At 42.6% G+C, this 60,948-nt stretch overlaps 1 protein-coding gene across 4 annotated transcripts; it reads right to left on the bottom strand.

Moving 5' to 3' along the window:
- Nucleotides 1–1,833: 1,833 nt before the first annotated feature.
- LOC110529974 (anion exchange protein 2) lies at nt 1,834–55,737 on the bottom strand. Of its 4 annotated transcripts, XM_036985514.1 has the most exons (26): nt 55,605–55,737; nt 55,343–55,465; nt 45,931–46,020; nt 43,517–43,688; nt 32,790–32,946; nt 32,254–32,504; nt 31,923–32,062; nt 31,301–31,587; nt 28,630–28,766; nt 27,954–28,037; nt 26,888–27,068; nt 26,465–26,600; nt 26,138–26,336; nt 25,807–25,912; nt 24,385–24,569; nt 23,972–24,191; nt 23,579–23,782; nt 23,258–23,406; nt 19,847–20,041; nt 19,392–19,598; nt 18,794–18,883; nt 18,532–18,698; nt 17,717–17,970; nt 3,760–3,929; nt 3,230–3,403; nt 1,834–3,038 (listed from the first exon to the last, which is right to left on the bottom strand). In XM_036985514.1, the coding sequence occupies exons 4-26, from the start codon at nt 43,583–43,585 to the stop codon at nt 2,961–2,963; spliced, it is 3,840 nt and encodes a 1,279-aa protein (XP_036841409.1). In that variant the 5' UTR covers nt 43,586–43,688; nt 45,931–46,020; nt 55,343–55,465; nt 55,605–55,737; the 3' UTR covers nt 1,834–2,960. The 4 variants fall into 4 exon arrangements, with proteins under 4 accessions (XP_036841409.1, XP_036841408.1, XP_021468351.2 ...); XM_036985513.1 differs by lacking the exon at nt 45,931–46,020; XM_021612676.2 differs by having other exon boundaries at nt 45,931–45,995; nt 55,343–55,711.
- Between the last annotated feature and the right edge of the window lie 5,211 nt (nt 55,738–60,948).

Here is a 60,948-nt window from a genome sequence, read left to right as displayed (position 1 = left end):
AGCAATGTTTTTTGGTTTAAAAAAACAACAACCTTTTCCTCCCCAATTTCGTTGCAAAGCTAGCATCCAGAAATATGCTAAAATATTTGTGGCATCTTATGCTCTCTCACATTGTATTTTGAGTGGAAAGATGAGATGACCTGGTGAACTTGACAAAGCACACAAACTGAAAACTGTAACAACAGCAAGCAAATCTGCAAAGGAGGCAATTTGGACCACATGATGACAACAAACACATACATGGCAGCCACTGCTCTTCCTTTGCAGTGATTCAACGAGACACAGTCTTCCTACTACACACTTTTGAAATACTTGCAAACAACTGTAATTTTTCAGTGCACCGGTATGATGTTTAACTTTCTGGTAGAAAGTAAACATAATCTCAATAACGTGTATTATGACTGTGTATGTTACAACACATTCAGTGACATTTTAAGATGGAAACAGCTGTAATTAATGGACTATCCTCATTGGCTTTATAGACATGATTAGCTACTGGGGCCCAAAAATATGTGCATACTTAAAAATACCTTAATTTGTATTGAATAGAATGTCTCCTACTTTTGTTTACCTGTACATTAAAGCCGACATACTGTACATACTGTTGTTCAGACAGTTAAACCAAGACTATACAACTAGGAGTGCACAACAGTGAAAATCAAGTAAATCGTGGTATGTAGTGTATTCAGGTATGAAAGACTATGTAGGTAATGGGACCAAACATCTTTAACATGTTTGGAGAAGCACAATGGTGAGATCTAAGCAGCATGTGATCGGTAGAAAGCGACTTACAGTATGTGCTCTTCAAATAATATGTGGTTTGTCATTCCCACAGGATAGGATTTTTTATTTATTATTGACACCTTTTGCCAAATTAATTAATGAAGGCTTCTCCTGTGTATCATCCCAAATACACACAATTGGGTACTGTAGTGCTACTTTATTGCTAGGGTTGTATTCATTCAATTGCAAATAATGAATCAATTTGAATAAGGGCTGCTTTTAAACAACAGTGTCAAATCTGGTTACCACCTACACGTACAAAACGTTATGTTACCCAGAGGTGGATCCATATCCTGTATAAAACATTCCAATTCCAATTGACTTTAGTCCAGTACAATATGTCTAACTTGTATCGTACCTCAAATTGCTTAAATTCAAGTGTGGCAAATAGCTTGTGACTGTGATAGTTGAGATGACTAAACTAAACTAAACTAATTTTGTCGCACCTTGACTACTGTTCAGTCGTGTGGTCAGGTGCCACAAAAAAGGACTGAGGAAAATTGCAACTGGCTCAGAACAGGGCAGCACGACTGACCCCTCGATGTACACAGAGAGCTAATATTAGTAATATGCAGGTCAATCTCTCCTGGCTGAAAGTGGAGAGGAGATTGACTTCATCACTACTTGTATTTGTGAGAGGTATTGACATGTTGAACGCACCGAGCTGTCTGTCTAAACTTCTGGCACACAGCTCGGACACCCATACATACCCCACAAGACATGCCACAAGAGGTCTCTTCACAGTCCCCACGTCCAGAACAGACTATGGGAGGACCACATTACTACATAGAGCCATGACTACCTGGAACTCTATTCCACATCAAGTAATTGACTCAAGCAGTAAAATTAGGTTTAAAAAGACAAAAAAACACCTTATGGAACAGCAGGGACTGTGAAGCAACACAAACATTGGCACAGACACACGCATGTATGCACACACACGATAACATACGCACTATACATACACATGGATTTAGTACTGTAGATATGTGGTAGTGGTGGAGAAGGGGCCTGAGGGCACGCAGTGTGTTGTGAAATCTGTGAATGTATTGTAATGTTTTTTTTTTACAATTGTATAAACTGCCTTTATTTTGCTGGACCCCAGGAAGAGCAGCTGCTGCATTGGCAGCAGCTAATGGGGATCCATAATAAATGCAAATACCATTCAAACCATATTATACATAAAGTTATAATGGTGTCACAGTCACATGCTATTTGCCCAAAGAGAGTTGGACAGGCCCCACAAACACACACTGCAAATAATTGGTTCTATAATGCAAAGCTCTATAATGCAAATATTTTCTACTCATGTATTTAAGCAATTTGAGGTACAGTACAAGTTAAACATATTGTATTGGTCTAAAGGCAATTGGAATTGTGCACAGAAACCCTCCTCATTGAAAACAACAATTAACTGAGCGTGGCCTAGTTGCCCTTTTGATGGGGAACCATTAGATTTATCAGGTTTTTGTTGCTTTTACTTCTGTCAGTGTGCATTATAGTAAGTGCTTCTCAGTGAAGCTACAACATTAATTAAATGAATTTGCCATACTGGAGGGCCATGTAAAATCATGTGAATTGAGAACCATGTAGTGTACATTTTACCCACTCTTGAATGAAACATGTACCATAGTAGTAATAAATATGTAACATTCAAAAGACTACTGCAATGATACGCCTAACCGTGGGAACTAGACTGAATGGTAAATGTTTGTCTATGACTATGTTGTACATGTATATATTCATCAGTACAATGTGATAAGATGTATACTACATCTGTACTGATCCTATCGTATTAAAGTGCTTCTTCTTAGGTCATGACCTCAGAGGATGTGGTTTCTGCTAAAAGCCCAATTCCGATGCACACTTTGCGCAGAAGGTGGAGACTTGGAATAGGGCTCTAGTCTTTGACACATAGCAATTCAAACTCCATCCAGGACAAATCCACCTTCCAAAAAGCAATATAGTGAAAATAGACACAAAAAAATATGATTTGGGAGTTGGGACCCTAAAAAGCTTTCAAGACAATTACATTTAAAAAAATGAGTAAAACATTTCAAACCATCAGTGGTGCGTTATAAAATATCAGGTGAACAAACAAAGGATTTGGTGGGTTTGGAGCAACTTCCTGGAGTATACTGTAGGGCTAGGGTGTATTGTGGTTGGCAGAATGTCCATCACGTTGGCACCATCTCTGTGTACTCATCCTGTCCCTCCCTCTCATCAAACTTAGGTTCTGTGTCATCTGCATCCAACTAAGACACAAAGAGAGAGCAGGGGTAGAAGTCAAGGGTCAAGTTTATTGCCAGGGTTCAGCTGCATAGGGTATCAGACTTTCCCACAGATTATTTCTCAGACAAAGGCCCCCTAAAAACTAAAACCAATAAAAACACAACTCCTTTAGGTGGTGGCAACAGTGCTAGACGGTGTGTGTGGTGAGACTTACACACTGCATCTCGCGCGTGGTGAAAATGCGGGGCAATAGGAACCATTTGATGGGCACAGTGAGGATGAGGACGAAGGGGAAGGCCAGCGAAGCCACGGTGGACATGACTGTCCACAGTGCCGCCAGACACACCAGCTGGATCCCCGTGAACAGATGCATGCGCAGGGTCCTTACCTGGAACACACACACACACATATTAGAATAGCAGTTCTAGTCAGAGTCAGTAGTTGGCTTTCAAAGGCCTTGCCCTTCAGATGCTAAGGACACTTTTACAAGATAGAACCAGTGTGGTTATTAAGTTTTGTTTAGCTACTCTGCAGCACAGGATTTTCAGGCGTGGTTGGGGTTTGGGTAGTACTTACATTGTGGACGTAGGTGTGGTCGAGGTTTGGGCAATACACTGACCCTGCAGACTTAGGTGTGGTAGGGATTCAAGCAGTGCTGCTGACCTTGCAGCTGTAGGTATGATTGGGATTTGGGCAGTACTGACCTTGCAAACATAGATGTTGTTGTGGTTTAGTGGTACTGACCTTGCGGACATAAGTGTGGTCAGGATGATACTTGGGAGGCATCAAAAGCAGCAACATGCGCTCGGTGAGCTGGATACCGTTGAGGGACATGACGCCCATGTAGAGGAAGATCCCAAAGAGCACAGCGATGGGGATCTGACGCAGGAGATCTCCGATCACAATGGACAAACCTAGCCAGAGGAACAGACGTGAGAAGAACATTTGTCCTAGGAAATGAACACACCATTTCTATGAAGCATGTGTTTGGATCTAAAAAAAAAGTTTTAAAAAATCACGTGAAAAAAACATGTGGTTTTCCAAGACGTATAAACATGTGAACAAATCACTTGTGAAAAATAAAAACAATTGTTGTTGACATTTTCATGTTTTCAGACAAGTAAAGTTTCACAAGTACATTTTCTAAGTGTTTTTTTTTAGCCTGTAGAATTTACACAACTTCAAGTTACATCTGGTTTCCCATCCATGAACTGGCTAGAACCCTGCTTATCTTCAGAGACACACCAGCAATGGGGTGCTCTGTTGCTTGAATGAATGTGCCAAATCTTGCAACTAGAAAAAGATAACCAAAAATTGCAGAAAAGGGGGAGACATTTTGTTTAACCATGTTTTCATAAAAAAATATTTCACTGCAAACATTTTTTTTGCATACATTTACATTTGCAATATTTTGTTTTGCTATCAATACTTTTGGGTATATGTTTTGCTTTCAATATCGTTTGCAATACTAAGAATTTGGTTCTCGACATCAGAAGTTTTGCTTAATATCAATGGCACAAAAGCAACTCACTCACTAGAGGATGGCACCATATACAGTGCCTTGCGAAAGTATTCGGCCCCCTTGAACTTTGTGACCTTTTGCCACATTTCAGGGTTCAAACATAAAGATATAAAACTGTCTTTTTTTGTGAAGAATCAACAACAAGTGGGACACAATCATGAAGTGGAACGACATTTATTGGATATTTCAAACTTTTTTAACAAATCAAAAACGGAAAAATTGGGCGTGCAAAATTATTCAGCCCCTTTACTTTCAGTGCAGCAAACTCTCTCCAGAAGTTCAGTGAGGATCTCTGAATGATCCAATGTTGACCTAAATGACTAATGATGATAAATACAATCCACCTGTGTGTAATCAAGTCTCCGTCCGTATAAATGCACCTGCACTGTGATAGTCTCAGAGGTCCGTTAAAAGCGCAGAGAGCATCATGAAGAACAAGGAACACACCAGGCAGGTCCGAGATACTGTTGTGAAGAAGTTTAAAGCCGGATTTGGATACAAAAAGATTTCCCAAGCTTTAAACATCCCAAGGAGCACTGTGCAAGCGATAATATTGAAATGGAAGGAGTATCAGACCACTGCAAATCTACCAAGACCTGGCCGTCCCTCTAAACTTTCCGGTCATACAAGGAGAAGACTGATCAGAGATGCAGCCAAGAGGCCCATGATCACTCTGGATGAACTGCAGAGATCTACAGCTGAGGTGGGAGACTCTGTCCATAGGACAACAATCAGTCGTATATTGCACAAATCTGGCCTTTATGGAAGAGTGGCAAGAAGAAAGCCATTTCTTAAAGATATCCATAAAAAGTGTTGTTTAAAGTTTGCCACAAGCCACCTGGGAGACACACCAAAGAAGAAGAAGAAGGTGCTCTGGTCAGATGAAACCAAAATTGAACTTTTTGGCAACAATGCAAAACGTTATGTTTGGCGTAAAAGCAACACAGCTGAACACACCATCCCCACTGTCAAACATGGTGGTGGCAGCATCATGGTTTGGGCCTGCTTTTCTTCAGCAGGGACAGGGAAGATGGTTAAAATTGATGGGAAGATGGATGGAGCCAAATACAGGATCATTCTGGAAGAAAACCTGATGGAGTCTGCAAAAGACCTGAGACTGGGACGGAGATTTGTCTTCCAACAAGACAATGATCCAAAACATAAAGCAAAATCTCCAATGGAATGGTTCAAAAATAAACATATCCAGGTGTTAGAATGGCCAAGTCAAAGTCCAGACCTGAATCCAATCAAGAATCTGTGGAAAGAACTGAAAACTGCTGTTCACAAATGCTCTCCATCCAACCTCACTGAGCTCGAGCTGTTTTGCAAGGAGGAATGGGAAAAAATGTCAGTCTCTCGATGTGCAAAACTGATAGAGACATACCCCAAGCGACTTACAGCTGTAATCGCAGCAAAAGGTGGCGCTACAAAGTATTAACTTAAGGGGGCTGAATAATTTTGCACGCCCAATTTTTCAGTTTTTGATTTGTTAAAAAAGTTTGAAATATCCAATAAATGTCGTTCCACTTCATGATTGTGTCCCACTTCTTGTTGATTCTTCACAAAAAAATACAGTTTTATATCTTTATGTTTGAAGCCTGAAATGTGGCAAAAGGTCGCAAAGTTCAAGGGGGCCGAATACTTTCGCAAGGCACTGTAATAACAATATGACTATTTAAGGTGTTTAAAGTGGCAATCCTTAATCGAAACTTTAACAAAGTGTTCTCCTTGCCCAGTGGCGACCCGTCATTCATGGCAGGCAACAGAGCCCTGTTTTTTGTTGTTGTCTGTTTTGTTATATTGTCTGTTGTCTGTTTGTTATATTGGCATTAATACGTATCACATATCAGTTGGCAAACAATGTAAAAAATATAATTGAGTTAATAAAGTCGCATACAAACATGGTCTCTTTTTTGCTTTCTTGAGTAAGGCAGCTCCAAAATGCAGGTGTTTCAAGCTAGCTCAGTGCTTTCTGTGGTGGTGGGGCAGCCAGTGGAAAATACAGTGCGTAGGGGTTGGTAATGTTCTCTAGTTGCACCATGATTGGCTCAGTTTTCTGTCACTTATGGGACACTAAGTCACCGCAAAATCTACAGGGAAAGTTTGAAAATTCAAACCCCTTGGGTTCTGCCATAAAGTTACATTAAAAGTGAGCATCTAAGAAGGCTCATGGTCATTGGACACGGATAAAATTATGTCAAATTACGTTATATCTACCGTAGCTTTGATTGGACTGATCATGTCAAAATCATACTTTCAAAATCTTAGCTAGCAAGCTACACAAGCAGTCATCATCATGAATCAAGTCGACAACCTACTGGCAAATCCTTTTCAAGAAATTATGGATAAAACGTCTCGGCGCTCATCGGCCATAAACATTACACAACAAGTTGGAAATCGCAAATTCAACAATGAGTGGTTTGGAAGGAATTAGTGGCTAACTGCAAGTGTTGAAAAGCAATCACTAGCATGCTATTCAGTGGAGAGGGTGTGTAGTCCAAGTCTGGTATCATGACTTGCTCTTTTGGGTGAGGATCATAGGCACCAGACCCCCTCCTCTCTCCCACCATAGTTTTATAACGGTCGTAAATAACTGCAGGAACTCTCTCTCTCCCACACAATGAAAGGGAAGTTTAAAATCCCTTCTTTACAACAGATAGAGATATTGTAGTACTGTGACATCCAAGATAGGATAATGAAACAATATTTCTGTAATCCAAGCAGTTGGAAGGGTCCGTGGGTACTTAAAGAACATGTCAAATTCATTACTAATTTGTGATGTAACTAAAGACAGTAGAACAACATAAATGCATCTCTGAATGCATCTCTGAATGCATTTCAGGAGGCTGAAGAAATTCGGCTTGTCACCAAAAGCACTCACAAACTTCTACAGATGCACAATCGAGAGCATCCTGTCAGGCTGTATCACCGCCTGGTACGGCAACTGCTCCGCCCACAACCGTAAGGCTCTCCAGAGGGTAGTGAGGTCTGCACAACGCATCACCGGGGGCAAACTACCTGCCACCCTGGACACCTACACCACCCGATGTCACAGGAAGGCCATAAAGATCATCAAGGACAACAACCACCCGAGCCACTGCCTGTTCACCCCGCTATCATCCAGAAGGGGAGGTCAGTACAGGTGCATCAAAGCAGGGACCGAGAGACTGAAAAACAGATTCTATCTCAAGGCCATCAGACTGTTAAACAAACACCACTAACATTGAGTGGCTGCTGCCAACACACTGACTCAACTCCAGCCACTTTAATAATGGGAATTGATGGAAATTGATGTAAAATATATCACTAGCCACTTTAAACAATGCTACTTAATATAATGTTTACATACCCTACATTACTCATCTCATATGTATATACTGTACTCGATACCATCTACTGCATCTTGCCTATGCCGTTCTGTACCATCACTCATTCATATCGTTATGTACATATTCTTTATCCCTTTACACTTGTGTGTATAAGGTAGTAGTTTTGGAATTGTTAGGTTAGATTACTCGTTGGTTATTACTGCATTGTCGGAACTAGAAGCACAAGCATTTCCCAACACTCGCATTAACATCTGCTAACCATGTGTATGTGACAAATAAATTTGATTTGATTTTGATTTGAGTTAGTAAATAAATAATTAAGCCAATTTGTATATCGCTGATTCATCATTTATTTTAGGGTTTGTGCAGATATCCAAGGATTTTGCAACATTCAGAATGAGACTGAAGGTAAATTCATTAATGACTGATCGATGACTGAAATATTTATATCTTTAAGAGTTCATTCGGAAAACGGTAATTCGTTAAATCAAATTTTTCTCTATGGTGCCCAAGATTGCTAATGAGTTCATTGTTACAGGATTAATTTAATCATCGTAATAATTAAACATAGTTAATTGATTTGATAAAGTAATTGTCATCACAGTAAATCCAGTGTTGTCTCTTTACTATCCTTAAGGGTCTCTTTTCCAAGCTTAAAAAGGATAAACATTCACATGCAACACCATGGGCCTGAAAGGTTGAATACATTGACCATGTTGTCAATCCAGCATGACTTCTGCCACGTTCAAATCAACTGGAAACTCAGAACTAGGGAATCTCAGACTTCAGTGAGTTCAAGACAAGTGGGCACTCTGAGAAAAACGAGCTTCGACCGGGAAAACACATTTTGAACGGTCATCCAACTCGGAATTCCAAGTCGGGAACTCTGGCCTCTTTCTAGAGCTCTGACCTGAAGATCACTGACGTCATGATTCAACCTTGTTTTTTCAGAATTCCCAGTTGTCTTGAAAGCACCATCAATCCAGAGAATGCCAGACTTTGATGACAAAATTTGCCAACAAGAAGGACCGCCATGTCATTTTCCTGTTCAAGTGAGCACAGAACAGCAAGGTGAGTCCAAAAATGTATGCTGCTGCATACATTATGTAATATGCTAGGGAGATATGTATACTGTAGATAAGAAAGTAATGCTAAGTGTATGTTGTGTAGCAAGCTGTTAGTAGCCCATGTGCCTCACCCCAACAATTTGGTCCCTTTCCCCCTCATAACTTAGCCTACTATTCTGACTTGGTGGTACACATGTAGCCTATAGCCTGTGTGATGGAAAATGTTATGTTGGTGCTTTTCTAATAACCAATTTCTGTGTTCATGCAAGTGACTGATTGAACAAGTCCTCCATATCAGTATCTACAATTTGACACTATGCGCATAACCTTGTTTTGAGAAAGGGATATTTCAGTTTCAAGGTCTCAGCTTATAGAGAAGAAGAGATGAGGTATTGGTCTGTCATATGCATGACCCAGTATTGGTCGGTCACATGAATAAAGCAAACGTTAATGATGAATTAATGATGAATAAGCTAAATCATTCAAATATAACTTGTCTATATATAAGAGAACTAACGGGACTGCCCCGGGTGAAGGTCCTGATCGACATGTATACTTGGTGCATTGAGTTGGTTGGAACCTCTCCAGCTCACTGATAATAAAGGATGATTCATTTAAGATTGACTTTGAGTGTCCCTGTGTAGAATTTCCATGACACCTGTTTTATAAAATGTCATCATCAAATATTGTAAGAGCTTTCATTGTCTGCTTATATGCCCCCTTTATTTATCCTACAGTACTGACTTGGTGTACAGGGAGAATAATGTAAGAACGCCCCATGTTCTGAATTCTGTCGCTGTACATTTCAAAAGTGTTGAACAAATAGTTATATTGACTGCGTCTGTCTTAGCTCGCTAATTAACATCTTAATCTAAATTATGGATAGCCTCTTATCCGCTCATCGTTCCTTTATGCTGTCGTGTCTCTAGTATGATTAAATGAGATGACATGCAATTTTCTAATCGGTTACCTAACGTTTAATTATTTGATTAAATAAATCAGGCAATAACTAACTCATTAGGAATCCGGAGCACCACGGAAGCATTAGTTTATATAGAGTGGTTATCTCCCGAATCCATTCTTTAAAATCTGAAGATATTTTATATCAATAGCAGTCTATCATTAATTATTCTATACCTTCTATCAGTCTCACCTGAACGTCGTAAAATTCTTGGTTATCTGCATGAACCCTAGCATAATTTATGAATCAGGAATATACAAACTGGCATAATTCATTATTTACTAACTAACTAAATAATCACAGAAAAACATCACAAACAAACAGAAGATATTGGTTACCAACAATGGTAGAAAAGTGCCTAGTGGGCTAAGCCGATATGACGGCTTGGTAGACAAAGGGAAGGGCGTGGGACTGAGAAAGACTGGGAAAGACAAATGGATTCATTACACACAGTCTATAATTATATTAATTTAAATGCTAATCGTTTGTACATGAACGGCCGCTCATTCGAGAATAATTGCAATGTATACACAGTTGAAGTCGGAAGTTTACATACACCATAGCCAAATACATTTAAACTCAGTTTTTCCCACTTCCTGACATTTAATCCTAATAGAAATGCCCCATTTTAGGTCAGTTAGGATCACCACTTCATTTTAAGAGTATGAAATGTCAGAATAATAGTAGAGATAATTATTTATTTCAGCTTTTATTTCTTTCATCACATTCCCAGTGGGTCAGAAGTTTACATACACTCAATTAGTATTTGGTAGCATTGCCATTAAATTGTTTAACTTGGCTCAAACTTTTCTGGAGCCTTCCACAAGCTTCCCAAAATATGTTAGGTGAATTTTGGCCCATTCCTCCTGACAGAGCTGGTGTAACTGAGTCAGGTGTGTAGGCCTCCTTGCTCGCACATGCTTTTTCAGTTCTGACCACAAATCTTCTATAGGATTGAGGTCAGGGCTTGGTGATGGCCACTCCAATACCTTGACTTCGTTGTCCTTAAGCCACTTTGCCACAAGTTTGGAAGTATGCTATGCATTGTCCATTTGGGAGACCCATTTGCGACCATGCTTCAACTTCCTGACTGATGTCTTGAGATGTTGCTTCCATATATCCACATCATTTTCATCCCTCATGATGCCATCTATTTTGTGAAGTGCACCAGTCCCTCCTTCAGCATGATGCTACCACCCCCATGCTTCACGGTTGGGATGGTGTTCTTCGGCTTGCAATCCTCCCCCTTTTTCCTCCAAACATTGGTCATTATGGCCAGACAGTTCTATTTCAGTTTCATCAGACCAGAGGAGCATTTCTCCAAAAAGTACGATCTTTGTCCCCATGTGCAGTTGCAAACCGTAGTCTGGTTTTTATACAGTGGTTTTGGAGCAGTGGCTTCTTCCTTGCTGAGCGGCCTTTCAGGTTAAGTCGATATAGGACTCGTTTTCCTGTGGATATAGATACTTTTGTACTTCGTTTCCTCCAGCATCTTCACAGGGTCCTTGTTGTTCTGGGATGGATTTGAACTGGATTCGCACCAAAGTACATTCATCTCTAGGAGACAGAACACGTCTCCTTCCTGAGCGGTATGATGGCTGTGTGGTCCTATGGTGTTTATACTTGCGTACTATTGTTTGTACAGATGAACGTGGTACCTTCAGGCGTTTTAAAATTGCTCCCAAGGATGAACCAGACTTGTGGAGGTCTACAATTTTTTTCTGATTTCTTTAGATTTTCCCATGATGTCAAGCAAAGAGGCACTGAGTTTGAAGGTAGGCCTTGAAATACATCCACAGGTATACCTCCAATTGACTCAAATTATGTCAAATCGCCTATCAGAAGCTTCTAAAGCCATGACATAATTTTCTGGAATTTTCCAAGCTGTTTAAAGGCACAGTCAACTTAATGTATGTAAACTTCTGACCCACTGGAATTGTGATACAGTGAGTTAAGTGAAATAATCTGTCTGTAAACAATTGTTGGAAAAATTACTTGTGTCATGCACATTGTAGATGTCCTAAACGACTTGCCAAAACTATAGTTTGTTAACAAGAAATTTGTGAAGTGGTTGAAAAACGAGTGTTAATGACTCCAACTTAAGTGTATGTAAACTTCCGACTTCAACTGTATATTTACGCCGCCCGTATGTCGTTGTTCTCTGTTGGAATCCTCGACCGTCCTGTAGGTGGTTAGAATGGATACTTCAGAGTAGAATAGAATAGATGCTTCGGTGGTTGTCTGTATTCTCGTCCTAGGTTTACGTAATTTATAGCTGCAGACTAGTAATTGTGTCTAAGATTCGCCCTTGTTCTGTAGGAATCGAGTTGAACCATTTCCAGCCGTGTAGCCAATGCTCCACGTGGTATAGTCTTGTCTTTTGGTAGAGTTGTAGTTTAAACCACACATACCAGCATCACCCCGCATGTTTCGGTCTTAGAAATTCAATCATTTGCAACTTTAGCTTACACCGGGGTTTGCGTGGTCTGGTGTGAATTTCATCAGGGGTGGGTTTTATACGTTTCAGTAGAAAAGGGACGGTTCCATGACGCCTAATGACTGGGCTCACGAGGGTGTGGCCACGGACTAGTTCTTAATTACATCTTTTAATAAATAGTTTCATGTTTAAACACATACGTTTCACAATATTTAGATGCAAACCTGACAGCTGGGAAATGTACACTTTAAGAGAAGGCATTGTGTGTTTCCTGTCCTTCATGAGATCACCAAATGAAACACACTCAACATAACTATCCCGTAAGTGTACAAGGATCATTCCCACATTCTCAAAACTAGAACGAATGTTTCATTCTCCCATTTTGGGGATTTAGGAGTTTGGCGAAGTGAAGTCCTTCGTTCTCGCTCTCTCTCTGAATACTGCATGGTAGGTTCTACCCTGCATTTATGACCTGAGGTGCTAAACCTGGTTTAGGAGAGAGAGTGAGGGGGGGGGGGGGGGGGGAGAAGCCACGATCTACACCCAGAAAGGGCCACGTCATGATAGTGTCGTAGTTTGTACATCTTAATTGTCAGCTATGTTTGCCAATAAATGAGGCTGAATTAAGACTGCTGATAGCCAGGTGTAGCTGTGGTAAGGATTCACTCCATAGTGCTAAAAAGAAAGCTCTGCTGTTGGGACAGCTTTATGTAGGCTCCAACAGTTTGTGGACACTGTTTTTCACCGTTATAGTGCAATTCATGTATTGTTTAGTGTTGTGTAGTGGCTCTGCTGGCGTGCATCTACATGTTTTTGTTTTGTTTTCCCCACCAAGATTTACATGATAAAATCGCCACTGTCCCCGCCAGATTCGATAAAAAGATGAGGGATGGGGCTGGAGAAATGCAAACTGTAACGATTCTCTTCTTGTGAAGTAGAGGCGGACCAAAGCGCAGCGTGGTGGTTGTTCATTGTATTTATTGACGACACTATACATGAACAAACTAACGAAAAAAAACAAGAAACGTGAGAACTCAAAACAGCCCTGTCTGGTGCAAACACAAAAACAGGAACAATCACCCACAAACACACAGTGAAACCCAGGCTACCTAAATATGGTTCCCAATCAGAGACAATGACGAACACCTGCCTCTGATTGAGAACCATATCAGGCCGAACATAGAACTAGACCAAAACATAGAAAAACAAACATAGACTGCCCACCCAACTCACGCCCTGACCATACTAAATAAATACAAAAACAAAGGAAATAGAGGTCAGAACGTGACAGTACCCCCCCCCAAAGGTGCGGACTCCGGCCGCAAAACCTTGACCTATAGGGGAGGGTCTGGGTGGGCGTCTGTCCGCGGTGGCGGCTCTGGCGCGGGACGCGGACCCCACTTCGCCATTGTCTCAGTCCGCCTTATTGTCCGCCTCCGTGGCTTACTCACCATGCCCACCCCTCTCAATGACCCCACTGGACAGAGGGGCTGCTTGGGACAGAGGGGCAGCTTCTCGGGACAGAGGGACAGCTGCTCGGGACAGAGGGACAGCTGCTCGGGACAGAGGGACAGCTGCTCGGGACAGAGGGACAGCTGCTCGGGACAGAGGGACAGCTGCTCCGGGCGGAGGGGCTCTAGCGGCCCCTGGCTGACTGGCGGCCCCTGGCTGACTGGCGGCACTGGCGGCCCCTGGTTGACTGGCGGCGCTGGCGCTGGGCTGACTGGCGGCACTGGTGGCCCCTGGTTGACTGGCGGCACTGGCGGCCCCTGGCTGACTGGCGGCACTGGCGGCCCCTGGCTGACTGGCGGCACTGGCGGCCCCTGGCTGACGGGCGGCATTGGCGGCTCCTGGCAGGCGGGCGGCACTGGCGGCGCTGGGCAGACGGGCGGCACTGGCGGCGCTGGGCAGACGGGCGGCACTGGCGGCGCTGGGCAGACGGGCGGCACTGGCGGCGCTGGGCAGACGGGCGGCGCTGGGCAGACGGGCGGCGCTGGCGGCGCTGGGCAGACGGGAAGCTCCGATGGCGCCGGGCAGACGCGAAGCTCTGGCAGAGGCGCCGGGCAGACGGGAAGCTCCGGCAGAGGCGCCGGACAGGCGGGAGGCTCCGGCAGAGGCGCCGGACAGGCGGGAGGCTCCGGCAGAGGCGCCGGACAGGCGGGAGGCTCCGGCAGAGGCGCCGGACAGGCAGGAGGCTCCGGCAGAGGCGCCGGACAGGCGGGAGGCTCCGGCAGAGGCGCCGGACAGGCAGGAGGCTCCGGCAGAGGCGCCGGACAGGCGGGAGGCTCCGGCAGCGGCGCCGGACAGGCGGGAGGCTCCGGCAGAGGCGCCGGACAGGCGGGAGGCTCCGGCAGAGGCGCCGGACAGGCGGGAGGCTCCGGCAGCGCTGGAGAGGAGGAAGGCTCTGGACGGATGGGCCGGAGAGACAGCCTGGTACGGGGAGCTGCCACCGGAGGGCTGGGGTGTGGAGGTGGTGACGGATAGACCGGGCCGTGCAGGCGCACTGGAGCTCTTGAGCACCGAGCCTGCCCAACCTTACCCGGTTGAATGGTCCCGGTCGCCCTGCCAGTGCGGCGAGGTGGAATAGCCCGCACTGGGCTATGCAGGCGAACCGGGGACACCGTGCGCAAGGCTGGTGCCATGTAAGCCGGCCCAAGGAGACGCACTGGAGACCAGATACGTAGAGCCGGCTTCATGGCACTTGGCTCGATGCCCACTCTAGCCCGGCCGATACGCGGAGCTGGAATGTACCGCACCGGGCTGTGCACCCGCACTGGGGACACCGTGCGCTCCACAGCATAACACGGTGCCTGCCCGGTCTCTCTAGCCCACCGGTAACCACAGGAAGTTGGCTCAGGTCTCCTACCTGGCGTAGCCATACTCCCTGTTAGCCCCCCCCCAATAAATTTTTGGGGCTGACTCCCGGGCTTCCATCCACGACGCCGCGCTGCCTCCTCATACCAGCGCCTCTCCGCTTTCGCCGCCTCCCGTTCTTCCTTGGGGCGGCGATACTCTCCTGGCTGAGCCCAAGGTCCTTTACCGTCTAATTCGTCCTCCCATGTCCATACCTCCTCGCGCTGCTCCTGCTGCTGCTTTCTCCTTTGCCCATTACCACACCGCTTGGTCCTGTTGTGGTGGGTGATTCTGTAACGGTCTCATGTTGTAGCTTCACGGTCGTATTTGGTTTATTGTTTTCGTTACTCTTTTGCATAGTGTTCAGTCTTTCTTTATTAAAGATTCACCATGGACACTTACCACGCCGCATATTGGTCCTCTGATCCTTCTCGCCTCTCCTCTTCAGACGAAGAGGAGGACGATCGTGACACAAACACACTAATCCATTGACGATGCTATGGATACAAGGACTGACCATCCATTATATAAAAATTACATTTTTAACCATGTTTTAAGGCTATATACACGTGTTTGTTTACATTTACTTTGGCTTAAATCAAGCTTATATTTTGGGTTCTAATGGGTTACAGAACAGTTGAACTAAGCTCATGAGGCATTTATACGTTATATTCTTCAAGAATAAATGGGTACATATAATGAATTTATAAATCCAAAAATGGATGTAGCAAATAAATATTACCTGTTTAACAGGCAGTTGCCTTCATACAGGAGAACTATCAAATCAAACTTTATTTGTCACATGCGCCGAATACAACAAGTGTAGACTTTACTGTGAAATGCTTACTTACAAACAGTGCAGAACTTTGTCGCCATTTGAATGTGCTCCATTAACCTGTCCCCCAAAATAAGGTTCTGTCCACTGTTCCTCGAATGTCCCGCAAAATCATTCCCTTGTCCCGCATTAGTTTTTCCCCCAGATGTGGTCACCCTAATTCCAACGGTGGAAACATTGCTACTGCAACACACTAACACCATCTTTTCACATGTGAGAAGAATTTCATTATTTCAACCCCACATGAGATTTTCACATGTGGAGGATTCTTACATGTGAAACCGCAAATTAGATTTTCACACGTGATTTTTTTTCACATGTGAAAATGCAATTCCACATGTGAAAGTCAGATATTCACACAAAGTTTTTTTTTTACATTTGTGAAAGTGCATATCCGATTATCACGTGAATGTTTTTAACATGTGAAATTTCACATGTGAAACTGTCATTCACATGTGAGGTGATAACATGTTATTCTCTTCACATGTAAAAAGGTGGTGTTAACATGTGAACTCTAAATTCAGTAAATGTGAAAACAGATATTTCACATATGAAACTGCAAATTTGACATGTGTTTTTTTGTAGGGGGAGTAAGGTTGTAAAACTCCAGAACCGTTCCCAAACTTCCCAGGTGTTCCAGAAATCCTGGTTGTAAGATTCACAGTTGGAGGATCCTCTCCCTGCTTATTCCCTCCTAATTCCAGGGAGATCCTCCAACCAGGATTTTTGCAAAACCTGTGCATTTTGGGAAAGTTTCCGGAATTTTGCGAACCTACTCTCAAGTTAGGCCTTGGCCCTAAGTTAGATGGGTCAAGCCTACTGACAATCAGAGCAATAAGGAAGCACGTCACCCTCTTTCAATTCCTGGATACGGGGCTTGTCGCTAGGGCCACTTCCTTGTAAAGCTCTACTACGCAACCCGTCTGAAGGACCCAGACATTATTAATTGGGTTGGGGCCAGATAGGATGTGTTTTTTCCATTTGCTCGTGCTCTGCTGCGCCGCAGTCATATCTGACAAAGATCATTGCAAGGTGTCACAACAGTGATTTAACCTTGCCAAATTTAAAACAGGAGAGATTATTTCACAGAAAATAACAATGCTCTTGAATTTTGTCGGAGTTTAGATTGACGAAATGTTGCTAACAGCTAATTGCTGTCTCATGTCTCTTCATTGAGCAGAGCAGCCAAAGCAGAGCCATTACTATGGATACTCACAGACTCAGAGCCGGCATGAGCAGAGCCAATACGGGGCAATTTGAACGTGATCCATTAATCTACCCCCAAGAAATGTATTCTGTCCACTGTTCCTCAAATGTCCTGCAAAATCTTTCCCTTGTCCCGCATTTGACCTTTTTAGATGTGGTCACCCTAATTCCAATGGTGGAAACATTGCTACTGCAACATGTTAACACCATCTTTTCACATGTGGGGGGAACATTATTTCAACCACACATGGGAATTTGCAATTCCACCTGTCCAAGTGCCATTTTCACGTGGAGTGTGATTGAAAACATGTTATTCTACTCACGTGAAAATATGGTTTCATGTGAAATCTTAACTCAACATGTGAAAACAGCTATTTCACATGTGAAAATGTGATTTTTGGAAAACCTGTGCAATTTGGGAAAGTTTCTGGAATTTTGCGACCCTACTCTCGATTTAGTCCTGGGCACTAAGTTAGAGGGGTCATGCCTACCGACAAACAGAGCTACGAGGAAGCCCGTCACCCTCTGCTCTTTCACTTCATGGATACGGGGCTTGTCGCCGGGGGCCACCGCCTTGCTCATGACGGTAAGGGCGTTTGCGTGAGTAACAGAACGCACGGTGGCGGCGGCCAACCAGGGCAGACCGAACAGGGCCGAAACCCCACCTATGGCCACGATGATGAGCAGGTCCAGGTGGAAGCCGGAGCCCTTCAACAGCATCCGTTCCTTCTTACTGACTATCAGCCTGATGGAAGGAGATAGACCAAAGAGAGAAAGAGTGTATAAAAAGAGAGGAATGTGGAGGGAGAGGGATTGAGTGAAGGAGAGAAAGAGTGAGGGGGTAGGGAGAGAGAGAGATTACTTGTATTACTCCATGATATGTAAGATGGAGGTAACGGGTTGTATTACTCTATAATATGTAAGATGGGGGTGCAGAGGTAACGGGTTGTATTACTCTATAATATGTGAGATGGGGATGCAGAGGTAACGGGTTGTATTACTCTATGATATGTAAGATGGAGGTGCAGAGGTAACGGGTTTTATTACTCTATGATATGCACATCTCACACTACGAGAGCATTGCAGATTTTTTGCTGATAAAATCAAACATGTTTGAAAATATTGGGACGTTTGGGACTGCTCAAAGACGAGATCAGTAGCCCTCAGATTTCTTCTCTGACCCGTTCATATTAAACGAGCACTGGTGAGAGCCGCGCGCCCTTAGCAACGACATGGGGATTTTGTCTCCGATTTCAAAAACTTATCTCGGAAAGCTAAATCATAGCCTTGTGTACACCCGGCTTACGTGGTGATCTGTGTCTCCATGAAGATGAGGATGAAGACGAGCAGGGCAGGTAAGATGCTGGTGGCCATCATCCAGACAGGGAACTGTCCGTCCGAGCCCAGCGGGGGGATCAGCCACTGCCGCTTTTCAGGACTGGTCACCGAGAAGCCTGTGGGCACGCTTAGCTTCTGAATAGGGTGGAGTGGTCAAAGGGAAAAGGTTAGCCTGGGCTATTCTCACTTCTGATTGCTCTCTTGACATTTGATCTTGACCTATATCTCACTTGGGTGTAGGTGTCTTTTATGCTGTAGTCCACCAACACCATGATGAGAATCGCGATGGGAACCCCGAAGTCTCCAATCATCCTACGGAGCTGAGACAAAGAACATGCACAAGTCAGATTTAATATAAAACGGATGCTTACTGCCACATGCATTAAAGCTGCAATATGTCACTTTTTGGACGACCCAACAAAAAAAAAACATAGAAATGAGAGTCATAGAACGGCCACTGTTATCAAAAGCAAGTATAAGAAGCGGTACATCTGTTCTGTGTTCACTATTTCTATGCTTCCCAGTCTTAAATTTAGTTTCTGCATCTTTTACTTTCAGTTTTGTACACCAACTTCAAACACTTGAAAATACCATTTATTTTGGTTATGGAATATATATTTCACAACAGTTTAGATGGTACAATGGTTCTCTACACTATACTTGCTTATTTTGTCACAAACTGAAATTAGGTGAACTATTGAATTTTATCAATCAGGAAATGGCATAGCAATGTCTGCATAGTGCACCTTTAATGCATTTTGAATAAGTATTTTTTAAGAGCCAATACTGTATGGCTCTGGTCAGGCAGCCCAGGCTTAATGTACTTACCTTGCCTGGGAAAAAGGAACTGTTCTTGAACTTGCGCAGGTAAAACGCAATGAAGAACGTTCCGGACATTAGCACCAACGTCAGGAGGGCTGTGTTGGGCTCCCCCACCACCTTGCCAGGCACGCCAACCACAGTGTCGTTGCATGATGAGGATGTCCATGTGTCGTTGACCAGGTAACAGCGTTGGAGAGGATGCTCTTGAAAGATCTTGGTGGGTTTTTAGTCAGACAGGCACAGACAGACACACAGTTTTCTCATGAGTCTCATACATTCCTGCACCATTTCATCTGTGTCAGGTGTGCGATAGATGACTTCCGTTTCAAACACTCTTGACAGAGTCATAATGCATGCAGCGGTATGCTAGCAATAAAAGCTATGAACTTGTAGGCCAGTGGACAAGCAAGCCCAATCAGCTCCAGCCCAGTGTTAAAGGGCGCTCCTCCTCTAAACCTCACCTTGCCCAGTTTCGAGAAGGTCTCGTAGATGAAGATGAGGGAGATGAGGAAGGAGAAGATCTCCTGGGTGAAGCGCGTGACGAAGCGGACCAGGAAGCTACCTTCAAAGGCCACTATTATGACCACTATGAGCACCAGCCAGAAGCCAATCCACACCCGGCCCGTCAAGTACTCTATATGGTTGGCATTGCAGAACTGCAATACAGAACCACGAGGCAACTTTGGATTATGTTCAAGAAAGTGACATTATCATGCACACATTGCAACCATATTCCTTGAATACCTTAAGGGAACATTTTGACATTCGCCATATGGTTACTGAGAAAGTCCATATTGCAAATGTACAGTCCCTTACCAGACGTCCGAAAACGTTTGTAAAATTCGCGGACAGCGTCGGGCCGTGCGGCAGGGCCGGATCTACCGGGAAGTCATCAAACAAACTCTCTCGTACATTCGGTTTCCGTTTTTATAAAATAATCAAATTTTGGTCATTTTTCCGCTGTCCCAATAAATCCCACAAGAGGGCGAATGGAATCATATTGCAAATGTACAAAACATCACGAATCACAACGTGGCCTTATTTCCAAAACGGAAAAGACTTCGAAGACAAAACTTGGTGAGCGTAGGTTTGGCATAATGGGCAGTTGGCCCCGAACAAGATGGCGTCTAGGCCTCAACGGTTTATGAGTTATGGCCATTTTTCTGGGATTAAAGGTCCAAAATGAAAATAGAGCAATAATTTTTCCGCTTCACGTCAAAGTCAAGGAGCCTCCGGTGTCAATAAAAAAAAGAACCAGCCATTTATCTATCGTCGTTTAAGAGAAATCGTACAATGTCAAATTGGTGATGTTCAAAAATAGTTTTGTTTTTTTTAAACAGCTACAGATCCAGTTGCAGGGTGTTCATACGAATCCTTTTAAAGTGTGCTGCGGAGCTCTGCGAGATTCTGTGATTTTCTGAAATAACACACACTCACTAAACCCTCCGTAAATAACTCAGGTCTAAACGTAAAGACTTAAAACTCAGGATTCTGTAATTGCCTACCCCAAGGAGGATATGTGTTCACTTTCAGCTTCCTGTGTAAACCGAAAGTGCCTTAAAATGGTGTCATAGGTGCTGTTTCCAAGGGTTAAAAAGGTCAGATCTTTTCAAAACTTCATATGTGTGATTAGGCAACCCCCATGAACTGTAAGTCAGTCATTTCTCCCAACAGATGTCAAAGAAAAGCTCTCTCAAACACACACACACACACAGCAAGGATGGAGTGACAAAGTGCGGTGCTTAAAGACACACAGAGCCTGCAATGGGATTTCCATATTCTCTAGGCCGTGCCGAGTTCAACGAGATGCCCCGCTTGACCGTAGCTCGCTCTGAGTGCAGCGACCGTGAAAAAAAGTAGGCCCTAAATGTCATTTGCTTTTGGGTGACAGTGAGAGAACCGTTAGGGTGAGAAGCACAATTCGACCTCAGGTACGATCCTGAGGTCCTCCCAATCTGTGCAAGCCTAACCTTGACCGTGTGGCATTAACCCTTAACAGTAAAACAGGTTTTTTTGATCTCACAGATTAAAATGACATCTCTCCCCATAGGAATACATTGCCTGCTCCTCTAAAGTCAACCTGAAGCCTATGTGGGTTATGAATGCCTTATGAACCTGTCTTCGATGACAGTCCATCAGGACACTATGAGGTCTACCTGTGTCGATTCTAAGCTTCCTGAAGCAACCGGAAGTGGTTAAAATCACCCTAAACATGTTTTTCCATACCCAACCAGCAGTTTGTGATAAATAGTGCATTCAACCCTGTGTAAATCGGTCAATTCTTAACATAAACACTTAAAGTTCAGGATTCTGTAAAGGCATACCCCAATGAGGATATGTGTTTACCTATAGCTTCCTGTACCAACCAGGAAGTGCCATAATTGGTGTCTCGGGCTGTTTCGAAGGGTTAAAAAAGTCAGATCTTTCCAAAACTTTATATGTGTGATTAGGCAACCCCCATGAACTGTAAATTAGTAATTTCTCCCATAAAATTTAAAAGAAAACTAAATCACACACACACACACACACACAACTTGGAAGGAGGGGCACATTGGGGTGCGTAGAGACATACACTGTCTGCACGTGCATTTGCAATATGATTCTATAGTGAAAATAACATCACCAACTGGACATGATGAAATCAACACAACGAGTTATGGAAAGGAACAACTATCACTGCCCGGCCATCCCGAGCTCATCAGGCCAGTCAATTTTGCATTTCTGCAGGATTTTTGAGCATGTCAAATTCGTGATGGTAAATGGCAAATGGACATAACATCCTGATTTGGCATTTTCAAATCTTTCATATTGCATTTGGACATTTCTTATGGCATTTGGCCAAAAATAAAGTGTATTTTGACTTTGACTTTTGACTTCCTATGAAATCATATTGCAAATGGACAAAACATATTCCTTATGTACAAGTAAAAAGAAAATAAAATTATGATAATAAAGTTTTACAAAAGTATATTCATACAGTTCTTACACATGATTAATTGACAAAAAAATCGAAAGAATTTCGAAAAACAGTCCAGAAAGCAATTTTTACGGGGGTGATACGTTTTTGAAAAGCAGTTCACATTTTCGACATTTGACTTCCTATGAAATCATATTGCAAATGGACAAAACATATACCTTATGCACAAGTAAAAAAAATAGTTTTTTTAAATGATGAAAATAAAATATGACTAAAGTATGTTGATACAGTTATTATATGTGTGTAATTGACACAACATTCTAAAGAATTTCGAAAAACAGTCCAGAAAGCACTTTTTTAAGGGTGTGTGAAGTTTTTTCAAAATTTCTGCTATATTTGACTTTTGACTTCCTATGAAATCATATTGCAAATGGACAAAACATATGCCTTATGCGCAAGCAAAATTAAAATTAAAAAAATTATGATTCATGCAGTTCTTACACATGTGTAATTGAAAATGTTCACTTTTTCAAAATTTAGCTTTTGGATGTTGACTTGTGTTGCATTTGCAATATGAAAAACCACGGTGGAGCGCGCTCACCACCTGTTGGATTTTTAAAGTGTTACACCTGGCATTTGCCATATGGCATTTGCAATCAACTTTGAACGAAACGACGCCGAATTGAGTGGTATTGGACACCGTGTATATGGTTTGTCCAGTGCCAATGACTTCCCATTCATTTTTGTCCATTTCAGGGGGTTGCACCAGCTAGGGTTGCAAAATAACTGAAACTTTCCCAAAGTTCATAGTTTTTTTCATTTAAAAGATTTCTGGAATTAGGAAGGAATAAGCAGGAAATCCTTCAACTGGGAATCCAGTAATTCTGCAACCAGTTTATTACTTGTAAATGCTAAGGGGGAGTAACAGAATGGAAGAATTGGGTTAGTTGCTCACTGAGTAGAAGGCCTCCTCAAAAACCAGGAGGGGTCCAGAGAAGCCCACCACCAGCAGAGGCTGTGCCCCCAGGAGGGAAAAGATGACCCCCTGCATCGCCGTGGCGATGATCAGCTCCGACACGCCAATCAACCCCCCTGTTTTCTCACCTAGAAGAAGAAGAAGAGAGGAAGGGATGGAGAAAGTGAATACCAACTCAAAATGATAAAGCCAACTATAGACTATCCCTCTTTTAAGCTTAATTTCTATTTTGTAATTGTCCCTCTTCTTTCCCTCCCCCCTCCTTTCTTCCCTCCCCCAATGGGGCTCTGAGTGACTGACCCAGCAGTCCTCCAAAGGTGACAGCGGGCGACAGAGCAGCGAAGTAGATGAAGATGATGGCAGCCATGCACTGGGGGTTGAGTGCATCACGGAAGTCACTGGCATATTTGGGGTAGCGCCGTGCAGCGTCACTGATCAGCCCCCCAAACAGGTGGCCCGACCGGCGCAGAGGGTCATCCCCAGGTTTGAAGGGTGCCTGCAGAGCTGAGGGAGGGAGGGAGGGGGTTATTTGCTGGTCAGGTATCCCTTAAGCTCCTTCCTCCAGTACATGTCTTTGTCACCCTTGTCCATAGGACCTTTGGGTTTTTTGGCCAGTAGTTTGCCCTTCGGTTCCTCTCTATAGTATATGTCTGTGCATATCTGAGTGTATCAGTGTATACCTGTCTCTATTACCTTTATCCTTTGGGCTCTTGGGCTCTTTGACCTTGAGCTTCTTGCCCTGCTGCTCCTCTCTCTTGTGGAGCATCTCTCTCTGGAAGCGGGCCACCGAGCGAAGCAGCTCCTCGCCGCCCACCTCAGACGGCGGCAGCACAATGCTACAGTCCAGAAAGCTGTTGATGGCGTTCAGCAGATCCTGCCGCTCGTCCGCCATGTACGCCGCCTCGTGGAAGTGCTGCGGTAAAATAATAACAATAATATATGCCACTTATCAGAGTTATTCAAAGTGATTTACAGGACAGTGAGTGCATACATTTTCTGTATGTGATCCCTGTGAAAGTTGAAGCCACAATCTTTGTGTTGCTAGTGCCACGCTCTTACCAACTGAGCCACACAGGGCAGTATGGGTTACCCAACGGTTAACTCGCCTTGTCAGACATAAGTGTGGAGATGGAGCGGCCGATCTGGTGGTAGTCGATGTTGGCGATGGGCGGGCCCATTAGAAGGAAGAGGAAACGTACAGGGACGGGCACCTCCAGCACAGACTCCAGCAGCACGGCTTCCTGCAGACGCACAAAAGCCATGGATGGCTGCTCCAGGAAGGCCACGGTGCCTGCGAGAGACAGTTATTAAATGTAATTGAACTTTAATGATTCGAGACAAGCAACACTGAAACATGCAAGAGAGCACCAGCTGTTCCGGACGAATGTATGATCACGCTCTCCGTAGCCGATGTGAGTACGGCCTTTAAACAGGTTAACATTCACAATGCTGCAGACTGATTACCAGGACACGTACTCAGAGCATGCGCTGACCAGCTGGCAAGCATCTTCACTGACATTTTCAACCTCTCCCTGACCCAGTCTGTAATACCTACATGTTTCAAGGAAACCTCTGCAACTGGATCCTGGACTTCCTGACAGGCCGCCCCCAGGTGGGGAGGGTAGGCAACAATGCATCCGCCAAGCAGACCCTCAACACGGGGGCCCCTCAGGGGTGCATGCTTAGTCCCCTCCTGTACACCCTGTTCACCCACGACAGTTTGTTAGGCCTGATCACCGATGACGATTAGACAGCATCCCATGAGGGATGAGGTCAGAGACCTAGCAGTGTAGTACCAGAACAACAACCTCTCCCTCGTAGACTATAGGAAACGGAGGGTCGAGCGCGCCCCCATTCACATCAACAGGGCTGTAGTGGAGCGGGTCGAGAGTTCAAGTTCAAGTTCCTTGGTGTCCACATCACTAAGGATGTATCATGGTCCACACTCACCAACACAGTCGTGAAGAGGGCACGACAATGCCTCTTCCCTCTCAGGAGCCGCAAAAGATTTGGCATGGGCCCTCAGATCCTCAAAAAGATCTACAGCTGCACTATCGAGAGCATCTTGACTGACTGCATCACCACTTGGTATGGCAACAGCTTGGCATCCGACCGCAAGGCGGATGTGCGTACAGCCCAGCACATTACTGGGGCCAAACTCCCTGCCATCCAGGACCTTTATACCAGGCGGTGTCAGATACTTTTTCAAAGACTCCAGCAACCCAAGACATAGACTGATCTCTCTGCTACCGCACGGGAAGCATCAAGTCTGAACAGCTTCTACCCACGAGCCATAAGATTGCTAAATAGTAAGTTAACTAGTTAACCAAATAGCTACCCAGACTATCTGCATTGACCCCCTTTCTTTTTTTACACTTTTTTCTGTAGCCAGGTTATTCACTGTTAGTCATTGTGCATTTATTATTAATTGTATTATTAAGTGTTTTACTTTTCTATTGTTTCTCTATTTTCTTTGTCTCAAGCATGTGACAAATAACATTTGATTTGATTTGAATAGTAAGGCATACCTACGAGGACGACGGTGGCCTCTGCATTTTCCGGAATCTTCTCCAGCAACTTGAGCTCATGTTTGGACTTGGACCTGTGCATGCCCAATTTGTGAGGATTGTCTTTCTGTAGACGAAAACGTAGTTTAGACACCAAAAACCCACACACACTCAGACAAAAAAAACCCATAAACAATCACCTAGACAAGTGGATAAAGATGAATGCGTACACCCACCCAGAAACACAACTCACACAACACACTACTACACAAACAGAGTTCACAAAAACGCTCAGAATCACAAACTCAACCCACACACTCCCAAAAACACAGCCACACTTTCAAGTGAAGACCTCGCTCTTCTCCATGTCAATGCGGGTGTCTGGAAGGATGCAGGCGGCCTCTCCTCCACCTACGACAGGGTCAATGACAGAGGGCTCGGCTTGGCCTATGTGGTTGCTGCTGCTGTGGTGGTTCACCATCAGGGAGGCCAGGCTGGCGGCAGAGATGTTCTGCGTGAAAGAGCTGTGCTCTTTCTCGTCGCTCGGGTGACTGCAAAGGAGAGAGGGAACGCCTGAACTGAGTTTGTGTAGAAGTACCAATGACGTATATAAATACTGTGAATACCGTAGGTAGCAGGGTAGATAAAGGATTACATACAGCAAGACAAAAAGAGATACCTGTGTTTAAGTAGTAGGGCTCTGAGGACATTGGCCCGGTCCTCCACTTTGATCTGGTCAGAGATTATCATCTGCTCCACCACCTGATGGGCAATGCCAGGCAAGGTGTGCTGGTTCAGGTCCAGCAGCACCGCACCTAAAAAACACCCCCCAAAGTGCCCCTTTAATGCCACAAACGCTACTTCATTCTCTTGCTTTTCTCATCCCTCGATTTGTATTTATTCCTCCTTTTTCTTCCCCTCCTCCCCAATCTCTTCCTACCCTCTCTCTTCATCACTCCTTTTTCTCTTTTCCTAACTCACCCACTCCCTTCCCTCTTTCACCCTCTCCTTTCCCAACTCCTTCTCCCCCTCGCCCTCTTTATTCCCACCTAGTCCCTACCTTCCCCTCCTTTCTTTCCTCACTTTCCCCTCTTTCTCTCACCGTGGGAGATGGTCTTGCGGAGCTCCAGAAGACTACGGAAGGAGAGTGAGGCAACGTGGGGTTTGCCCCAGCGGTCCGTCTCCTCCTCCACGTCCTCCTCAAATTTGATCCAGCGGGCCGTCTCCCGCCACTGCAACTCCTGGTTCTTATCCATCACCAACTCGTTCAGCTCCACAAACACCTGGGAGATTATATATATATATATATATATATATATATATATATTTTGCAACTCTGTGAAATCCAGACAACTGCTTCCTGATTGTCCATTGGGCCAGGTGTGAATGTTTTGGAAGTCTTTTAACATATCCCAACCAGTTTGAAAACAATGTGAAGCCCTTGATGGCCCATCAGCAGGCAATCGCGCATACCAAGTTGAGAGCCTGTGCGAAGGTCTGTGAGATGGTTTCTCAGTACTCCTTTTTACATAATACAGTAGCTTAACAGGAATGATAAACCGATATCACAATATGCCTTGCACAAATCGATATCAAATGAATTATCAATGTTTGTGCCCAACACTATTCTTTATAGTACACAGTAGTACGGATCTGAAACATCTAATCTAGAAACCATCTAATCTCGAATCCAACTTCAGATAGGAAAACAAAAAGAAGAATTTTTAACACCCCAGACACAACACACAAAAACACAGCAAACATTTGGGTGGAACACGGGGTCTTTCTGTAGACGAACAGGGGGGTTTAGAAAGTCACACACAGATTTTCCCAACATTTTAGGTGAGTTCCAACATTGGACCATACTTATTAGTGTTTCTAGTGTTATTACTCTGAGACCAAGAAGAAACCCAAAAGTTTCCACATCAAAAACAAGTGTTGTATCAAGCAGACTAAGCTCCCACGAACAACAATAACACGTTAAAACAGGTGCATGAAGATATTATGGCAGCATCCAGCATGCATCAAGTGTCTACAAACACACCATGCTGTATAGGTGTGGTGTTAGAAGGCAATTAACTGCACTCCAAACCAATCTGAAGGCTAACACAGCAAATCCAAAGTTACCCGGGCTAAAACCAGGTTGTACTGGTTCAAAACGACCCTACCTTCTGGTGCCGTGCCATACGCCCCACGAACTCCAAGCGAAGCATTCTGTCCGAATGCGAGGAGGACCGATACTCAAGCACTGGCTGGGTGAGTGAGAAGCAGAGATACTGACAAATCTAATAGGGCAGACTTACCTTACACACACTAACACACAGTTACTGGCTCAACAAGAGAGCTCATGTGAAATGGTCTGTCCATTGATTTACGTTCACTCTCACACACACCCACACGAGAGTTATGTTTACCTGGCTACCCTAATACAACAAACTTAACTCCCTCGCTTACTTCCTAGAGCCCCTTGTGTCGTGTCACCTCTCCTCTTTTTCTTGTGGCATGTGAAAGGCGTTCCTAAGTTCATTTTTAACGTCTCACCTTTCCCTGACTGACTTAAGTACCAAAGCAGGGAGTTAATGTACAGGTGAGACATGACTTCTTAACCCAAACTCTCCATGATAAAAACAACTTGACATGTGTTACTCGCGTCACTGCCTGTTACTTATGACCAGCAGTAACACTACTGGCCTACACCAGTGGGGGGCAAATGAAATGTAATAGCATACAACAATGTTATGTAAGTCTATGATAGACCATTCCGGTGAAGTGGTAGCAAAACATGGAATTGGGCCAAAATCACTGCCCATTAAACTCATTACCCTCTTGTTCCATGGTACCCACCTCATGTGGGGTACGGTCCAACTTGCAGCAGTGGGCACTAGGCTCCTTGTGGTCTTTGCTGATGTGCACCACCTGACCCTTGTTGCTCTTCCTGACCAGGTGACGGCGCACCGCAGGCACATCCTCAAACCTGTGACCTAAGGAACATGGGGACAGAGAGATAGAGAGATGGAAAGAGAAAAATATAGAGAAAGTTACTTTCTTGTCCCAAACTGATTTTCTCCTTGTTGAGTCATCAGATCAGGTACAGCCATATTTTTTCATGACGACATCTAAACATTTGGGAAAGACACCATATTTTGGTTGTTATCTGACCGGGTTACAAGCAGTTAAATATGTATTTTTGTGGTCGCTGAAATTATGTCTAAAATACCTCCTATTACATTCAAATGACGTCACAAAAGACTTCAGAATAACGTCATTGCAACTAGTTTTGCCACCTGCAGTGTGTTTTAACAAGTACGGTGAGAACACACTCATATTCCCACAGGAGTACTTTTCTAGAAAATAACATTTCAGGATTGGCATAGCAATAGGAAAGCTTCCCAGGGAATCTTTGTGAGACTAATGTTTTAAAGCCCAAAGAAAACAAATGAACATTTGTCAAGACTAACCCCACCATCATCAACGAGCCAACATTTCTTCACTCACTTCACATAGCTCAAGTAGAGGCTAAGTACATGGCTATCTCATTAAGATAATGGTTAGCAAACCATTGATATACATTTTTAACATGTTGATCTGAATGACAAACTTGCATATTCTATTATAAGTTATAACAGTATAATAATTATGTAATTATATATGATGTCATGGATACTCACAAAGAAATTGCCTCTGACTCAAAGAAAAGCGCAGTTGCAACGTTTTGACTTTCAAAACAGAGAACCAAACCATGCTTCCAAAATGAATGATTGTTTTCCAAAGAATGACATATGGGCACACGTCACACACACGCTCACAGACTTTTATCTGAACATGAAACAAACAATGGAAAACTGGGAAAGAACTCTGGTGGTGGGCAGCTATGGGCTCTTTGAAAATGTTCACATTCCAACGGTGCACACTGAGCATGTGGGATGGACGGCCTTGTTTTCTTGTACACAGAACAATAAATTCCGTATTAGGATCAGATTTAAGATAACAAATGCAAATTGACTGTGGAGAATGGGCTTTTTGTGTCGAAATATCAAGGTTTTGAAAGCTTTCCATAAGGGTAAGGACAATGCAGATATAAAAATATGTCTTGGTCAAGTCATTATTGAACAACATTCTTTCATTGTTTCTTCCTAGTGATGATTTCATTCGGATAGGTTATCCGTGAAAGTTACTGACAAATACCCTATAGATTAACATGGCATTTTTGTGACATCATACTACTGTAGAACTTCTATGACCACACAGTGGTGTGATATAACTTCAGATTTTACTATGACATCATTCTTGCATTCTTACATATGGGAAGTCATTGAAATTATGCTGCTATGATGTCAAAGTAATAGCAAAGGTATAGTCCCAGTCAGTACTACAATAGAAAGTTGCCGCCCTGCCCATCTGTGGGGAAAACAACCCATGGTTACCTTGGTTACCCCATTGGCTCTCAGCAAAAATCATTCCCTGATTACAACAACAACATTCTCTGATTACAACCATTCTCACTACTTAGAAAAACATAATATTGTAGGGCTTCTGTAAGGCGTGCGTACTGGCGGTAGAGAGGTCAGGCGCAGGAGAGAAAAGACTGTGTTACAACGGCGCAGTTTAATGAATAAAATCACAGTGAACAAAAACAATATATCCAATGGGACAAAAAAACCCAGACATAACGTGCACAAGCACTTACAATAAACAATACTGGACAAGGACATGTGGGGAACGGAGGGTTAAATACACAACATGTAATTGATGGAATTGAAACCAGGTGTGTGGGAAGACCAGACAAAACAAATGGAAAATGAAAGGTGGATTGGCGATGGCTAGAAGACCGGTGACGTCGACCGCCGAATGTCGCCCGAACAAGGAGAGGGACTTAGAAATAATGCTACAATGATGTCACGGTAATATCAAAATGAATCTCCTGTGTAGGCCTGGAAATTCTGCAATGATGTCATAGTATTATCAAAATGAATCCCCTGTGAAGTCATTGAAATTATGCTGCTGTGACGTAAGTCAGAGTAATATGAAAATGTATCTCCTGTGTAGTCATGGAAATAATGCTACAATGTCACAGTTATATCAAAGTTCATCCTCTGTGAAGTCATGGAAATAATGCTGCAATGATGTCACAGTAATATATACATTTAGTCTCCTGTAAAGTCATTAAAAAGTTGCTGCAATGATGTCATAGTAATACTAAAATGAATCCCCTGTGAAGTTAATGAAATCATGCTGAAAACAGTTTAGTCATGACATGCTGCTATTATGTCACATTAAAGTGTGAATCAGCCCCGTGTCATGGAAATGCAATTATTTCATTCTATAAATTACATGATGTAATTCTATGCTCCAAAAATCATACTCCTCTGAGTATAGTTCCTGTAAAGTTTTCCTCTTCCAGATAGTTGTTCCTTGCCACTGTGGTACCGCTTGATGTTTGGGGTTCTAGGTCGGGAAAATTATATTTATTGATTGATTGGTAGACTGACTGACTGACTCATTGATTAGAACTCACTCTTGATGCCATCCAGGTCGGCGGACCCCAGCATCTGGGCCTCGCTGTCGTCGGTGGCCTGGCGCTGGTGGCGCTCCTGCTGCCCGCCCGTCATGTTGCCCGAGCGCCGGCGCTCCTGCAGGTCGTATCCGCGGCTGCCAGGGGGCGGTGTCCTGGAGGAGGAAGAGGAGGCGGAGGAGGAGGGAGGCGTGGAGCCCCGTGTGGAGGGGTTGTGGGACTCCCGGGAGGGGCCAGAGGATAGGCCATTCCTCCCTTTGTTGGGGGCCAACACTGAGTCCACTGGCTCACTGGGACAACGATGATGACGTACAAGTAATTAGACAGACGGATGGACAGGCAGGCAGACAGATAAAGTACTGTGCCTGTGTGTTTCTCTGTGCACACACTTAACTATATGCATGTGTTTGCAAGTGTGTGTACATTGCTTTATCAGTTTGTGTGTGTCACAGGAGGTTAGTGGCACCTTAATTGGGGAGGACGGGCTGTTGGTAGTGGCTGGAGCGGAATAGGTGAAATGGGATCAAATACATCAAGCACATGGTCTCCATGGTGTGTGTTGGTTTATGTCAGTCTGTGCATGTGTTTATGTGTATGTGTGTTTGTGTACATCTTTCTCACTTACTCCGTGGCATCCTCTGGCATGTTGGTACCCAGGGCAGTCTCAGGTACGATGGTGAGGCGTCTGGTAAGGGTGGCACTGCCACCCTTGCTGTGCGTGGGGGCAGGAGTGGCACTGGCAGGGTCATCCTCAGACACAAAGAACTACAGAGAGGAAAGATTGGGGTCAATGAGGAAGAGGCCTACCTAATAAAAAAGAAAGTAGCTGAGTGTGTGTGTACAGTATGTACTATATGTATGTGTGTATACTATAAAACTAATATACTATAACAAATACAGTGTATACTATAAACCACTATAATATAATGTAAACCAGTATAAGCTTGCAACTCTACCTGCACATCCTCGTTGTGTGTGTCCGTGTCAGTATCAGGTGTGGGTGTGGTGGTCTGCCCCCCCTCTCCATCGTTCTGGCTGTAGGACTCATCTGCCTCATCTTCTTCCTCGTCCTCCTCTATGTTGGGTGCTCCGCCAGGCCCGGATCCTCTCCTCCATCCCGCTTCCTTCTTCTTGCTCTTCTTCTTCCTCCTTTCTGGGGGTAGTTTGGACAGCGGGTGGTGGATGTGGTGGGAGGAGTGGCGGTGGTCTGCAGACAGGAGAAATAAACCGTGTTTGGTCAAGTAGTCATTTGGTGACACACTTCCTTGTCTGCATTGAGATGATATTTGTTGAGCAGCGTTGTCTGTCTTTTAATGGGCATCAACAGCTGATGAAAGATACATTTTTGATGGACAGGCATGGCCCATACTCAATACTACTTCCAACCAGAATGTGATGTCAAGCTGTACACGGTAACTGATACCCTTTCTATGGTACATAAAACAGTGATTTAATAGACATGAAGGTTAACAAGTAAACATTGGTGGCTCACACTCAAAGTCTTCCTCGTTGTAGGCACGGTGTTTCTCTGGGGGTCCACGGGCCGGTGGGTGGAGAATCTGCTGGAAGAGCTGCACCCCCAGGGTCTTGTTCAGGTCCTGCTCTTCATCATCATCATCATCTTCACTCCGCCTAGAAGGGGCTGATGGCTTGACCGGGGAGGGTGGGTGGTCGATGGGTGGTTCGAGGTTAGTGATTATTTCATCATAGTCATGGATTCCTATTTACATAAGATTTGATGTTTTCTGTGCATTGCCCTATGACAAACAATGTTAGTATACAACATGTTATTGCTCACGTATACCCTTTAATCATATAGATTTGGAAAGCTTAGCTTAGATTCACAGCTATCAATCAGACACATTTTTGGAATGTTCAGGTCAACAGAACCTTGACATTTGACCTCTAGGGTACATATCAGAATTACCTGTATAAATTGCTTTAAAAAGTAAACCCTGATATGTTTTAATCTTTGTTTGACAAGTGGTTCTGAAAGGTCATGAAATTAACTTACTTTCAAATGATATATAATAAAAACCAACTTAGAAAGCACCAGCTATAACTATTGTTTAAAAATAGCCCATATTGTGCCATTGGTATCAAAATGTTGGAAGCTTAGCTATAGAATTTCATGTAGTGGGGCACCTATGTTTTTGGATTGTAACTTTATATTGTGCACTGCATTTCACACACACAGCTAGAACAGGGTTTTAAAAATGTTTGAGAGATACAGCTCAATGACATCTTATTGGATTTCTCTCAGCATCATCATACCAGTATGACATTATAAATGTAGTATGCCCAATAATATCTTAAAATGTTCATAGTGATGTAGAATATACAACCAAAGGATCCAGGTGTGCCAGATATGTAAAGATGACAAATTATTCACACAATTGTGGTAAGAATGTGCCAAAATGCTGTCTGATTCACTCATTTCTGAATATGTTTCAAGCCTTAATTACAATACTTCATCTTCAAACATGTAAAAATGGATTTACAGAACCTTCAGAAAGTATTCATACCACTTGACTTATTCCACATTTTGTTGTGATTCAGCCTGATTTCAAAATTGATTAAATATTTATATATATTTTTACCCATCTATATACAATTTTTGTTAGGACATTCAAAAAAGGCATAACAAAAATGTAATTGCTAACTAGAAGTTAGCATCATCATAAACTGCTCATGCAACTACAGCATACTACGGGATATGATTAGGAGACATGGAAGTGCAAAATGTATGGCATCATGGGCTCCCAAGTGGCGTCAGTAGAGACTCGATTCCAGGCTGTATCACAACCGGCCACGATTGGGAGTCCCATAGGGCGGCACACAATTGGCCCAGCGGTGTCCGTTTTAGGGTTTGGCTGGGGTAGACCGTCATTGTAAATAAGAATTTGTTCTTAACTGACTTGCCTAGTTAAATAAAGATTAAATAAAAAAATAAAAAAATTGATTACCATAGGCAACACTAGAGGGAGACATGGCCACAGGTAAACACCAGGTGACTGACATTTACCAGTCACCAGATACATTTAGACAAAAGCTTAAAAAACACTGTATACTACATTAATTTAAAAAATGTCCTAAACAATTACAGTTTAAAAAGTATATTTGGTTGTTTAAAAGTCTGATGGCAGTGGTAAAATGTTTTTCTATTTGTCCTTGCATTAGTGATGGACAGTTGGCTCTGGTTGTGGAGGACTCTGCCAGTGCTGTCTCACCCTTCTCTATGGTAGGAGATCATGTAGAGACGGTGGTCAGGTTGGTGCATGTCAGTGACAAATCTTCTGCTTGCTCTATCAGTGAATGTTAGTGGTGGAAGGGTCAGTGGGATGTCTCTGTTTTTGTTATTATCTTGCTTGCCCTTTCCTGTACCCTATCCAGTGCAGCTTGCTGCTTCTTTGTGCAGTCCACCTTCAACACACTGGCATACTCCAGGCATGGTCGGATCAGAGTGCTGTAGATGTAATCAGCGGGAAAGCCGTTTCTTGCCATTACAGTCAGGAAGTGGAAACGCCTTGAAGCCTTTTTCACTGAATGGTCAATGTTGGTTCCCACTAAGTTGGTTGTCCAAGTGGAAGCCAAGGTATTTTGTGCATGTTAGAACTGGAACAGCCTGTCCACCCAGTATTAGTGGAGCCGGTTGGGGAGGATTTTTTGAGAAGCAGATTCTTAATTCGACAGACTTCTTCCCATTAAGCATGTTGTTCTCTGTTGTCCATAAATCCAGTTTCTTAGCCTCCTCTTCCATTTTCAATGTTTTCTAGCCTTAAAGCACAAAACAGGCCAATGTCGTTGGCATAGCCAGTGTCAGATATTACCTCTGGCCATGAGCTGTACATTCCATTTGCTATCACCCTCTGTGTTCTCCCTGTTGTGCAGCTGTGAAACCAGGTGAGTAACCCTGGACACAGACACAGACTGGCCAGATGCTGGAGGAGATCAGCATGGTCGACACGACCAGAAGCCTTTGACATGTCCGCCAGCAGAACCAGGACCATTATGGGTTGCTTTGAGTCTGTCTCTGTAAGCCAGGTGTGTGAGGCTCTGACCAGTGCATTTGTTGTGCTGTGTTTAGCAAGTATGCATGCTGTTTTTTTTTGCATTCTTCAAGCTCAACTGGTATGAGCTTCTTGGCAATGAGCATTTCCTGGACTTTGCCTAGACAGGATGTCAGAGAGATTGGTCTCCAATAATTTTTCTGTCCAGGACTGGAGACCTTAGGAATGGGGCAGATGTTAGTGGTCTTCCACTCTGTAGGTACAGAGCACAGTTGATAGGAGGTGTTAACTAAGTGAGTGACCACTGGCGCTAGAACTTCTGAAAATTCCTTGAGTGACCATCTGGACCACATGCTTTCTTAGGACTGAGTCTTGAAAGAGCTTGTTTCATTTGTCCAATGTTGCATAGTTCTCATTCCCCAACAGGCCTAGGAAGAGGAAAAACAGTGAAGGATGTATTTCCTGTCCATGCTTCAGCAATTAAGTTTTTCAAGACCTAAGCAACATTGTCATTTTCCACATCGTCATTCTGTATCATCCCTCTAAATTATTTTTAACAACCAAGCTCCTTATTGATGAAGTCCCACCACTCGTTTGGGTTGTTCTTTTTAAATTGAATGAATTTAATTTAATTAGTGTAGTAGTTTTTCATTGCCCTTCGGATAAGCTTTTGAACAGAGTTTCTCGCTTTTTTCTATTTCTCAGTTCCCCCCCCCCCCAACTATTGATGGACACTTTTAGTTGTTTCGTCATCCATGACTTGTCCCGGGATGTTTTTTTAAATTATTTTGAATGGGCATACAAACAGTGGGGCAAAAAAGTATTTAGTCAGCCACCAATTGTGCAAGTTCTCCCACTTAAAAAGATGAGAGAGGCCTGTAATTTTCATCATAGGTACACTTCAACTATGAAATCCAGAAAATCACATTGTAGGATTTTTAATGAATTTATTTGCAAATTATGGTGGAAAATAAGTATTTGGTCAATAACAAAAGTTTATCTCAATACTTTGTTATTTACCCTTTGTTGGCAATGGCAGAGGTCAAACGTTTTCTGTAAGTCTTCACAAGGTTTTCACACACTGTTGCTGGTATTTTGGCCCATTCCTCCATGCAGATCTCCTCTAGAGCAGTGGGGTTTTGGGGCTGTTGCTGGGCAACACAGACCTTCAACTCCATCCAAAGATTTTCTATGGGGTTGAGATCTGGAGACTGGCTAGGCCACTCCAGGACCTTGACACCCAGGCGGTGTGTTTGGGATCATTGTCATGCTGAAAGACTCGTTTCATCTTCAATGCCCTTGCTGATGGAAGGAGGTTTTCACTCAAAATCTCACGATACATGGCCCCATTCATTCTTTCCTTTACACGGATCAGTCGTCCTGGTCCCTTTGCAGAAAAACAGCCCCAAAGCATGATGTTTTCACCCCCATGCTTCACAGTAGGTATGGTGTTCTTTGGATGCAACTCAGCATTCTTTGTCCTACAAACACGACGAGTTGAGTTTTTACCAAAAAGTCATATTTTGGTTTCATCTGACCATATGACATTCTCCCAATCTTCTTCTGGATCATCCAAATGCTCTCTAGCAAACTTCAGACGGGCCTGGACATGTACTGGCTTAAGCAGGGGGACACGTCTGGCACTGCAGGATTTGAGTCCCTGGCGGCGTAGTGTGTTACTGATGGTAGGCTTTGTTACTTTGGTCCCAGCTCTCTGCAGGTCATTCACTAGGTCCCCCCGTGTGGTTCTGGGATTTTTGCTCACCGTTCTTGTGATCATTTTGACCCCACGGGGTGAGATCTTGCGTGGAGCCCTAGATCGAGGGAGATTATCAGTGGTCTTGTATGTCTTCCATTTCCTAATAATTGCTCCCACAGTTGATTTCTTCAAACCAAGCTGCTTACCTATTGCAGATTCAGTCTTCCCAGCCTGGTGCAGGTCTACAATTTTGTTTCTGGTGTCCTTTGACAGCTCTTTGGTCTTGGCCATAGTGGAGTTTGGAGTGTGACTGTTTGAGGTTGTGGACAGGTGTCTTTAATACTGATAACAAGTTCAAACAGGTGCCATTAATACAGGTAACGAGTGGAGGACAGAGGAGCCTCTTAAAGAAGAAGTTACAGGTCTGTGAGAGCCAGAAATCTTGCTTGTTTGTAGGTGACCAAATACTTATTTTCCACTATAATTTGCAAATAAATGCATTAAAAATCCTACAATGTGATTTTCTGAATTGTTTTTTCTCATTTTGTCTGTCATAGTTGAAGTGTACCTATGATGACAGGCCTCTCTCATCTTTCTAAGTGGGAGAACTTGCACAATTGGTGGCTGACTAAATAATTTTTTGCCCCACTGTACATCAAGGGCCATTTGTATGTTGGTGTTAAAGATCTACAACTTTTCATCCATGTTCTCCTCATTGTAGACAGCTGACCAGTCAGTGATGGCCAGACACCAGGCTAGGGCCTCCTTTCTCTCAAACAACCTGTAGCCCTACTCTGTATTGCATTTCCTTCCCATGTTTAGGTACACTGGTGGGAGTGAGTTGCAGACACTGGTGGCCACTTGAGCCCAGCGGGGCCCAACACAGTAGGGGTGCTGATCAGATCAATCATGGAGTCTCCACGGGTCTTATTTTTGACAACCTGTTTTAGATCGGGCTGGGAGTTAAGGGACAGGGTTAGGGCCTTGGTAGGTAGATGATTGAAATCCCCACATAAGACAATACCTACTTCAGGTGATTTCAGCTTCACAGTGTTAATGGTGTTAATGAGATAGTTAATTGCTTGCTGTTGCAGTTTATTGAGCCCATGGAGGATAGTAAAGTGTTCCAACAACGATTGTTGGAATTGATCTGGGAACCCGCTCTGAGCACAACTGGACCCAGAAACTCTCAAACTCATCTCGTTCAAGGTCAGTGCGTATCTTAACCTGGAGACTATCATCCACATATGGCCACTCCTCCTCCATTCATATTTAGGCTAGGATTTTTGACCTACATGAACACCTGAAAACCCTCTATGTTTTGGGACTTATCTGGAATGTTGTCATGTGCCCATGTTTCCATTACACAACCAATTTCAGCCCTGGATGATAGGAGTAAAAGTTCTAACTCATCCACTTTGTCTAGCAGAGATCTGGAATGGCAAGTTAGGGCATTTGGCGGACATTGGGAAGCTTTTGCATCTTCTGCTTTCTTTATTACAGGGAAGACTCTGGTCGCTTGGTACTTCTACATGACTGACAGTTTTGGCATGCCTGATATCAACAACAGTGCAGATTTTTGTTTACCTCGGCCAACCTTGACCTCAGCCAAGGAGTTCCTATTGGACGGCCTCAAAAAAAAAATCCTTTGATGAATGGAGCCAGAGGTGTGGTAAGTTTCCTAAGATTCCAAAGGGAATTCGGTGAGTTTTCACAAATGTTTCTGGAATCCATTTTACTTGCTTAAAGTCCTTCAAATGTTTTTATTTTTTTTACAAGTTACCAATTCTGCAACAGAACTAACCACACAGACAATATCTATATACATGTCCACCAAAAACAAATCAATGGCTAATATATTGTACCAGGGTCATTGATGTATCAAAACAACAGGACCAGCAAAGACATATCCTCCATATAATCACTCCTACATTTTATATATATACTAAATTAACAAACGTTCAAACAATTATTGTCATGCCTATTACACAGGTCGATGTTAAAACTAACAGATCAAAAAACGATCAGAATCATAAGCAGTATTTAACCAAGCACTGTACTTTCAACCGGTAAACAATATTACATTCTTAACAGGTCAACCCCACATGTCAACGGCAGCATCATAAAACTGTGTAAACTCAACAAAAAAAGAAACGTCCTCTCACTGTCAACTGTGTTTATTTTCAGCAAACGTGTAAGTATTTGTATGAACATATCAAGATTCAACAACTGAGACAAACTGAACAAGTTCCACAGACATGTGACTAACAGAAATTGAATAATGTGTCCCTGAACAAAGGGGGGGTCAAAATCAAAAGTAACAGTCAGTATCTGGTGTGGCCACTAGCTGCATTAAGTACTGCAGTGCATCTCCTCCTCATGGGTTGCACCAGATTTGCCAGTTCTTGCTGTGAGATGTTACCCCACTCTTCCACCAAGGCACCTGCAAGTTCCCGGACATTTCTGGGGGGAATGGCCCTAGCCCTCACCCTCAAATCCAACAGGTCCCAGTCATGCTCAATGGGGTTGAGATCCGGGCTCTTTGCTGGCCATGGCAGAACACTGACATTCCTGTCTTGCAGGGAATCACATACAGAACAAGCAGTATGGCTGGTGGCGTTGTCATGTTGGAGGGTCATGTCAGGATGAGCCTGAAGGAAGGGTACCACATGAGGGAGGAAGATGTCTTCCCTGTATCGCACAGCTTTGAGATTGCCTGCAATGACAACAAGCTCAGTCCGATGATGATGTGACACACCGCCCCAGACCATGACGGACCCTCCACCTCGATCCCGCTCCAGAGTACAGGCGTAACTCATTCCTTCGACGATAAATGCGAATCCGACCATCACCCCTGGTGAGACAAAACCGCGACTTGTCAGGGGAGAGCACTTTTTGCCAGTCCTGTCTGGTCCAGCGACGGTGGGTTTGTGCCCATTGTTGCCGGTGATGTCTGGTGAGGACCTGCCTTACAACAAGCCTACAAGCCCTCAGTCCAGCCTCTCTCAGCCTATTGCGGACAGTCTGAGCATTGATGGAGGGATTGTGCGTTTCTAGTAGAGGTCGAACGATTAATCGGAATGGTCGATTAATTAGGGCCGATTTCAAGTTTTCATAACAATCGGAAATCTGTATTTTTGGACACAGATTCTTTTTTTTTTTTCACCTTTATTTAATCTTTATTTAACTAGGCAAGTCTCAAGTTGAGGGAGCATGGAATTGGCATGCTGACTGCAGGAATGTCCACCAGAGTTGCCAGAGAATTGAATGTTAATTTCTCTACCATAAGCCACCTCCAACATTGTTTTAGAGAATTTGGCAGTACGTTCAACTGGCCTCACAACTGCAGACCACGTGTAAATACGCCAGCCCAGGGCCTCCACATCTTGCTTCTTCTCCTGCGGGATCATCTGAGACCAGCCACCCGGACAGCTGATGAAACTGTGGGTTTGCACAACTGAAGAACTTCTGCACAAACTGTCAGAAACCGTCTCAGGGAAGCCCATCTGCGTGCTCATCGTCTTCACCAAGGTCTTGACCTGACTGTTGTGAGTGACTTCAGTGGGCAAATGCTCACCTTTGATGGCCACTGGCACGCTAGAGAAGTGTGCTCTTCACGGATGAATCCCGGTTTCAACTGTAGCGGGCAGATGGCAGATGGTGTCGTCTGGGCAAGCTATTTGCTGATGTCAACATTGTGAACAGATGCCCCATTGTGGCAGCGGAGTTATGGTATGGGCAGGCATAAGCTGCGAACATCAAACACAATTGCATTTTATCGATAGCAATTTGAATGCACAGCGATACCGTGATGAGATACTGTTGTGCCATTCATCCGCCACCATCACCTCAATTTAGGGTATCTGTGATCAACAGATGCATATCTGTCTTCCCAGTCATGTGAAATCCACCAATTAGGGCCTAATTAATGTATTTCAATTGACTGATTTCCTTATATAAAACTGTAACTAAATCTAAAATCTTAAGAATTGTTACATGTTCCGTTTATATTTTAGTTCTGTCTATCTGGCCAAAACATAGACATGTATGATGTGCCATACTGAACTCTACTATACTATACTCTACTGTGCCCTGCTGTACTGTACCCTACTGTACTGTGCTCTACTCTACTCAAGTTCTCTACATGAGTTTCTTACAATTGAAGAAAGGATCTATGGACTCTTAATCTAGTGGTCTTGGTCTTGAGACCACTCAAGACCACATATATTCGGGCATTAACTTGTCATGGTCTCAACTCACTGGGTTTGAGTCTGGATCTTGGGTCCAATGTCCTGGTATAAATATTGGTCTTGGCTCCTAGATATTACCTTAGTCTTTGGTTTACAAACCAATACAAACCAATTTGAATAAGACAATGCTTTCTGATCATTGGCTATTCACTCCCAACACATAGGAATCCCAACCCAGTTGGAGAAGCCCTCAATGGCAATGTCTATATTAAAATTAGTTATATCCATCTGGAGTCCTCCAATTATATCTATGATTGACACTTCACACCGAAACGCCAAAATAAAGATAAGTGATCATTTAAACATCTAATGACATAATTAATGACTGAACAATATAGATTATATTTCTCGAAGTTCAATTTAAAGATTTGGAAAATCTTGTTAAAAATTATTTTTACTATTTTATTAATTTGGTGTGCAAATACCATTTAAACATGTATCTGTAATAGAAGGTTAATCAAAACAACCACTACTGTCCATGGTTCTCCCTAAATTGCAACTTCTTCACAAATTTAGTGAGGTAAGGAAGTCAAATAAATATTTCAAATATGAAATATTAACAAAGTGTGTGAGTAGTATACAGTATATGTTTACCTGAAATATGTTGGAAGAGTTTTAAATTGGCTTTACAGCTTCCTCTGGTGCAATATAATAATAATAATAATAATAATAATAATAAGATGTATTTTATATAGGGCTTTTCATACAAAATCTCAAAATAAAAACAAATTCAGGGGGCTGGCAGTTCATGGGAGCAGTTCAGTAAAGGAGTAGCTTGAGTGGAGTTGGCATTGATGGTACAGCCAGGGAAGGAGAAACGTCAGACAGGCAGGCCCGGAGCTCTCCATCAGGCATCTCTCTCGGAAGTTCACAGCTACTCCTTCTATGTAGGTAGGCTGGAACATCCACCACCGAATGTGTAGCACCAACCTGGATGACGCTTTGGCACCATCGCCCAAGAGACCACCCCAGTTTGGCCTCGTAATCAGGAACAGTCTTCTACGAGGCGAGCCTCTGTCGTCGCCTCACACCGCAGTACAAATCCTTCCAGAAGCCAGGGCAGGTGGAACAAAAAGCTGGTTCTGTATTGATGCATCATTCAAATTACATATGCCAGCTAGATAGCTAGCTATACCTAACCAAGCCATAGCTAGCCAAGCCATAGCTAACCAAGCCAAGTAAACTTGTCATTGTCAGTTCTGCAACTACATAGGTCACCACAAGATATTATAGATCAACTCACAAGTTTTTGTACATTGTTTTTAAATGCAACAAAAAAAGCACTTAAATTATATGTACAGTATTTACAGATACAATTACATATCGGGATATTATTTAATGATATATCCCACAAAGAAATACTACAGTTTACTATAGAATATCACAGTACTTACTATAGACTTCTGTAGTATACAATACTACATACTGTAGTATCCCTCAATCATGTTCAGTACTTAGTATAGAATTTTGTAGTATACTATAGTAAATTCTACATTATTATTCACAAAAGAAACACTAGTAAATGTCAGCAAAGACATTTTTTTTTACTATAGTAAATAGAAATGTAATTAGTATATACCCTGCCCATTCCCATCCTCCACATCCCAATTTGTGCCGACCGTAAAGTGAGAAACCTACATGTCAAGTATAGACCATATTGTGTTCCCTGTGATTATAAAAAAGAGAAGAAGCCCTGAACTCTCTGTTCAGAACCCAGTCCTACCTACCTACACGTTATGGAATATTTGCTTGATCTGCTAGTATTTCTCTACTAGGTTTCCTCAAGGAGAAAGCTTCACACTTCTATATTAAAGATAATAAAACAAAACACTTTATTAAAAATACTACAGTAATGTACACAAAATACCTACAGTAAATACTACAGTATACTACTAAAAACAAATTTACTACAATATTTATATAATAAATACAACAGTATTCACTGACGTTTTTTGTCGGACTTCAGTCTGCAAAACACTACAGCACTAAAGTCTGTTTACTACAGTAAAGTCTGTAAAACCATTACAGTGAATACTATAGTATTCCTACCATAGTACACACAATGGTATTTTTTTATGTGGGTAGGCTTCTTCACAGCACCATGGCAACCACAGAACCACGGATATAAGCATTACCTGACTAATACGTTTTAAAAATGTTTTCAAAAATAAATACAGCAATAAATATCTAATTTTGTGTGTATAGAACCTGTGTTTAGAATAACTCATGTACAGTAAATAGATGTAAGGTTTAAACTCACAGCTGAGGTGGCTGTGGCCATAGTGTTGGCGGTGACATGGGTGTCGCTGGCATCTTTAGGGTTGCTCATGGCTCCGTTGCGGATCACAAGGTCAGGGCAGTATGTTGCGAAGCAGTCCTTAGCCCTTTTCACTCTCTTTCTTACTCAACGGAGGACTTTTGGGTAGCATAACCTGCGAAAAGGACAGGAATGGTATTGTTGGTCTTAGTCAAGTGACTATTGGTAAATTGGGTCAAATGTTACGTCAATCACCCAAATTATCTTTTGGTTAGTGATTTCATTGTACGTCCTACATGATGATTATACGTCCATAATAACGACATAGGCAACGCCATTGTCATGACATTTAGGGCCACATCACCAGACCAGGAAAAAGTAGGGTAAGATTCAGGGTCTGGAAAAAGTCCTGGCCCTAACCATATGGACAAACCCTTGTAAGTGAACAAGCTTACAGTATTGTGATTCTGAATGGGGCCAACACAGCGGCAAATAACAAAAGCAATCAATTTCTCTACTGTAGCTCTGAGTTTAGCTAAAAGTGAAGTCTTTTTTTATGAAAACATGGGTGATAGCTTCATCATGAAAACACTGCTAAGAATTCAGGGTTCAGAGGAGATTATGATGTACCCACCTTGGCAAGACCACAACATCCAATTTAGGGTGGAAAACCCCCTTTTTTTATACGCTTTTTTCCAAGCAAGCAAATCAACTCAGCTTATGAGGCAGTGTCTTGTAACACAGCTAGTGTTACCAAGGTCTATTAGTGGTCACCTGGTTTGCGTGATAAGTAACCTTGCCTGAGACCTGAAGACTTAAATTACATCTCCGAGCTAATGCATAAGACTTAGCTCAGTGGGCTAACAGTGTTCATGCGGAAAGCCGATAACATTCATACATAAACACCCATAAACAGCTGAGAGCTTCTCTGATAGTCGATAGTGTTTGTCTACAGAGAATAACATTTACAGTTATTATGAGTCTGTATTCTTTTTAAGAAGCAGTGAAGGTCAGGGTTGAGGGTAAGGGTCAGGGTTGCCAGATTGTTACCTGGTAGTTAGATAACATATTTAGAGAATATCTTGAAGTATTCCCTTCAATGACATCAGAACATCTGAATGCAGGGTTTGAGGATCAGGGTTGCCAGATTGTGTTCTGGCTGTGGTCAGATAGTGGGGTTGCCATTAGAACCCGACCAATATATCAGTTCACCTATATTATCAATTCAACCGATAACTGATATTCTATAAATAGAATTTTTAAAAAAGGGTTCATCTGAACACTTGTGGCCATTCTCATGTCATTTTCACAATGTATGAAATCAACATTTGAAGCATAGTTATTGGACAATTGGACTCTTTTGGATGGCAATTTCGGAGAATTCAGTGTGGGAAATTACACAAAGAAACATATCGGATGGGCTCTAGTTGCCATATTGTGTAGGCCGAGTCCACTTGGAAATCCCCCTAATCACTAGCCCAAACAATTTCAGTGAGTGAATTGACATGCTCAGCATTTTCCCTATCATTTTTGTGATTATATGTAAAACATGACTACGTATTGACAGTATGTTGGTCTTGTTTAACATTTGAAAATAAGGATATGCATTTCTAATGTATACATTTACATAAAGAGGCATATTAAATAAAGAAGTTTCATTTTCTCTCACTTTCGTATAATCAAAATGGGACCCATATCTCCCTCTGATTTCCATTGATGCACCTCAATAGTCTACAGGGTGCTTCCTCTCCTCATCCCCCATCTGTTGCATGCACTGAACTGAGAGGACACTACTCTCCCTATGAGTGATAAGGAATACATCCCCAGTCTCGCCACTGCAGGAAGAGACTGTCAGTGTGGTTTACATCAACAAGGTCACTGCTGCAATGTCACCGCCTTCGGAAAACACCCAACACCCTCCCTCTGATTTCCAGCCATAAACTGAGGAGGAGGAATGGGATGGAGGATGTTCATTAGAGGTATCCTATGACACGTCATGAACTCTTAGGGGGAAAAAAAGAACCAAAAAGATTTATTTGACTGTCCTCATATGAGAACCCTTTGAATCACTCCTTTAGGTTCCAGGTAGAACCCTTTTAGGTTACATGTAGAAGAACCATTTCCACAGAGGGTTCTAAATGGATCCCAAAAGAGTTCTACCTGGAACCAAAAAGGGTTCTACCTGGAACCAAAAAGGGTACTCCTATGGGGACAGCAGCAGAACCCTTTTTTGTGCTTGGTGTGGTTGGGAATGATACGATACTCATATATTACGCATATGTATAATATGTGACAATCATATTATTATATTTGAGTGGGGGTGGGAATTGTGGCTCTACAGTACAGATAGTGCTGAATCATGTGAGGTCACAAGGGAGTTCATTAGAGATTTATGTTGAGATTTTGTCATCACTCACTACAAAATGTTGCTTGAGGTATGGTTTCGTCTTTGGTGGTCCATCTTATGGTGAAACTTGTGAAGCTGAAAGCAGGCAGACACACACAGACTGACAAACAGATATACATAGGGCACATGTAAGAGAGCAATTAGGGGACCTCATAAATCTCAATATTACTTCCATATATAGAAGCAGTAGCTGTGTGTGTGTGTCTCTGATTACGCTATTGGTTCTTTCAGTTCAACCTTCATTTCATTAAAGTGGAAGAGATCCATCTGATGACTCAATCATGACCCATCTCTCCCTGATATCAAATCAATACTTCTCCTAGGACAAAAACAGAAGAAACACAAGTAGTTCCAGCAGGAAATGCCTTATTAGCATTCCATATCACTACACAAAGCTTCTAATTTATCATCCGCACAGCAGGGATTATTTACACCTTTTCCAAATCCACTGAAAATAGCTGTTATTTTAGACAGGATCGTGAGGTCATAAAAAATGCACTAAGCCTAAAACTACACAAATTACCATTCTACACGTCAGCATTTACTGAAGTGAAATCTCTGACTTCCATTTTTGACTGTATAAACCCTAGAGAGCAGACGTTGACACAAAGGGACCATGGTTCTCTTTGGTGACGACCCTCTTCCCCAGCACCACACCCCTCATCGATTCAAAGGGCTTAATCATGTCAAAGCGCTTAGTGGAAAAACAGCACCAATGACTCGCCAGCCAACAATGAGAAAGGCAAAAGGCATATGGGAGATTATGGTGCCGTACCTACTCTTGCCTTTGTTGTCGTTGTTTTAGTGGTCGGTGATATGTTAAAGTAAATCTGTGGTGGACCTGCCGGTGGTGGGACGATTATTAAAAGGCTACACGGTCAGCGTTCGGAAACCCACTAGGGTTTGCAGGGTTAAAAATGTTTGCGTGAAAAGATTAGTGTGATTGTTAACGTGGGACTCGTGAGCGTATGGATCGAAGACCTTAACTAATATTTTTTGTTCAGACTCGATAAAAGTTTTAGAACGGTCCAAAACGAACCATACGGTTTTGGGAAAGTTACGGGTAGATATGTGGTAGGCCAGGAGCTACTCTACTGTAGACCTTAGGGCATGAAACACAAGAGGACGGACCTTCTTCTTTCAGGTCATAGCTATGAGTGCACTATGTTTTTTTCCTTACTGTTCATTTACTTCCTTACTTCACTCTCTTCAAAGTACATACTGTAGTGATCTTCGCTATTTTCTTCCACTGCAAATCTACCATTTCAGTGTTTTACTTGCTATATTGTATTTACTTTGCCACCATGGCATTTTTTTGCCTTTAACCTCCCTTCTCACCTCATTTGCTCACATTGTATATAGACTTATTTTTCTACTGTATTATTGACTGTATGTTTGTTTTACTCCATGTGTAACACTGTGTTGACCTGCTGTGCTTTATCTTGGCCAGGTCGCAATTGTAAATGAGAACTTGTTCTCAACTTGCCTACCTGGTTAAATAAAGGTGAAATAAAAATAAATAAATAAATATGAGCCACGTTGCAAATCCTACAAAGTGGGTTAACCCTATTTGTGCTATGTGTTTGCCTTTCAAGCCAGCAACCTGGGTTTGCATCCCTGTCCTGCCATTTGCTACGTTGGTGTCAGAAGTGTGATGGTGCCCGTGAGGCCATCGGAGAGGCGTGCACATGTGAGGGACTTGGTATAGAGAAGCGTGGGGGGTGATGTAGCGACCTTAACTCAACACCTAGCGACCTCAAGAGGTTTCAGACCTCTTGTTGTAAAGGTGTTGGCTGGACAGTCGCTGCACCCGGGTTTGCGTCCTGGTTGGGACTACCCCCTAAATGAGCTACCTTGGTGTCAGAAGTGGGATGGCAACCCTGAGGCCATTGTGTTCGAATGGAGCAGTGTAGCAACACTCATTATATGAGCCAGGTTACAATTCCCACCAAGCGGATTAGCGCGATGCATGCGGGTCAATCTGCCATGTCCAGGGCCAATCTGCCCTGCCCTGCCATACAGTACCAGTCAAAAGTTTGGAGACAGTTACACATTCAAGTGTTTTTCTTTTTTTTTTTTTTACTATTTTCTACATTTTACAATAAACAATGAAGACTTCAAAACTATGAAATTACTATATGATTCCATATGTGTTATCAAAAAAAGTGTGAAACATATATTTTATATTTGAGATTCTTCAAAGTAGCCACCCTGTGCCTTGATGACAGCTTTGCACACGCTTGGCATTCTCTCAACCAGCTCCATGAGGTAGTCACCTGGAAATCATTTCAATTAACAGGTGTGCCTTGTTAAAAGTGAATTTGTGGAAGTTATTTAGTTCTTAATGCGTTTGAGCCAATCAGTTGTGTTGTGACAAGGTAGGGGTGGTATACAGAATATAGCCCTATTTGGTTAAAGACCAAGTCCATATTATGGCAGGAACAGCTCAGATAACCAAAGATAAATGACAATCCATCATTACTTTAAAGCATGAAGGTCAGTTAATGAGGAACATTTCAAGAACTTTGAACATTTCTTCAACTGCAGTGGCAAAAATCATCAAGCTCTATGATGAAACTGGCTCTCATGAGGACTGCCACAGGAAAGGAGGACCCAGAGTTACCTCTACAGCAGGGGATAAGTTCATTAGAGTTACCAGCCTCAGAAATCGCAGCCCAAATAAATGCTTCAGAGTCCAAGTAACATCTCAACATCAACTGTTAAGAGGAGACTGCATGAATCGGGCCTTCATGGTCCAATTTCTGCAAAGAAACCACTACTAAAGGATGCCAATAATAAGAAGAGACTTGTTTGGCCCAAGAAACTCAAGCAATGGACATTAGACCGGTGGCAATCTATCCTTTGGTCTGATGAGTCCAAAGTTGAGATTTTTGGTTCCAACCGCCGTGTCTTTGGGAGACGCAGAGTAGTTGAACGGATGATCTCTGCATGTGTTGTTCCCACCGTGAAGCATGGAGGAGGAGGTGTGATGGCGTGGGGCTGCTTTGCTGGTGACGTTGTCCGTGATTTATTTAGAATTCAAGACACACTTAACCAGCATGACTACCACAGCATTCTGCAGCAATACGCCATCCCATCTGGTTTGTGCTTAGTGGGACTATCATTTGTTTTTCAATAGGACAATGACCCAAAACACACCAGTGACCAAGAAGGAGGGTGATGATGGAGTGCTGCATCAGATGACCTGGCCTCCACAATCACCCGACCTCAACCCAATTGAGATGGTTTGGGATGAGTTGGATGGCAGAGTGAAGGAAAAGCAGCCAACAAGTGCTCAGCATATGTGGGAACTCCTTCAATACATTCCAGGTGAAGCTGGTTGAGAGAATGCCAATTGTGCAAAGCTGTCATCAAGGCAAAGGGTGGCTACTTTGTAGAATCTCAAATATAAAATATATTTGGATTTGTTTAACACTTTTTTGGTTACTACATGATTCCATATGTGTTATTTCATGGTTTTGATGTCTTCACTATTATTTTACAGTGTAGAAAATAGTACAAATTAAGAAAAACCCTTGAATGAGTAGATGTGACCAAACTTCTGACTGGTACTGTATATCAGCTTGAAGAAAGCAGGTAACGTTGCACTTAAGGGCATTTCCATCTAAAAGGATCCATGAGCACCATCGTAGAGTTCATAGTAGCATGTCAAATTGGGTGTCAAATGAAAGCTAAGAGTCTGGCTATATTTTTGAGAAATTAAGGCATATATGCATTTTTCAGGCTTTGAAATAGTCTTAAAAGGTATTAGAAATATATCAAAAAATAATAATGTTGAAGTTAAGACTCCTGCCAACTAATATCAACAACAATTAGATTTTGTTTTGGATAAATGATTTGCCTTCTGCACGTTTAAGAAACATTGCCTTGTAATTCCGTTACCAAAACCCCACATATCTGTAAGATATTTTCTAATTTCTCTCCCTCATGAGGGAGGATAATTAAAGTTCACAGAAGTAACAAGTAGACCTAAGTTAGTGGTTTGACTGATATCAAGTTTCTTTATGAATTATTACATGATTATAACTCGTAATCCTGTTACCTAATTGGTAACAGAATTATAGAAGAATCTAACAGGATTACTGCAATTGAAATGGCTACAATGGGAAATCATAGCAGTCACAAACCACAGTTGGGCCACCTGTTAGTGTCCTCCCTTCCACTGGCATTCTATTATGTTCAGCTCATAACTTTCTTTTCTCTTTATGTCATCTGGTGGTCAAAGCAAGGCTGTTAAAACAGTCTGGAAAACCCCTCCCTCTCACTCTCCCTTTCTCGCTCTCTCAGCTGCTCCCTCTCTCTTTCCTCTCCAGTTAATCCCACCTCTCCTGGCTCTTACTGACACCTACCATGACACATACCACCTACCCTCTTTCCATTTAGTGTAACAAGCATCCTCACACACTGAACACCGATTGTCCATGGACGTTGAAAAGTAGTTGAAATTTGGTCACGCCGCCCTGGCCGGACCAAATCTGAACCAATCATAGATGTTTATGTTTCACAAGTTTGGAGAGCACAGTACAGTAGAGCACAGTAGAGTTCAGTACAGTACAGCACACTAGAGTAGAGTACTGTATAATGTACTTTATTGTACGGTGCCCGGTTGCATAAAGCATCTTAAGTACATTTTCCCCTTATCTTTTCCATTAAAGTTTCCTTCACTTTAAGTCAGCTGCACAAAAAAAACTTTTTGGCGAAGTTCCCACTTAAATTAAATGAAAAAGTTAAGGGTGCCCATGAGGTCCCTTAAGTGCTTCATTCAGTATGGATATCAATGTAAACAGCATTTGTGGAGGTGAATGTTGTTTTCCTCTGCCCTGGTTTCAAAAGGAAAACATCCACCAGTTAGCTAGCTACTTAGCTAAACATTGGAAGGTGCACAATCCATGGCTATAAAGCTAGCTGGCTAGCTACCTACTCTGTAAGTTAGCATGCTAGTGCTAGAAAGTAATAAAAACAAGTTCAGAAAAAAGTAACTAAAAGAAACGTGATTTGTGATCTTCTGAATCAATTTGTTTCTCCTGTTTTGAATGTAGAAGTTCTATTTTGTGATCTCCCAAAATAAATGTGATTCAGTCAGTGAATCAGGTCATCTCCATGTTAACCAGACTCTTTCTGCAGTACATGCCTACAAACTACCTTAAAACCTTTCAATTCTGCTCTTATCTAAGGAAATGTTAGATGGGCTCTATATGCCACACCCTTAAACAATTCCCTTAGGTAAGGAAAAATTAGTCCTCATGGTAAACCCTTAAGTGAAACACTGAAAGGTGTTTTATGCATCTGTACTGAACATAACTACTTTTCTGCGCTGTACTGTATTGTTCTAAACTCTACTGTGCTGTAATGTGATGTCAAAACTTATGAAACAAGGGACGTCTGATTGTTTCAGATTTGGTCTGGTCTGGACAAACCAAATGTGGTTTTGTTTGGGGGCGGAGCTCATTACAATAATATAATAGAATAATACCCAAATATGCAAAAGAGGGATATTGCATATTTTTACCTTTGTATACCTATTCATGATATGAGGATCACCATGAAGAGAATGATATTAATATCCATAATTATGCATTTCTCTAAAGTGCAGCTCAGGGACCCATGATGCAATCCATTACCAGACATAAATCCACTTCACCTACTGTTGTTCAATAACCAAAATATTGTTTTTCAAACTCAAGGTGTTATGTCATAGCTGACACCCCATTCTTTCTGCTGACATCATTGAATCTTAATAAGATATTTAAACGTGGTCGCATCTGCACAGTTCTTCCAGTAAATCTGTTTTTGTGAAATGTTGTGTATATTGTTCATAGAGTTGTACAGGTTGATAAAATTTGAAATCAATGGTTTTTGTTTGGCATACAAATCTGAGTCGAAGCGTAATTCCATTATTGTGGAATTGTCCTTAAACTTAGAAAAAGCAAGTAGTCTAGTTGGTGAATACAACCAATTAATAATGGAGTAAAAAATGTAAGGGTGATTCGAACACAAAAATTGTCAAAACTGTTGTGTGCAAACCCCCTTCTTATTTTTGAACATCAGCTTATATATTCAACTACCATATATATTTCAGTATGTATGACACCTGAGTAGGCTACATCAGAGAAGTGGAAATGGAAAACTGCTAAATAATTGTTTTTTGCTCTCGTCTCCCCAGCTCCTCTCGTTTACCGGTATGACTCAAGGTAACAGAGGACAGTGACTCAGCAACAAACCACATCTGATATTCACGCACTCTGGGGCAGACTATCGGATTGTGAGCACGCAACATTTCCTTCAATGGATTGAAAAGCATAACTGCTTTGATGGTTGCAGATAAGAACCAGTCTCAGAAAGTATCTTGGGGCTTTAATTTCGTTCATTCAAAGTGTTTCCCTGGTCTACACCATTTCCCATCCCTGTCCTGTCAAAATAGAGTTTTCAATAGCGTCTGCAACCACTAGTGCATGTGGAATAGAGGTCATGACCTAATAAGGTCTGCAGTACACGTCATTCCCACCATCTTGGGTAATTGACGATGCCTAGTTTGGTCAAAGTTGATCAGAGCTAGCTGACCGGCCTGGCATGCCCTCTAGATTTACTTGGACAGCGCACCAAATGGCATCCTATTCCCTATATAGTGCACTACTTTTGATGAGGGCTCACAGGGCTCTGGTCAAAAGTAGTGCATTATATAGGGAATAGGACGCCATTTGGGACACATAATCGGTGTGAACATGCCATGCCTTGGCCAAAAACAAAAGCAGGTGCGAACACACACGTACAGTGCTGTAGTTCCTATGCCCCTCCGTTGACTTTCAGCTTGGCTAAGCACTCAGTGATGGAAAGAATGCAGAATCATCCTGAGCCACTTATGCCACTTGAACAGCCAGTGACTGCACCAGCTGCATACGTCCAGTACTGAACAGTGGCTGGAGAAGTAAATTATTGCCTGCTGGCAAAGTGGCTAACTAGCAGCACCAAGGTTGTATTATTATGGTTATGCAATGCAGTGTTCTTTTTGAGTATTAGGGACCCACTAGAGCAGCAAGACACTAGACATGCCAAGGTAAACAAATTGTCATGATAAAGTAGAGGCACATAAAGACCCATGGGCTATTCCTCTACCACCAATTTTGCAACAACGTTTCTATCCAAGATGGATCTTCATCAGGGCCCGTATTAAGTTAATCTTGCCTTTATAGAATATGCTTTAAAATTCGATTTTTGGTTTGTGTGACTTAGGCCTGTATTCTTAAAGTGTCTCAGAGTAGAAGTTGGCTTTTTAGATCATAATTAAATGAACGGGGGACCTGATCCTAGATCAGCACTCCTACTCTAATACGCTTTGGGAATACGGGCCTAGGTCACACACAAATATCTAAGTTTAAGCATATTCTATAACGGCAAGATTAACTTTGTAAAATAAGAGAAAATGAAAATAAGCTAATAATTATGATCCGTTAATAAATCCTTTTGTGACTAGGGGGCAGTATTTTCATTTTTGGAAAAATAACGTTCCCATAGGAAAATATTCTAGATGCTAGAATATGCATATAATTGACAGCTTAGGATAGAAAACATCTAAAGTTTCCAAAACTGTAAAAATATTGTCTGTGAGTAACAGAACTGATATTGCAGGCGAAAGCCTGAGAAAAATCCAATCCGGAAGTGACTCATCTTTTGAAAGCTCTGCGTTCCAATGCGTCCCTATTGAGCAGTGAATGGGCTATCAACCACAATGCTGTAGACAGTGTCTACAGCATTGTGACGTAGTTTTGCGCATTTATGTTGAAGAATACCCTTAAGCTGCTACATTGCGCAAGTGGTCACCTGATGGCTCTCAGAGTGATTCTCGCGTAAAATACAGAGGTAGCCATTATTCCAATCGGTCCTACTGAAAACCAATTGTCCCGGTGGATATATTATCGAATAGATATTTGAAAAACACCTTGAGGATTGATTATAAACAACGTTTGCCATGTTTCTGTCAATATTTTTTGGCGTTTTCGTGACTGCAATTTCCGGGCGATTTCTCAGCCAAACGTGAGGAACAAACGAAGCTATTTCGCCTACAAAAATAATATTTTGGGAAAAAAGGAACATTGGCTATCTAACTGGGAGTCTCGTGAGTGAAAACATCCGAAGCTCATTAAAGGTAAACAATTTAATTTGATTGCTTTTCTGATTTCCGTGACCAAGTTACCTGCTGCTAGCTGGACAAAATGCTATGCTAGGCTATCGATAAACTTACACAAATGCTTGTCTAGCTTTGGCTGTAAAGCATATTTTGAAAATCTGAGATGACAGGGTGATTAACAAAAGGCTAAGCTGTGTCTCAATATATTTCACTTGTGATTTTCATGAATAGGAATATTGTCTAGGAATATTTATGTCCGTTGCGTTATGCTAATTAGTGTCAGTCGATGATTACGCTCCCGGACCCGGGATGGGGAGTTACTAGAGGTTAACTGGTCATTATAATTCATAAAGATTTCCCTTTGCTTCACAAAGCGGTAACGTTGATCTCTCCAAAATAGTGGCTGTCATGAGATAGATACCATCTCTAACTCAAGACCTTATCATTCCTCTCTTCTCAAAGAATGAGAGAAAAATAAAGGGAGAGGGGGAAAATGTATTGAAAAGAAAGAGACAGGAAGTGCCTCACGGCAATCCTACATGGAAACATCGGGACATATTGAAAGCTGCTAAAGAACGTGATTTTTCATCTTATGTTGTGTGTTCACAGTTGTATGGTAGTGACCTGCTGAGTGAGTAGTGACGCAGACTCAAGTTACTCAGCTAGTGCTCATAGGCACAACATTGAGATAAATCTGTTTTACCATCCAACAGGAAACAGTCATAAAAAAAAGTCAGTAACACTTGCCGCCTCACGTCACTCAACAGATAGGAATCCACAACCCCCCTTCCTCACACACACACACACACACAGTGGTAAGATAAAACTCTAACAAAACCTCCTCTGTGTTGCGCTACATTGTGTGACATGATAACATTACAACCGCTTCTTAGAGGCTTCCATTTACAAAGGAGAGAGGATATTTCTTCTTCACAAGGGACACCGAAACCCAAACTTGAGAAAGACAGCAGAGTAAGGGAGCGGAGCTAAAAGAGGCAAAACCTACTTTGAAATAATTTAAGTGGATGCTTTTATACAATGGATGCTCTTATCCCAGCAACTCTCCCAGTAAGTGTAGGTAGGCCTACAGCATGGAGTCTCAACCGCAGCATAACAATGAGCATAACTGGCGCGAATCCCCACTAGACAGTGCTACTGTATAACGTACAACACTTCAAAAGACAGAGTATAAAGTGAGTGAAGTCTGAACGGTGTGTCTATGAGCTCGCAGCAGACGACGTGACCAAGGTGTGCGAGAGAGAGTGACAGAGCTTACCTCAGCGTACTCACTGCAGAGAGCTTCCATCAACAGCAAACATCGTAGGGACCGAGTCAAATCCCACTGAATTCAGAAAGGCAGTGAGAGGGAGAGAACACCGAGAAGAGGGAGTGTGTGCATCTGTTTGTGAGAGAGAGGGAGAGAGCGTGTGTGTAAGGGATGAAGAGAGAGGCAGCGCAAAAGAGAGTGAGGGAGATTGTGGTTAGTTCTGTATTCCTGTCTTGGCTCTCCCCTTAACACACGACACGCACACACTCACCCTGGCAAATGCACACTCTACACTCGCAACCATTGAGCACCAACTAATGTTTCAAACCCTCCCCCAAATTCAAGCCCCCATCGGTTAGTCTTTCTCCTCTAGCCCTCTGACAAGCATGTGACCGTAGGAGATGACTCGACAATAAGGGACACACACACACACACACACACACACACACACAGACTCGCTCTGTGTTAAACACAGTGTGAAACATGACACATGCCGAAAGACATTTGCGTTCAGACACTGTCTACAGCAGCTATTTAAAATCTGACAATGACCTACGTTTCGAAAATGCGGACAAGGTTATACAGTACCAGTCAAAGGTTTGGACACACCTACTCATTCAAGGGTTGTTCTTTATTTGTACTATTTTCTACATTGAAGAATAATAGTGAAGACTTCAAAACTATGAAATAACACATGGAATCATGTAGTAACCTAAAAAGTGTTAAACAAATCTAAATATATTTTAGATTCTTCAAAGTTGCCACCCTTTGCTATGATGACAGCTTTGCACACTCTTGGCATTCTCTCAACCAGATTCACCTGGAATGCTTTTCCAACAGTCTTGAAGGTGTTCCCACATATGCTGAGCACTTGTTGGCTGCTTTTCCTTCACTCTGCGGTCCAACTCATCCCAAACCATCTCAATTGGGTTGAGGTAGGGTGATTGTGGAGGCCAGGTCATCTGATGCAGCACTCCACCACTCTCCTTCTTTGTCAAATAGCCCTTACACAGCCTGGAGGTGTGTTTTGGGTCATTGTCCTGTTGAAAAACAGATGATAGTCCCACTAAGCGCAAACCAGATGGGATGGCGTATCGCTGCAGAATGCTGTGGTAGCCATGCTGGTTAAGTGTTCCTTGAATTCTAAATAAATCACTGACAGTGTCACCAGCAAAGCAGCCCCACACCATCACACCTCCTCCTCCATGCTTCATGGTGGGAAATACACATGCAGAGATCATCCATTCACCAGCTCTGTGTATCACAAAGACAAAGTGGTTGGAACCAAAAATCTCAACTTTGGACTCATCAGACCAAAGGACAGATTTCCACCGGTCTAATGTCCATTGCTCATGTTTCTTGGGCCAAGCAAGTCTCTTCTTATTATTGGTGTCCTATAGTGTGGTTTCTTTGCAGCAATTCGACCATGAACGCCTGATTCACCCAGTCTCCTCTGAACAGTTGATGTTGAGATATGTCTATTACCAGGACTTTGTGAAGCATTTATTTGGTCTGCATTTTCTGAGGCTGGTAACTCTAATGAACTTATCTTCTGCAGCAGAGGTAACTCTGGGTCTTTCTTACCTGTAGCGGTCTTCATGCGAACCTGTTTCATCATAGCTCTTGATGGTTTTTGCAACTACACTTGAAGAAACTTTAAAAGTTCTTAAAATATTCTGCATTGACTGACCTTTATGTCTTAAAGTAATGATGGACTGTCGTTTCCCTTTGCTTTCTTTTTTTAGCTATTCTTACCGTAATATGGACTTGGTCTTTAACCAAATAGGGCTATCTTCTGTATACCATCCCTACCTTGTCACAACACAATTGATTGGCTATAAAGGCATTAAGAATTAAATAAATTACACAAATTAACTTCAAACAAGGCACACCTGTTAATTGGAATGCATTCCAGGTGAATTCCTCATGAAGCTGGTTGAGAGAATGCCAAGTGTGCAAAGCTGTCATCAAGGCAAAGGGTGGCTACTTTGAAGAATCTCAAATATAAAATACATTTTGATTTGTTTAACACTTTTTTTTATTACTACACAATTTAATGTGTGTTATTTCATAGTATTGATGTCTTCACTATTATTCTACCCTGTAGAAAATTACTTCAACTAACCTAGAGAGAGAGGTGTGTAGATGTGTCAAAACCTTTGACTGGTACTGTATATGGATTGTAGATACTGATTCTATCCCACTAGAAACCAGATTGAGATGCATAAAGGCTATGTGTACAGTGAAAAATAAGTTATTTGAAATAGTAAAAACTATTGATTAGAGGTTAAACAACATTCAAACATTCATGTATTCAGATTGTATACCAGGTGAGTCAGCTGAGAACAAGCAATTGTTTTTTCCCCCCGTTTTTTATAATTACACACAAGAAACAGTAGGTCACTAAAAAGGATGACATCCAGGAAAATCAAACATCTAGCTAAAAAACATAAAATCAAATCAAACTTTATTTGTCACATGCGCCGAATACAAGTGGAGACCTTAACGTGAAATGCTTACTTACAAGCCCTTAACCAACAGTGCAGTTCAAGAAAGAGTTAAGAAATATTTACCAAATAAACTAAAGTAAAAAATAATCATAAAAAGCAACACTATAAAATAACAATAATGAGGCTATACACAGGGGGTACCACTACCGAGTCTATGTGCGAGTACAGGTTAGTCAAAGTAATTTGTACATGTAAGTAGTGGTGAAGTGGCTATTTATAGATAATAAACAGTGAGTAGAGGGGGTGGTCAATGTAAATAGTCCGGTGGCCATTTGATTAATTGTTCAGCAGTCTTATGGTTTGGGGGTAGAAGCTGTTAAGGAGCCTTTTGGTCCTCCAGTACCGCTTGCCATGCGGTAGTCCAAGATCCAGTTGCAGAGGGAGGTGTTTAGTCCCAGGGTCCTTAGCTTTGTGGGCACTATGGTGTTGAACGATGAGCTGTAGTCAATGAAAAACATTCTCACATACAGTAGGTGTTCTTTTTGTCCAGGTGGGAAAGGGCAGTGTGGACTGCGATTGAGAATGCGTCACCTGTGGATCTGTTGGGGTGGTATGCGAATTGGAGTGGGTCTAGGGTATCCGGGAGGACACTGTTGATGTGAGCCATGACCAGCCTTTAAAAGCACTTGATGACTACCGATGTGAGCGTTAAGGGGCAGTATTCATTTAGGAAGGTTACCTTCGCTTCCTTGGGCACAAGGACTATGGTGGTCTGCTTGAAACATGTACAGTTGAAGTCGGAAGTTTACATACACAGGTTGGAGTCATTAAAATTCATTTTTTCAACCACTCCACAAATATCTTGTTAACAAACTATAGTTTTGGCAAGTCAGATAGGACATCTACTTTGTGCATGACACAAGTTATTTTTCCAACAATTGTTTACAGACAGATTATTTCACTTATAACTCACTGTATCACAATTCCATTGGGTCAGAAGTTTACATACACTAAGTTGACTGTGACTTTAAATGGCTTGGAAAATTCCAGAGAATGATGTCATGGCTTTAGAAGCTTCTGATAGGCGAATTGACATAATTTGAGTCAATTGGAGGTGTACATGTGGATGTATTTCAAGGCTTACCTTCAAACTCAGCGCCTCTTTGCTTGACATCATGGACAAATCAAAAGAAATCAGCCAAGAAAAAATTGTAGACCTCCACAAGTCTGGTTCAACCTTGGGAGCAATTTCCAAATGCCTGAAGTTACCGCGTTCATCTGTACAAACAATAGTATGCAAGTATAAACACCATGGAAGCACATAGCCGTCATACCGCTCAGGAAGGAGACGAGTTCTGTCTCCTAGAGATGAACATACTTTGATGTGGAAAGCGCAAATCAATCACAGAACAACAGCAAATGACCTTGTGAAGATGCTGGAGGAAACAGGCACAAAAGTATCTATATCCATAGTAAAACGAGTCCTTTATCGACATAACCTGAAAGGCTGCTCAGCAAGGAAGAAGCCACTGCTCCAAAACCACCATAAAAAAACAGACAGCGGTTTGCAACTGCACATGGGGACAAGATCATGCTTTTTTGGAGAAATGTCCTCTGGTCTGATGAAACAAAAATAGAACTGTTTGGCCATAATGACCATCGTTATGTTTGGAGGAAAAAGGGGGAGGCTTGCAAGCCGAAGAACACCATCCCAACTGTGAAGCACGGGGTTGGCACCATCTTGTTGTGGGGGTGCTTTGCTGCAGGAGAGACTGGCGCAATTCACAAAATAGATGGCATGATGAGGCAGGAAAATTATGTGGATATATTGAAGCAACATCTCAAGACATCAGTCTGGAAGTTAAAGCTTGGTCGCAAATGGGTCTTCCAAACGGACAATGACCCAAGGCATACTTCCAAAGTTGTGGAAAAATGGCTTAAGGACAGCAGAGTCAAGGTATTGGAGTGGCCATCACAAAGCCCTGACTTCATTCATATAGAAAATTTGTGGGCAGAACTGAAAAAGTGTGCGAGCAAGGAGGCCTACAAACCTGATTCTGTCAAGAGGAATGGGCCAAAATTCACCCAACTTATTGTGCGAAGCCTGTGGAAGGCTACCCAAACGTTTGACCAAAGACAAATAATTTAAAGTCAAAGCTACCAAATACTAATTGAGTGTATGTAAACGTCTGACCCACTGGGAATGTGATGAAAGAAATAAAAGCTGAAATAAATAATTCTCTCTACTATTATTCTGACATTTCACATTCTTCAAATGAAGTGGTGATCCTAACTGACCTAAGACGGGGAATTTTTACTAGGATTAAATGTCATGAATTGTAAAAAAATAAAAATAAAAAAAGAGTTTAAATGTATTTGGCTAAGGTGTATGTAAACTTCTGACTTCAACTGTAGGTATTACAGACTCAGTCAGGGAGAGGTTGAAAATGTCAGTGAAGACACTTGCTAGTTGGTCCGTGCATGCTTTGAGTACACGTCATGGTAATCCATCTGGCCCGCGGCTTTGTGAATGTTAACCTGTTTAAAGGTCTTGTTCACATCAGCTACCGAGAGCATTATAACACAGTTGTCCAGAACAGCTGGTGCTCTAGTGCATGATTCAGTGTTGCTTGCCTCAAAGCTTGCATAAATCGCATTTGGCTCGTTTGGTAGGCTCGCGTCACTGGGAAGCTCGCGTCTGGGTTTCCCTTTGTAGTCTGTAATAGCTTTCAAGCCCTGCCACATCCGACGAGCGTCAGGGCCGGTGTAGAAGGATTTAATCTTAATCCTGTATTGATGCTTTGCTTGTTTGATGGTTCGTCTGAGGGCATAGCAGGATTTCTTATAAGCGTCCGGATTAGTGTCCCGATCCTTGAAAGCGGCAGCTCTAGCCTTTAGCTCGATGCGGATGTTGCCCGTAATCCATGGCTTCTGGTTGGGATATGTATGTACGATAACTGTGGGGACGACGTCGTCGATGCACTTATTGATGAAGCCGATGACTGAGGTGGTATACTCCTCAATGCCATTGGATGAATCCCGGAACATATTCCAGTCTGTGCTAGCAAAACAGTCCTGTAGCATAGCATCCGCGTCATCTGACCACGTCCATATTGAGCGAGTCACTGGTACTTCCTGCTTTAAGTTTTGCTTGTAAGCAGGAAT

The sequence above is a fragment of the Oncorhynchus mykiss genome, chromosome 8 (genome assembly GCF_013265735.2).
Source record: "Oncorhynchus mykiss isolate Arlee chromosome 8, USDA_OmykA_1.1, whole genome shotgun sequence".
In the NCBI taxonomy this organism is placed as follows: domain Eukaryota; kingdom Metazoa; phylum Chordata; class Actinopteri; order Salmoniformes; family Salmonidae; genus Oncorhynchus; species Oncorhynchus mykiss.
The sequence above is the reverse complement of the archived record's forward strand: the minus strand, read 5'-3'. Positions and strand labels throughout refer to the sequence as shown.

Coding starts and splice junctions, on each gene's coding strand:
- LOC110529974 (XM_036985514.1), bottom strand. CDS start 43,585: ATGAGCAACCCTAAAGATGCCAGCGACACCCATGTCACCGCCAACACT. Junction 18,699..18,793: donor TAAAAGACACCTACACCCAA/GTGAGATATAGG, acceptor CACCCTATTCAG/AAGCTAAGCGTGCCCACAGG. Junction 3,039..3,229: donor CCACGCGCGAGATGCAGTGT/GTAAGTCTCACC, acceptor TTTGTGTCTTAG/TTGGATGCAGATGACACAGA.